Below are 72,089 nucleotides of genomic sequence, written 5' to 3'. Positions count from 1 at the left end.
CCCAAATATACCATGTGCAGTGTGTAAAACACGATACAGTCTGTAAGCAGGTGTACATAGAATTCAGCATCAGGCCCACATATACAATGTGCAGTGTGTAAGACACGATACAGTCTGTAAGCAGGTGTACATATAATTCTGCATCAGGCCTACATATACCATGTGCAGTGTGTAAAACATGATACAGTCTGTAAGCAGGTGTACATATAATTCTGCATCAGGCCCACATATACCATGTGCAGAGTGTAAGACACGATACAGTCTGTAAGCAGGTGTACATATAATTCTGCATCAGGCCCACATATACCATGTGCAGTGTGTAAAACACGATACAGTCTGTAAGCAGGTATACATATAATTCAGCATCAGGCCCACATATACCATGTGCAGTGTGTAAGACACGATACAGTCTGTAAGCAGGTGTACATATAATTCTGCATCAGGCCCACATATACCATGTGCAGTGTGTAAAACACGATACACTCTGTAAGCAGGTGTACATATAATTCTGCATCAGGCCCACATATACCATGTGCAGTGTGTAAGAAACAATACAGTCTGTAAGCAGGTGTACATATAATTTTGCATCAGGCCCACATATACCATGCGCAGTGTGCAAGACACGATACAGTCTGTAAGCAGGTGTACATATAATTCTGCATCAGGCCCACATATACCATGTGCAGTGTGTAAGACACGATACAGTCTGTAAGCAGGTGTACATCTAATTCTGCATCAGGCCCACATATACCATGTGCAGTGTGTAAAACACGATACAGTCTGTAAGCAGGTGTACATATAATTCTGCATCAGGCCCACATAACCATGTGCAGTGTGTAAGACACAATACAGTCTATAAGCAGGTGTACATATAATTCTGCATCAGTCCCACATATACCATGTGCAGTATGTAAGACATGATACAGTCTGTAAGCAGGTGTACATATAATTCTGCATCAGACCCACATATACCACATGCAGTGTGTAAGACACGATACAGTATGTAAGCAGGTGTACATATAAATCTGCATCAGGCCCACATATACCATGTGCAGTGTGTAAGACACGATACAATCTGTAAGCAGATGTACATATAATTCTCCATCAGGCCCACATATACTATGTGCAGTGTTTAAGACATGATACAGTCTGTAAGCACGGTACATTTAATTCTGCATCAGGCCCTCATATACCATGTGCAGTGTGTAAGACACGATTCAGTTAGTAAGCAGGTGTACATATAATTTTGCATCAGGCCCACATATACCATGTGCAGTGTGTAAAACATGATACCATCTGTAAGGAGGTGTACATATAATTCTACATCAGGCCCACATATACAATGTGCAGTGTGTAAGACACGATACAGTCTGTAAGCAGGTGTACATATAATTCTGCATCAGGCCCACATATACCATGTGCAGTGTGTAAGACACGATACAGTCTGTAAGCAGGTGTACATATAATTCTGCATCAGGCCCACATATACTATGTGCAGTGTGTAAGACACGATACAGTCTGTAAGCAGGTGTACATATAATTCAGCATCAGGCACACATATACGATGTGCAGTGTGTAAGACACGATACAGTCTATAAGCAGGTGTACATATAATTCTGCATCAGCCCCACATATACCATGTGCAGTGTGTAAGACAAGATACAATATGTAAGCAGGTGTACATATAATTCTGCATCAGGCCCACATATACCATGTGCAGTGTGTAAGACACGATACAGTCTGTAAGTATGTGTACATATAATTCTGCATCAGGCCCACATATACCATGTGCAGTGTGTAAGACACAATACAGTCTGTAAGCACGGTACATATAATTCTGCATCAGTCCCACATACACCATGTGCAGTGTGTAAGATACGATACAGTCTGTAAGTAGGTGTACATATAATTCTGCATCAGTCCCACATATACCATGTGCAGTGAGTAAGACACGATACAGTATGTAAGCAGGTGTACATATAATTCTGCATCAGGCCCACATATACCATGTGCAGTGTGTAAGACACAATACAGTCTGTAAGCACGGTACATATAATTCTGCATCAGGCACACATATACCATGTGCAGTGTGTAAGACACGATACAGTCTGTAAGCAGGTATACATAGAATTCTGCATCAGACCCAAATATACCATGTGCAGTGTGTAAAACACGATACAGTCTGTAAGCAGGTGTACATAGAATTCAGCATCAGGCCCACATATACAATGTGCAGTGTGTAAGACACGATACAGTCTGTAAGCAGGTGTACATATAATTCTGCATCAGGCCTACATATACCATGTGCAGTGTGTAAAACATGATACAGTCTGTAAGCAGGTGTACATATAATTCTGCATCAGGCCCACATATACCATGTGCAGTGTGAAAGACACGATACAGTCTGTAAGCAGGTGTACATATAATTCTGCATCAGGCCCACATATACCATGTGCAGTGTGTAAGACACGATACAGTCTGTAAGCAGGTGTACATATAATTCTGCATCAGGCCCACATATACCAGTGCAGTGTATAAAACACGATACAGTCTGTAAGAAGGTGTACATATAATTCTGCATCAGCCCCACATATACCATTTGCAGTGTGTAAAACATGATACAGTCTGTAAGTAGGTGTACATATAATTCTGCATCAGGCCCACATATACCATGTGCAGTGTGTAAGACACGATACAGTCTGTAAGCAGGTGTACATATAATTCTGCATCAGGCCCACATATACCATGTGCAGTGTGTAAAACACGATACACTCTGTAAGCAGGTGTACATATAATTCTGCATCAGGCCCCAATATACCATGTGCAGTGTGTAAGAAACAATACAGTCTGTAAGCAGGTGTACATATAATTCTGCATCAGGCCCACATATATTATGTGCAGTGTGTAAGACACGATACAGTCTGTAAGCAGGTGTACATATAATTCAGCATCAGGCACACATATACGATGTGCAGTGTGTAAGACACGATACAGTCTATAAGCAGGTGTACATATAATTCTGCATCAGCCCCACATATACCATGTGCAGTGTGTAAGACAAGATACAATATGTAAGCAGGTGTACATATAATTCTGCATCAGGCCCACATATACCATGTGCAGTGTGTAAGACACGATACAGTCTGTAAGTATGTGTACATATAATTCTGCATCAGGCCCACATATACCATGTGCAGTGTGTAAGACACAATACAGTCTGTAAGCACGGTACATATAATTCTGCATCAGTCCCACATACACCATGTGCAGTGTGTAAGATACGATACAGTCTGTAAGCAGGTATACATAGAATTCTGCATCAGACCCAAATATACCATGTGCAGTGTGTAAAACACGATACAGTCTGTAAGCAGGTGTACATATAATTCAGCATCAGGCCCACATATACAATGTGCAGTGTGTAAGACACGATACAGTCTGTAAGCAGGTGTACATATAATTCTGCATCAGGCCTACATATACCATGTGCAGTGTGTAAAACATGATACAGTCTGTAAGCAGGTGTACATATAATTCTGCATCAGGCCCACATATACCATGTGCAGTGTGAAAGACACGATACAGTCTGTAAGCAGGTGTACATATAATTCTGCATCAGGCCCACATATACCATGTGCAGTGTGTAAGACACGATACAGTCTGTAAGCAGGTGTACATATAATTCTGCATCAGGCCCACATATACCAGTGCAGTGTATAAAACACGATACAGTCTGTAAGTAGGTGTACATATAATTCTGCATCAGCCCCACATATACCATTTGCAGTGTGTAAAACATGATACAGTCTGTAAGTAGGTGTACATATAATTCTGCATCAGGCCCACATATACCATGTGCAGTGTGTAAGACACGATACAGTCTGTAAGCAGGTGTACATATAATTCTGCATCAGGCCCACATATACCATGTGCAGTGTGTAAAACACGATACACTCTGTAAGCAGGTGTACATATAATTCTGCATCAGGCCCACATATACCATGTGCAGTGTGTAAGAAACAATACAGTCTGTAAGCAGGTGTACATATAATTCTGCATCAGGCCCACATATACCATGCGCAGTGTGCAAGACACGATACAGTCTGTAAGCAGGTGTACGTATAATTCTGCATCAGGCCCACATATACCATGTGCAGTGTGTAAGACACGATACAGTCTGTAAGCAGGTGTACATCTAATTCTGCATCAGGCCCACATATACCATGTGCAGTGTGTAAAACACGATACAGTCTGTAAGCAGGTATACATATAATTCAGCATCAGGCCCACATATACCATGTGCAGTGTGTAAGACACAAAACAGTCTGTAAGCACGGTACATATAATTCTGCATCAGGCCCACATATACCATGTGCAGTGTGTAAAACACGATACACTCTGTAAGCAGGTGTACATATAATTCTGCATCAGGACCACATATACCATGTGCAGTGTGTAAGACACGATACAATCTGTAAGCAGGTGTACATATAATTCTGCATCAAGCCCACATATACTATGTGCAGTGTGTAAGACACGATACAGTCTGTAAGCACGGTACATATAATTCTGCATCAGGCCCTCATATACCATGTGCAGTGTGAAAAACAAGATACAGTGTGTAAGAAGGTGTACATATAATTCTGCATCAGGCCCACATATACCATGTGCAGTGTGTAAGACACGATACAGTCTGTAAGCAGGTGTACATATAATTCTGCTTCAGGCCCACATATACCATGTGCAGTGTGTAAGACACGATTCAGTTAGTAAGCAGGTGTACATATAATTCTGCATCAGGCCCACATATACCATGTGCAGTGTGTAAAACATGATACCATCTGTAAGGAGGTGTACATATAATTCTGCATCAGGCCCACATATACAATGTGCAGTGTGTAAGACACGATACAGTCTGTAAGCAGGTGTACATATAATTCTGCATCAGGCCCACATATACCATGTGCAGTGTGTAAGACACGATACAGTCTGTAAGCAGGTGTACATATAATTCTGCATCAGGCACACATATACCATGTGCAGTGTGTAAGACACGATACAGTCTGTAAGCAGGTATACATAGAATTCTGCATCAGACCCAAATATACCATGTGCAGTGTGTAAAACACGATACAGTCTGTAAGCAGGTGTACATAGAATTCAGCATCAGGCCCACATATACAATGTGCAGTGTGTAAGACACGATACAGTCTGTAAGCAGGTGTACATATAATTCTGCATCAGGCCTACATATACCATGTGCAGTGTGTAAAACAGGATACAGTCTGTAAGCAGGTGTACATATAATTCTGCATCAGGCCCACATATACCATGTGCAGTGTGAAAGACACGATACAGTCTGTAAGCAGGTGTACATATAATTCTGCATCAGGCCCACATATACCATGTGCAGTGTGTAAGACACGATACAGTCTGTAAGCAGGTGTACATATAATTCTGCATCAGGCCCACATATACCAGTGCAGTGTATAAAACACGATACAGTCTGTAAGCAGGTGTACATATAATTCTGCATCAGCCCCACATATACCATTTGCAGTGTGTAAAACATGATACAGTCTGTAAGTAGGTGTACATATAATTCTGCATCAGGCCCACATATACCATGTGCAGTGTGTAAGACACGATACAGTCTGTAAGCAGGTGTACATATAATTCTGCATCAGGCCCACATATACCATGTGCAGTGTGTAAAACACGATACACTCTGTAAGCAGGTGTACATATAATTCTGCATCAGGCCCACATATACCATGTGCAGTGTGTAAGAAACAATACAGTCTGTAAGCAGGTGTACATATAATTCTGCATCAGGCCCACATATACCATGCGCAGTGTGCAAGACACGATACAGTCTGTAAGCAGGTGTACGTATAATTCTGCATCAGGCCCACATATACCATGTGCAGTGTGTAAGACACGATACAGTCTGTAAGCAGGTGTACATCTAATTCTGCATCAGGCCCACATATACCATGTGCAGTGTGTAAAACACGATACAGTCTGTAAGCAGGTATACATATAATTCAGCATCAGGCCCACATATACCATGTGCAGTGTGTAAGACACAAAACAGTCTGTAAGCACGGTACATATAATTCTGCATCAGGCCCACATATACCATGTGCAGTGTGTAAAACACGATACACTCTGTAAGCAGGTGTACATATAATTCTGCATCAGGCCCACATATACCATGTGCAGTGTGTAAGACACGATACAATCTGTAAGCAGGTGTACATATAATTCTGCATCAAGCCCACATATACTATGTGCAGTGTGTAAGACACGATACAGTCTGTAAGCACGGTACATATAATTCTGCATCAGGCCCTCATATACCATGTGCAGTGTGAAAAACAAGATACAGTGTGTAAGAAGGTGTACATATAATTCTGCATCAGGCCCACATATACCATGTGCAGTGTGTAAGACACGATACAGTCTGTAAGCAGGTGTACATATAATTCTGCTTCAGGCCCACATATACCATGTGCAGTGTGTAAGACACGATTCAGTTAGTAAGCAGGTGTACATATAATTCTGCATCAGGCCCACATATACCATGTGCAGTGTGTAAAACATGATACCATCTGTAAGGAGGTGTACATATAATTCTGCATCAGGCCCACATATACAATGTGCAGTGTGTAAGACACGATACAGTCTGTAAGCAGGTGTACATATAATTCTGCATCAGGCCCACATATACCATGTGCAGTGTGTAAGACACGATACAGTCTGTAAGCAGGTGTACATATAATTCTGCATCAGGCCCACATATGCCATTTGCAGTATGTAAGACACGATACAGTCTGTAAGCACGGTACATATAATTCTGCATCAGGCCCACATATACCATATGCAGTGTGTAAAACACGATACAGTCTGTAAGCAGGTGTACATATAATTCTGCATCAGGCCCACATATACCATGTGCAGTGTGTAAAACATGATACAGTGTGTAAGGAGGTGTACATATAATTCTGCATCAGGCCCACATATACCATGTGCAGTGTGTAAGACACGATACAGTCTGTAAGCAGGTGTACATATAATTCTGCATCAGGCCCACATATACCATGTGCAGTGTGTAAGACACGATACAGTCTGTAAGCAGGTGTACATATAATTCTGCATCAGGCCCACATATGCCATTTGCAGTATGTAAGACACGATACAGTCTGTAAGCACGGTACATATAATTCTGCATCAGGCCCACATATACCATATGCAGTGTGTAAAACACGATATAGTCTGTAAGCAGGTGTACATATAATTCTGCATCAGGCCCACATATACCATGTGCAGTGTGTAAGACACGATATAGTCTGAAAGCAGGTGTACATATAATTCTGCATCAGGCCCACATATACCATGTGCAGTGTGTAAGACACGATACAGTCTGTAAGCAGGTGTACATATAATTCTGCATCAGGCCCACATATACCATGTGCAGTGTGTAAGACACGATACAGTCTGTAAGCAGGTGTACATATAATTCAGCATCAGGCACACATATACGATGTGCAGTGTGTAAGACACGATACAGTCTATAAGCAGGTGTACATATAATTCTGCATCAGCCCCACATATACCATGTGCAGTGTGTAAGGCAAGATACAATATGTAAGCAGGTGTACATATAATTCTGCATCAGGCCCACATATACCATGTGCAGTGTGTAAGACACGATACAGTCTGTAAGTAGGTGTACATATAATTCTGCATCAGGCCCACATATACCATGTGCAGAGTGTAAGACACAATACAGTCTGTAAGCACGGTACATATAATTCTGCATCAGTCCCACATACACCATGTGCAGTGTGTAAGATACGATACAGTCTGTAAGTAGGTGTACATATAATTCTGCATCAGTCCCACATATACCATGTGCAGTGTGTAAGACACGATACAGTCTGTAAGCAGGTGTACATATAATTCTGCATCAGGCCCACATATGCCATTTGCAGTATGTAAGACACGATACAGTCTGTAAGCACGGTACATATAATTCTGCATCAGGCCCACATATACCATATGCAGTGTGTAAAACACGATACAGTCTGTAAGCAGGTGTACATATAATTCTGCATCAGGCCCACATATACCATGTGCAGTGTGTAAAACATGATACAGTGTGTAAGGAGGTGTACATATAATTCTGCATCAGGCCCACATATACCATGTGCAGTGTGTAAGACACGATACAGTCTGTAAGCAGGTGTACATATAATTCTGCATCAGGCCCACATATACCATGTGCAGTGTGTAAGACACGATACAGTCTGTAAGCAGGTGTACATATAATTCAGCATCAGGCACACATATACGATGTGCAGTGTGTAAGACACGATACAGTCTATAAGCAGGTGTACATATAATTCTGCATCAGCCCCACATATACCATGTGCAGTGTGTAAGACAAGATACAATATGTAAGCAGGTGTACATATAATTCTGCATCAGGCCCACATATACCATGTGCAGTGTGTAAGACACGATACAGTCTGTAAGTAGGTGTACATATAATTCTGCATCAGGCCCACATATACCATGTGCAGAGTGTAAGACACAATACAGTCTGTAAGCACGGTACATATAATTCTGCATCAGTCCCACATACACCATGTGCAGTGTGTAAGATACGATACAGTCTGTAAGTAGGTGTACATATAATTCTGCATCAGTCCCACATATACCATGTGCAGTGTGTAAGACACGATACAGTATGTAAGCAGGTGTACATATAATTCTGCATCAGGCCCACATATACCATGTGCAGTGTGTAAGACACAATACAGTCTGTAAGCACGGTACATATAATTCTGCATCAGGCCCACATATACCATGTGCAGTGTGTAAGACACGATACAGTCTGTAAGCAGGTATACATAGAAATCTGCATCAGACCCAAATATACCATGTGCAGAGTGTAAAACACGATACAGTCTGTAAGCAGGTATACATAGAATTCAGCATCAGGCCCACATATACAATGTGCAGTGTGTAAGACACGATACAGTCTGTAAGCAGGTGTACATATAATTCTGCATCAGGCCTACATATACCAATATGCAGTGTGTAAAACATGATACAGTCTGTAAGCAGGTGTACATATAATTCTGCATCAGGCCCACATATACCATGTGCAGTGTGAAAGACACGATACAGTCTGTAAGCAGGTGTACATATAATTCTGCATCAGGCCCACATATACCATGTGCAGTGTGTAAGACACGATACAGTCTGTAAGCAGGTGTACATATAATTCTGCATCAGGCCCACATATACCAGTGCAGTGTATAAAACACGATACAGTCTGTAAGTAGGTGTACATATAATTCTGCATCAGCCCCACATATACCATTTGCAGTGTGTAAAACATGATACAGTCTGTAAGTAGGTGTACATATAATTCTGCAGCAGGCCCACATATACCATGTGCAGTGTGTAAGACACGATACAGTATGTAAGCAGGTGTACATATAATTCTGCATCAGGCCTACATATACCATGTGCAGTGTGTAAGACACGATACAGTCTGTAAGCAGGTGTACATATAATTATGCATCAGGCCCACATATACCATGTGCAGTGTGTAAGACACAATACAGTCTGTAAGCAGGTGTACATATAATTCTGCATCAGGCCCACATATACCTTGCGCAGTGTGCAAGACACAATACAGTCTGTAAGCAGGTGTACATATAATTCTGCATCAGGCCCACATATACCATGTGCAGTGTGTAAAACACGATACAGTCTGTAAGAAGGTATACATATAATTCTGCATCAGGCCCACATATACCATGTGCAGAGTGTAAGACACGATACAGTCTGTAAGCAGGTGTACATATAATTCTGCATCAGGCCCACATATACCATGTGCAGTGTGTAAAACACGATACACTCTGTAAGAAGGTATACATATAATTCTGCATCAGGCCCACATATACCATGTGCAGAGTGTAAGACACGATACAGTCTGTAAGCAGGTGTACATATAATTCTGCATCAGGCCCACATATACCATGTGCAGTGTGTAAAACACGATACAGACTGTAAGCAGGTATACATATAATTCTGCATCAGGCCCACATATACCATGTGCAGAGTGTAAGACACGATACAGTCTGTAAGCAGGTGTACATATAATTCTGCATCAGGCCCACATATACCATGTGCAGTGTGTAAAACACGATACAGACTGTAAGCAGGTATACATATAATTCAGCATCAGGCCCTCATATACCATGTGCAGTGTGTAAGACACGATACAGTCTGTAAGCAGGTGTACATATAATTCTGCATCAGGCCCACATATACCATGTGCAGTGTGTAAGACACGATACAGTCTGTAAGCAGGTGTACATATAATTCAGCATCAGGCACACATATACGATGTGCAGTGTGTAAGACACGATACAGTCTATAAGCAGGTGTACATATAATTCTGCAGCAGGCCCACATATACCATGTGCAGTGTGTAAGACAAGATACAATATGTAAGCAGGTGTACATATAATTCTGCATCAGGCCCACATATACCATGTGCAGTGTGTAAGACACGATACAGTCTGTAAGTAGGTGTACATATAATTCTGCATCAGGCCCACATATACCATGTGCAGAGTGTAAGACACAATACAGTCTGTAAGCACGGTACATATAATTCTGCATCAGTCCCACATACACCATGTGCAGTGTGTAAGATACGATACAGTCTGTAAGTAGGTGTACATATAATTCTGCATCAGTCCCACATATACCATGTGCAGTGTGTAAGACACGATACAGTCTGTAAGCAGGTGTACATATAATTCTGCATCAGGCCCACATATGCCATTTGCAGTATGTAAGACACGATACAGTCTGTAAGCACGGTACATATAATTCTGCATCAGGCCCACATATACCATATGCAGTGTGTAAAACACGATACAGTCTGTAAGCAGGTGTACATATAATTCTGCATCAGGCCCACATATACCATGTGCAGTGTGTAAAACATGATACAGTGTGTAAGGAGGTGTACATATAATTCTGCATCAGGCCCACATATACCATGTGCAGTGTGTAAGACACGATACAGTCTGTAAGCAGGTGTACATATAATTCTGCATCAGGCCCACATATACCATGTGCAGTGTGTAAGACACGATACAGTCTGTAAGCAGGTGTACATATAATTCTGCATCAGGCCCACATATGCCATTTGCAGTATGTAAGACATGATACAGTCTGTAAGCACGGTACATATAATTCTGCATCAGGCCCACATATACCATATGCAGTGTGTAAAATACGATATAGTCTGTAAGCAGGTGTACATATAATTCTGCATCAGGCCCACATATACCATGTGCAGTGTGTAAGACACGATACAGTCTGAAAGCAGGTGTACATATAATTCTGCATCAGGCCCACATATACCATGTGCAGTGTGTAAGACACGATACAGTCTGTAAGCAGGTGTACATATAATTCTGCATCAGGCCCACATATACCATGTGCAGTGTGTAAGACACGATACAGTCTGTAAGCAGGTGTACATATAATTCAGCATCAGGCACACATATACGATGTGCAGTGTGTAAGACACGATACAGTCTATAAGCAGGTGTACATATAATTCTGCATCAGCCCCACATATACCATGTGCAGTGTGTAAGACAAGATACAATATGTAAGCAGGTGTACATATAATTCTGCATCAGGCCCACATATACCATGTGCAGTGTGTAAGACACGATACAGTCTGTAAGTAGGTGTACATATAATTCTGCATCAGGCCCACATATACCATGTGCAGAGTGTAAGACACAATACAGTCTGTAAGCACGGTACATATAATTCTGCATCAGTCCCACATACACCATGTGCAGTGTGTAAGATACGATACAGTCTGTAAGTAGGTGTACATATAATTCTGCATCAGTCCCACATATACCATGTGCAGTGTGTAAGACACGATACAGTATGTAAGCAGGTGTACATATAATTCTGCATCAGGCCCACATATACCATGTGCAGTGTGTAAGACACAATACAGTCTGTAAGCACGGTACATATAATTCTGCATCAGGCCCACATATACCATGTGCAGTGTGTAAGACACGATACAGTCTGTAAGCAGGTATACATAGAAATCTGCATCAGACCCAAATATACCATGTGCAGAGTGTAAAACACGATACAGTCTGTAAGCAGGTATACATAGAATTCAGCATCAGGCCCACATATACAATGTGCAGTGTGTAAGACACGATACAGTCTGTAAGCAGGTGTACATATAATTCTGCATCAGGCCTACATATACCATGTGCAGTGTGTAAAACATGATACAGTCTGTAAGCAGGTGTACATATAATTCTGCATCAGGCCCACATATACCATGTGCAGTGTGAAAGACACGATACAGTCTGTAAGCAGGTGTACATATAATTCTGCATCAGGCCCACATATACCATGTGCAGTGTGTAAGACACGATACAGTCTGTAAGCAGGTGTACATATAATTCTGCATCAGGCCCACATATACCAGTGCAGTGTATAAAACACGATACAGTCTGTAAGTAGGTGTACATATAATTCTGCATCAGCCCCACATATACCATTTGCAGTGTGTAAAACATGATACAGTCTGTAAGTAGGTGTACATATAATTCTGCAGCAGGCCCACATATACCATGTGCAGTGTGTAAGACACGATACAGTATGTAAGCAGGTGTACATATAATTCTCCATCAGGCCTACATATACCATGTGCAGTGTGTAAGACACGATACAGTCTGTAAGCAGGTGTACATATAATTATGCATCAGGCCCACATATACCATGTGCAGTGTGTAAGACACAATACAGTCTGTAAGCAGGTGTACATATAATTCTGCATCAGGCCCACATATACCTTGCGCAGTGTGCAAGACACAATACAGTCTGTAAGCAGGTGTACATATAATTCTGCATCAGGCCCACATATACCATGTGCAGTGTGTAAAACACGATACAGTCTGTAAGAAGGTATACATATAATTCTGCATCAGGCCCACATATACCATGTGCAGAGTGTAAGACACGATACAGTCTGTAAGCAGGTGTACATATAATTCTGCATCAGGCCCACATATACCATGTGCAGTGTGTAAAACACGATACACTCTGTAAGAAGGTATACATATAATTCTGCATCAGGCCCACATATACCATGTGCAGAGTGTAAGACACGATACAGTCTGTAAGCAGGTGTACATATAATTCTGCATCAGGCCCACATATACCATGTGCAGTGTGTAAAACACGATACAGACTGTAAGCAGGTATACATATAATTCTGCATCAGGCCCACATATACCATGTGCAGAGTGTAAGACACGATACAGTCTGTAAGCAGGTGTACATATAATTCTGCATCAGGCCCACATATACCATGTGCAGTGTGTAAAACACGATACAGACTGTAAGCAGGTATACATATAATTCAGCATCAGGCCCTCATATACCATGTGCAGTGTGTAAGACACGATACAGTCTGTAAGCAGGTGTACATATAATTCTGCATCAGGCCCACATATACCATGTGCAGTGTGTAAAACACGATACACTCTGTAAGCAGGTGTACATATAATTCTGCATCAGGCCCACATATACCATGTGCAGTGTGTAAGAAACAATAAAGTCTGTAAGCAGGTGTACATATAATTCTGCAGCAGGCCCACATATACCATGTGCAGTGTGTAAGACACGATACAGTCTGTAAGCAGGTGTACATATAATTATGCATCAGGCCCACATATACCATGTGCAGTGTGTAAGACACAATACAGTCTGTAAGCAGGTGTACATATAATTCTGCATCAGGCCCACATATACCTTGCGCAGTGTGCAAGACACAATACAGTCTGTAAGCAGGTGTACATATAATTCTGCATCAGGCCCACATATACCATGTGCAGTGTGTAAAACACGATACAGTCTGTAAGAAGGTATACATATAATTCTGCATCAGGCCCACATATACCATGTGCAGAGTGTAAGACACGATACAGTCTGTAAGCAGGTGTACATATAATTCTGCATCAGGCCCACATATACCATGTGCAGTGTGTAAAACACGATACACTCTGTAAGAAGGTATACATATAATTCTGCATCAGGCCCACATATACCATGTGCAGAGTGTAAGACACGATACAGTCTGTAAGCAGGTGTACATATAATTCTGCATCAGGCCCACATATACCATGTGCAGTGTGTAAAACACGATACAGACTGTAAGCAGGTATACATATAATTCTGCATCAGGCCCACATATACCATGTGCAGAGTGTAAGACACGATACAGTCTGTAAGCAGGTGTACATATAATTCTGCATCAGGCCCACATATACCATGTGCAGTGTGTAAAACACGATACAGACTGTAAGCAGGTATACATATAATTCAGCATCAGGCCCTCATATACCATGTGCAGTGTGTAAGACACGATACAGTCTGTAAGCAGGTGTACATATAATTCTGCATCAGGCCCACATATACCATGTGCAGTGTGTAAAACACGATACACTCTGTAAGCAGGTGTACATATAATTCTGCATCAGGCCCACATATACCATGTGCAGTGTGTAAGAAACAATAAAGTCTGTAAGCAGGTGTACATATAATTCTGCATCAGGCCCACATATATCATGCGCAGTGTGCAAGACACGATACAGTCTGTAAGCAGGTGTACATATAATTCTGCATCAGGCCCACATATACCATGTGCAGTGTGTAAGACACGATACAGTCTGTAAGCAGGTGTACATCTAATTCTGCATCAGGCCCACATATACCATGTGCAGTGTGTAAAACACGATACAGTCTGTAAGCAGGTATACATATAATTCAGCATCAGGCCCACATATACCTTATGCAGTGTGTAAAACACGATACAGTCTGTAAGCAGGTGTACATATAATTCTGCATCAGGCCCACATATACCATGTGCAGTGTGTAAAACACGATACACTCTGTAAGCAGGTATACATATAATTCTGCATCAGGCCAACATATACCATGTGCAGTGTGTAAGAAACAATACAGTCTGTAAGCAGGTGTACATTTAATTCTGCATCAGGCCCACATATACCATGTGCAGTGTGTAAGACACGATACAGTCTGTAAGTCGGTGTACATATAATTCTGCATCAGGCCCACATATACCATGTGCAGTGTGTAAGACACAAAACAGTCTGTAAGCACGGTACATATAGTTCTGCATCAGGCCCACATATACCATGTGTAGAGTGTAAGACACGATACAGTCTGTAAGCAGGTGTACATATAATTCTGCATCAGGCCCACATATACCATGTGCAGTGTGTACGACATGATACAGTCTGTAAGTAGGTGTACATATAATTCTGCATCAGGCCCACATATTCCATGTGCAGTGTGTAAGACACAATACAGTCTGTAAGCACGGTACATATAATTCTGCATCAGGCCCACATATACCATGTGCAGTGTGTAAGACACGATACAGTCTGTAAGCAGGTGTACATATAATTCTGCATCAGGCCCACATATACCATGTGCAGTGTGTAAGACACGATACAGTCGGTAAGCAGGTGTACGTATCATTTTGCATCAGGCCCACATATACCATCTGCAGTATGTAAGACAGGATACAGTCTGTAAGCAGGTGTACATATAATTCTGCATCAGGCCCACATATATCATGTGCAGTGTGTAAAACATGATACAGTCTGTAAGCAGGTGTATATATAATTCTGCATCAGGCCCACATATACCATGTGCAGTGTGTAAAACACGATACAGTCTGTAAGCACGGTACATATAATTCTGCATCAGGCCCACATATACCATGTGCAGTGTGTAAATCATGATACAGTCTGTAAGAAGGTGTACATATAATTCTGCATTAGGCCCACATATACCATGTGCAGTGTGTAAGACACAATACAGTCTGTAAGCAGGTGTACATATAATTCTGCATCAGGCCCACATATACCATGTGCAGTGTTTAAGACACAATACAGTCGGTAAGCAGGTGTACATATAATTCTGCATCAGGCCCACATATACCATGTGCAGTGTGTAAGACACGATACAGTCTGTAAGCAGGTGTACATATAATTCTGCATCAGGCCCCCATATACCATGTGCAGTGTGTAAGACACGATATAGTTAGTAAGCAGGTGTACATATAATTCTGCATCAGGCCCACATATAACATGTGCAGTGTGTAAAACACGATACAGTCTATAAGCAGGTGTACATATAATTCTGCATCAGTCCCACATATACCATGTGCAGTGTGTAAGACATGATACAGTCTGTAAGCAGGTGTACATATAATTCTGCATCAGGCCCACATATACCATGTGCAGTGTGTAAAACACGATACAGACTGTAAGCAGGTATACATATAATTCAGCATCAGGCCCTCATATACCATGTGCAGTGTGTAAGACACGATACAGTCTGTAAGCAGGTGTACATATAATTCTGCATCAGGCCCACATATACCATGTGCAGTGTGTAAAACACGATACACTCTGTAAGCAGGTGTACATATAATTCTGCATCAGGCCCACATATACCATGTGCAGTGTGTAAGAAACAATACAGTCTGTAAGCAGGTGTACATATAATTCTGCATCAGGCCCACATATACCATGCGCAGTGTGCAAGACACGATACAGTCTGTAAGCAGGTGTACATATAATTCTGCATCAGGCCCACATATACCATGTGCAGTGTGTAAGACACGATACAGTCTGTAAGCAGGTGTACATCTAATTCTGCATCAGGCCCACATATACCATGTGCAGTGTGTAAAACACGATACAGTCTGTAAGCAGGTATACATATAATTCAGCATCAGGCCCACATATACCATATGCAGTGTGTAAAACACGATACAGTCTGTAAGCAGGTGTACATATAATTCTGCATCAGGCCCACATATACCATGTGCAGTGTGTAAAACACGATACACTCTGTAAGCAGGTATACATATAATTCTGCATCAGGCCAACATATACCATGTGCAGTGTGTAAGAAACAATACAGTCTGTAAGCAGGTGTACATTTAATTCTGCATCAGGCCCACATATACCATGCGCAGTGTGCAAGACACGATACAGTCTGTAAGCAGGTGTACATATAATTCTGCATCAGGCCCACATATACCATGTGCAGTGTGTAAGACACGATACAGTCTGTAAGCAGGTGTACATATAATTCTGCATCAGGCCCACATATACCATGTGCAGTGTGTACGACATGATACAGTCTGTAAGTAGGTGTACATATAATTCTGCATCAGGCCCACATATTCCATGTGCAGTGTGTAAGACACAATACAGTCTGTAAGCACGGTACATATAATTCTGCATCAGGCCCACATATACCATGTGCAGTGTGTAAGACACGATACAGTCTGTAAGCAGGTGTACATATAATTCTGCATCAGGCCCACATATACCATGTGCAGTGTGTAAGACACGATACAGTCGGTAAGCAGGTGTACGTATAATTTTGCATCAGGCCCACATATACCATCTGCAGTATGTAAGACAGGATACAGTCTGTAAGCAGGTGTACATATAATTCTGCATCAGGCCCACATATATCATGTGCAGTGTGTAAAACATGATACAGTCTGTAAGCAGGTGTATATATAATTCTGCATCAGGCCCACATATACCATGTGCAGTGTGTAAAACACGATACAGTCTGTAAGCACGGTACATATAATTCTGCATCAGGCCCACATATACCATGTGCAGTGTGTAAATCATGATACAGTCTGTAAGAAGGTGTACATATAATTCTGCATTAGGCCCACATATACCATGTGCAGTGTGTAAGACACAATACAGTCTGTAAGCAGGTGTACATATAATTCTGCATCAGGCCCACATATACCATGTGCAGTGTTTAAGACACAATACAGTCGGTAAGCAGGTGTACATATAATTCTGCATCAGGCCCACATATACCATGTGCAGTGTGTAAGACACGATACAGTCTGTAAGCAGGTGTACATATAATTCTGCATCAGGCCCCCATATACCATGTGCAGTGTGTAAGACACGATATAGTTAGTAAGCAGGTGTACATATAATTCTGCATCAGGCCCACATATAACATGTGCAGTGTGTAAAACACGATACAGTCTATAAGCAGGTGTACATATAATTCTGCATCAGTCCCACATATACCATGTGCAGTGTGTAAGACATGATACAGTCTGTAAGCAGGTGTACATATAATTCTGCATCAGACCCACATATACCACATGCAGTGTGAAAGACACGATACAGTATGTAAGCAGGTGTACATATAAATCTGCATCAGGCCCACATATACCATGTGCAGTGTGTAAGACACAATACAGTCTGTAAGCAGGTGTACATATAATTCTGCATCAGTCCCACATATACCATGTGCAGTGTGTAAGACACGACATAGTCTGAAAGCAGTTATACATATAATTCTGCATCAGGCACACAAATACCATGTGCGGTGTGAAAGACATGATACAGTCTGTAAGCAGGTGTACATATAATTCTGCATCAGGCCCACGTATACCATGCGCAGTGTGCAAGACACAATACAGTCTGTAAGCAGGTGTACATATAATTCTGCATCATGCCCACATATACATTGTGCAGTGTGTAAGACACGATACAGTCTGTAAGTAGGTGTACATATAATTCTGCATCAGCCCCACATATACCATGAGCAGTGTGTAAGACACAATACAGTCTGTAAGCAGATGTACATATAATTCTGGATCAGGCCCACATATACCATGTGCAATGTGCAAAACACGATACAGTCTGTAAGCAGGTGTACATATAATTCTGCATCAGGCCCACATATACCATGTGCAGTGTGTAAAACATGATACAGTCTGTAAGTAGGTGTACATATAATTCTGCATCAGGCCCACATATACCATGTGCAGTGTGTAAGACACGATACAGTCTGTAAGCTGGTGTACATATAATTCTGCATCAGGCCCACATATACCATGTGCAGTGTGTAAGACACGATACAGTCTGTAAGCACGGTATATATAAATCTGCATCACGCCCACATATACCATATGCAGTGTGTAAAACATGATACAGTCTGTAAGCAGGTGTACATATAATTCTGCATCAGGCCCACATATACCATGTGCAGTGTGTAAGACACGATACAGTCTGTAAGCAGGTGTAGATATAATTCTGCATCAGGCCCACATATACCATGTGCAGTGTGTAAGACACGATACAATCTGTAAGCAGGTGTACATATAATTCTCCATCAGGCCCACATATACTATGTGCAGTGTGTAAGACACGATACAGTCTGTAAGCAAGGTACATATAATTCTGCATCAGGCCCTCAAATACCATGTGCAGTGTGTAAAACACGATTCAGTTAGTAAGCAGGTGTACATATAATTCTGCATCAGGCCCACATATACCATGTGCAGTGTGTAAAACATGATACCATCTGTAAGGAGGTGTACATATAATTCTGCATCAGTCCCACATATACAATGTGCAGTGTGTAAGAAACGATACAGTCTGTAAGCAGGTGTACATATAATTCTGCATCAGGCCCACATATACCATGTGCAGTGTGTAAGACACGATACAGTCTGTAAGCAGGTGTACATATAATTCTGCATCAGGCCCACATATGCCATGTGCAGTATGTAAGACACGATACAGTCTGTAAGCACGGTACATATAATTCTGCATCAGGCCCACATATACCATATGCAGTGTGTAAAACACGATACAGTCTGTAAGCAGGTGTACATATAATTCTGCATCAGGCCCACATATACCATGTGCAGTGTGTAAGACACCATACAGTCTGTAAGCAGGTGTACATATAATTCTGCATCAGGCACACATATACCATGTGCAGTGTGTAAGACACGATACAATCTGTAAGCAGGTGTACATATAATTCTGCATCAGGCCCACATATACTATGTGCAGTGTGTAAGACACGATACAGTCTGTAAGCACGGTACATATAATTCAGCATCAGGCCCACATATACCATATGCAGTGTGTAAAACACGATACAGTCTGTAAGCAGGTGTACATATAATTCTGCATCAGGCCCACATATACCATGTGCAGTGTGTAAAACACGATACACTCTGTAAGCAGGTATACATATAATTCTGCATCAGGCCAACATATACCATGTGCAGTGTGTAAGAAACAATACAGTCTGTAAGCAGGTGTACATTTAATTCTGCATCAGGCCCACATATACCATGTGCAGTGTGTAAGACACGATACAGTCTGTAAGTAGGTGTACATATAATTCTGCATCAGGCCCACATATACCATGTGCAGTGTGTAAGACACAAAACAGTCTGTAAGCACGGTACATATAGTTCTGCATCAGGCCCACATATACCATGTGTAGAGTGTAAGACACGATACAGTCTGTAAGCAGGTGTACATATAATTCTGCATCAGGCCCACATATACCATGTGCAGTGTGTACGACATGATACAGTCTGTAAGTAGGTGTACATATAATTCTGCATCAGGCCCACATATTCCATGTGCAGTGTGTAAGACACAATACAGTCTGTAAGCACGGTACATATAATTCTGCATCAGGCCCACATATACCATGTGCAGTGTGTAAGACACGATACAGTCTGTAAGCAGGTGTACATATAATTCTGCATCAGGCCCACATATACCATGTGCAGTGTGTAAGACACGATACAGTCGGTAAGCAGGTGTACGTATAATTTTGCATCAGGCCCACATATACCATCTGCAGTATGTAAGACAGGATACAGTCTGTAAGCAGGTGTACATATAATTCTGCATCAGGCCCACATATATCATGTGCAGTGTGTAAAACATGATACAGTCTGTAAGCAGGTGTATATATAATTCTGCATCAGGCCCACATATACCATGTGCAGTGTGTAAAACACGATACAGTCTGTAAGCACGGTACATATAATTCTGCATCAGGCCCACATATACCATGTGCAGTGTGTAAATCATGATACAGTCTGTAAGAAGGTGTACATATAATTCTGCATTAGGCCCACATATACCATGTGCAGTGTGTAAGACACAATACAGTCTGTAAGCAGGTGTACATATAATTCTGCATCAGGCCCACATATACCATGTGCAGTGTTTAAGACACAATACAGTCGGTAAGCAGGTGTACATATAATTCTGCATCAGGCCCACATATACCATGTGCAGTGTGTAAGACACGATACAGTCTGTAAGCAGGTGTACATATAATTCTGCATCAGGCCCCCATATACCATGTGCAGTGTGTAAGACACGATATAGTTAGTAAGCAGGTGTACATATAATTCTGCATCAGGCCCACATATAACATGTGCAGTGTGTAAAACACGATACAGTCTATAAGCAGGTGTACATATAATTCTGCATCAGTCCCACATATACCATGTGCAGTGTGTAAGACATGATACAGTCTGTAAGCAGGTGTACATATAATTCTGCATCAGGCCCACATATACCATGTGCAGTGTGTAAAACACGATACAGACTGTAAGCAGGTATACATATAATTCAGCATCAGGCCCTCATATACCATGTGCAGTGTGTAAGACACGATACAGTCTGTAAGCAGGTGTACATATAATTCTGCATCAGGCCCACATATACCATGTGCAGTGTGTAAAACACGATACACTCTGTAAGCAGGTGTACATATAATTCTGCATCAGGCCCACATATACCATGTGCAGTGTGTAAGAAACAATACAGTCTGTAAGCAGGTGTACATATAATTCTGCATCAGGCCCACATATACCATGCGCAGTGTGCAAGACACGATACAGTCTGTAAGCAGGTGTACATATAATTCTGCATCAGGCCCACATATACCATGTGCAGTGTGTAAGACACGATACAGTCTGTAAGCAGGTGTACATCTAATTCTGCATCAGGCCCACATATACCATGTGCAGTGTGTAAAACACGATACAGTCTGTAAGCAGGTATACATATAATTCAGCATCAGGCCCACATATACCATATGCAGTGTGTAAAACACGATACAGTCTGTAAGCAGGTGTACATATAATTCTGCATCAGGCCCACATATACCATGTGCAGTGTGTAAAACACGATACACTCTGTAAGCAGGTATACATATAATTCTGCATCAGGCCAACATATACCATGTGCAGTGTGTAAGAAACAATACAGTCTGTAAGCAGGTGTACATTTAATTCTGCATCAGGCCCACATATACCATGTGCAGTGTGTAAGACACGATACAGTCTGTAAGTAGGTGTACATATAATTCTGCATCAGGCCCACATATACCATGTGCAGTGTGTAAGACACAAAACAGTCTGTAAGCACGGTACATATAGTTCTGCATCAGGCCCACATATACCATGTGTAGAGTGTAAGACACGATACAGTCTGTAAGCAGGTGTACATATAATTCTGCATCAGGCCCACATATACCATGTGCAGTGTGTACGACATGATACAGTCTGTAAGTAGGTGTACATATAATTCTGCATCAGGCCCACATATTCCATGTGCAGTGTGTAAGACACAATACAGTCTGTAAGCACGGTACATATAATTCTGCATCAGGCCCACATATACCATGTGCAGTGTGTAAGACACGATACAGTCTGTAAGCAGGTGTACATATAATTCTGCATCAGGCCCACATATACCATGTGCAGTGTGTAAGACACGATACAGTCGGTAAGCAGGTGTACGTATAATTTTGCATCAGGCCCACATATACCATCTGCAGTATGTAAGACAGGATACAGTCTGTAAGCAGGTGTACATATAATTCTGCATCAGGCCCACATATATCATGTGCAGTGTGTAAAACATGATACAGTCTGTAAGCAGGTGTATATATAATTCTGCATCAGGCCCACATATACCATGTGCAGTGTGTAAAACACGATACAGTCTGTAAGCACGGTACATATAATTCTGCATCAGGCCCACATATACCATGTGCAGTGTGTAAATCATGATACAGTCTGTAAGAAGGTGTACATATAATTCTGCATTAGGCCCACATATACCATGTGCAGTGTGTAAGACACAATACAGTCTGTAAGCAGGTGTACATATAATTCTGCATCAGGCCCACATATACCATGTGCAGTGTTTAAGACACAATACAGTCGGTAAGCAGGTGTACATATAATTCTGCATCAGGCCCACATATACCATGTGCAGTGTGTAAGACACGATACAGTCTGTAAGCAGGTGTACATATAATTCTGCATCAGGCCCCCATATACCATGTGCAGTGTGTAAGACACGATATAGTTAGTAAGCAGGTGTACATATAATTCTGCATCAGGCCCACATATAACATGTGCAGTGTGTAAAACACGATACAGTCTATAAGCAGGTGTACATATAATTCTGCATCAGTCCCACATATACCATGTGCAGTGTGTAAGACATGATACAGTCTGTAAGCAGGTGTACATATAATTCTGCATCAGACCCACATATACCACATGCAGTGTGTAAGACACGATACAGTATGTAAGCAGGTGTACATATAAATCTGCATCAGGCCCACATATACCATGTGCAGTGTGTAAGACACAATACAGTCTGTAAGCAGGTGTACATATAATTCTGCATCAGTCCCACATATACCATGTGCAGTGTGTAAGACACGACATAGTCTGAAAGCAGTTATACATATAATTCTGCATCAGGCACACAAATACCATGTGCGGTGTGTAAGACATGATACAGTCTGTAAGCAGGTGTACATATAATTCTGCATCAGGCCCACGTATACCATGCGCAGTGTGCAAGACACAATACAGTCTGTAAGCAGGTGTACATATAATTCTGCATCATGCCCACATATACATTGTGCAGTGTGTAAGACACGATACAGTCTGTAAGTAGGTGTACATATAATTCTGCATCAGCCCCACATATACCATGAGCAGTGTGTAAGACACAATACAGTCTGTAAGCAGATGTACATATAATTCTGGATCAGGCCCACATATACCATGTGCAATGTGCAAAACACGATACAGTCTGTAAGCAGGTGTACATATAATTCTGCATCAGGCCCACATATACCATGTGCAGTGTGTAAAACATGATACAGTCTGTAAGTAGGTGTACATATAATTCTGCATCAGGCCCACATATACCATGTGCAGTGTGTAAGACACGATACAGTCTGTAAGCTGGTGTACATATAATTCTGCATCAGGCCCACATATACCATGTGCAGTGTGTAAGACACGATACAGTCTGTAAGCACGGTATATATAAATCTGCATCAGGCCCACATATACCATATGCAGTGTGTAAAACATGATACAGTCTGTAAGCAGGTGTACATATAATTCTGCATCAGGCCCACATATACCATGTGCAGTGTGTAAGACACGATACAGTCTGTAAGCAGGTGTAGATATAATTCTGCATCAGGCCCACATATACCATGTGCAGTGTGTAAGACACGATACAATCTGTAAGCAGGTGTACATATAATTCTCCATCAGGCCCACATATACTATGTGCAGTGTGTAAGACACGATACAGTCTGTAAGCAAGGTACATATAATTCTGCATCAGGCCCTCAAATACCATGTGCAGTGTGTAAAACACGATTCAGTTAGTAAGCAGGTGTACATATAATTCTGCATCAGGCCCACATATACCATGTGCAGTGTGTAAAACATGATACCATCTGTAAGGAGGTGTACATATAATTCTGCATCAGTCCCACATATACAATGTGCAGTGTGTAAGAAACGATACAGTCTGTAAGCAGGTGTACATATAATTCTGCATCAGGCCCACATATACCATGTGCAGTGTGTAAGACACGATACAGTCTGTAAGCAGGTGTACATATAATTCTGCATCAGGCCCACATATGCCATGTGCAGTATGTAAGACACGATACAGTCTGTAAGCACGGTACATATAATTCTGCATCAGGCCCACATATACCATATGCAGTGTGTAAAACACGATACAGTCTGTAAGCAGGTGTACATATAATTCTGCATCAGGCCCACATATACCATGTGCAGTGTGTAAGACACCATACAGTCTGTAAGCAGGTGTACATATAATTCTGCATCAGGCACACATATACCATGTGCAGTGTGTAAGACACGATACAATCTGTAAGCAGGTGTACATATAATTCTGCATCAGGCCCACATATACTATGTGCAGTGTGTAAGACACGATACAGTCTGTAAGCACGGTACATATAATTCAGCATCAGGCCCACATATACCATATGCAGTGTGTAAAACACGATACAGTCTGTAAGCAGGTGTACATATAATTCTGCATCAGGCCCACATATACCATGTGCAGTGTGTAAAACACGATACACTCTGTAAGCAGGTATACATATAATTCTGCATCAGGCCAACATATACCATGTGCAGTGTGTAAGAAACAATACAGTCTGTAAGCAGGTGTACATTTAATTCTGCATCAGGCCCACATATACCATGTGCAGTGTGTAAGACACGATACAGTCTGTAAGTAGGTGTACATATAATTCTGCATCAGGCCCACATATACCATGTGCAGTGTGTAAGACACAAAACAGTCTGTAAGCACGGTACATATAGTTCTGCATCAGGCCCACATATACCATGTGTAGAGTGTAAGACACGATACAGTCTGTAAGCAGGTGTACATATAATTCTGCATCAGGCCCACATATACCATGTGCAGTGTGTACGACATGATACAGTCTGTAAGTAGGTGTACATATAATTCTGCATCAGGCCCACATATTCCATGTGCAGTGTGTAAGACACAATACAGTCTGTAAGCACGGTACATATAATTCTGCATCAGGCCCACATATACCATGTGCAGTGTGTAAGACACGATACAGTCTGTAAGCAGGTGTACATATAATTCTGCATCAGGCCCACATATACCATGTGCAGTGTGTAAGACACGATACAGTCGGTAAGCAGGTGTACGTATAATTTTGCATCAGGCCCACATATACCATCTGCAGTATGTAAGACAGGATACAGTCTGTAAGCAGGTGTACATATAATTCTGCATCAGGCCCACATATATCATGTGCAGTGTGTAAAACATGATACAGTCTGTAAGCAGGTGTATATATAATTCTGCATCAGGCCCACATATACCATGTGCAGTGTGTAAAACACGATACAGTCTGTAAGCACGGTACATATAATTCTGCATCAGGCCCACATATACCATGTGCAGTGTGTAAATCATGATACAGTCTGTAAGAAGGTGTACATATAATTCTGCATTAGGCCCACATATACCATGTGCAGTGTGTAAGACACAATACAGTCTGTAAGCAGGTGTACATATAATTCTGCATCAGGCCCACATATACCATGTGCAGTGTTTAAGACACAATACAGTCGGTAAGCAGGTGTACATATAATTCTGCATCAGGCCCACATATACCATGTGCAGTGTGTAAGACACGATACAGTCTGTAAGCAGGTGTACATATAATTCTGCATCAGGCCCCCATATACCATGTGCAGTGTGTAAGACACGATATAGTTAGTAAGCAGGTGTACATATAATTCTGCATCAGGCCCACATATAACATGTGCAGTGTGTAAAACACGATACAGTCTATAAGCAGGTGTACATATAATTCTGCATCAGTCCCACATATACCATGTGCAGTGTGTAAGACATGATACAGTCTGTAAGCAGGTGTACATATAATTCTGCATCAGACCCACATATACCACATGCAGTGTGTAAGACACGATACAGTATGTAAGCAGGTGTACATATAAATCTGCATCAGGCCCACATATACCATGTGCAGTGTGTAAGACACAATACAGTCTGTAAGCAGGTGTACATATAATTCTGCATCAGTCCCACATATACCATGTGCAGTGTGTAAGACACGACATAGTCTGAAAGCAGTTATACATATAATTCTGCATCAGGCACACAAATACCATGTGCGGTGTGTAAGACATGATACAGTCTGTAAGCAGGTGTACATATAATTCTGCATCAGGCCCACGTATACCATGCGCAGTGTGCAAGACACAATACAGTCTGTAAGCAGGTGTACATATAATTCTGCATCATGCCCACATATACATTGTGCAGTGTGTAAGACACGATACAGTCTGTAAGTAGGTGTACATATAATTCTGCATCAGCCCCACATATACCATGAGCAGTGTGTAAGACACAATACAGTCTGTAAGCAGATGTACATATAATTCTGGATCAGGCCCACATATACCATGTGCAATGTGCAAAACACGATACAGTCTGTAAGCAGGTGTACATATAATTCTGCATCAGGCCCACATATACCATGTGCAGTGTGTAAAACATGATACAGTCTGTAAGTAGGTGTACATATAATTCTGCATCAGGCCCACATATACCATGTGCAGTGTGTAAGACACGATACAGTCTGTAAGCTGGTGTACATATAATTCTGCATCAGGCCCACATATACCATGTGCAGTGTGTAAGACACGATACAGTCTGTAAGCACGGTATATATAAATCTGCATCAGGCCCACATATACCATATGCAGTGTGTAAAACATGATACAGTCTGTAAGCAGGTGTACATATAATTCTGCATCAGGCCCACATATACCATGTGCAGTGTGTAAGACACGATACAGTCTGTAAGCAGGTGTAGATATAATTCTGCATCAGGCCCACATATACCATGTGCAGTGTGTAAGACACGATACAATCTGTAAGCAGGTGTACATATAATTCTCCATCAGGCCCACATATACTATGTGCAGTGTGTAAGACACGATACAGTCTGTAAGCAAGGTACATATAATTCTGCATCAGGCCCTCAAATACCATGTGCAGTGTGTAAAACACGATTCAGTTAGTAAGCAGGTGTACATATAATTCTGCATCAGGCCCACATATACCATGTGCAGTGTGTAAAACATGATACCATCTGTAAGGAGGTGTACATATAATTCTGCATCAGTCCCACATATACAATGTGCAGTGTGTAAGAAACGATACAGTCTGTAAGCAGGTGTACATATAATTCTGCATCAGGCCCACATATACCATGTGCAGTGTGTAAGACACGATACAGTCTGTAAGCAGGTGTACATATAATTCTGCATCAGGCCCACATATGCCATGTGCAGTATGTAAGACACGATACAGTCTGTAAGCACGGTACATATAATTCTGCATCAGGCCCACATATACCATATGCAGTGTGTAAAACACGATACAGTCTGTAAGCAGGTGTACATATAATTCTGCATCAGGCCCACATATACCATGTGCAGTGTGTAAGACACCATACAGTCTGTAAGCAGGTGTACATATAATTCTGCATCAGGCACACATATACCATGTGCAGTGTGTAAGACACGATACAATCTGTAAGCAGGTGTACATATAATTCTGCATCAGGCCCACATATACTATGTGCAGTGTGTAAGACACGATACAGTCTGTAAGCACGGTACATATAATTCTGCATCAGGCCCTCATATACCATGTGCAGTGTGTAAAACATGATACAGTGTGTAAGAAGGTGTACATATAATTCTGCATCAGGCCCACATATACCATGTGCAGTGTGTAAGACACGATACAGTCTGTAAGCAGGTGTACATATAATTCTGCTTCAGGCCCACATATACCATGTGCAGTGTGTAAGACACGATTCAGTTAGTAAGCAGGTGTACATATAATTCTGCATCAGGCACACATATACCATGTGCAGTGTGTAAAACATGATACCATCTGTAAGGAGGTGTACATATAATTCTGCATCAGGCCCACATATACAATGTGCAGTGTGTAAGACACGATACAGTCTGTAAGCAGGTGTACATATAATTCTGCATCAGGCCCACATATACCATGTGCAGTGTGTAAGACACGATACAGTCTGTAAGCAGGTGAACATATAATTCTGCATCAGGCCCACATATGCCATTTGCAGTATGTAAGACACGATGCAGTCTGTAAGCACGGTACATATAATTCTGCATCAGGCCCACATATACCATATGCAGTGTGTAAAACACGATACAGTCTGTAAGCAGGTGTACATATAATTCTGCATCAGGCCCACATATACCATGTGCAGTGTGTAAGACACGATACAGTATGTAAGCAGGTGTACATATAATTCAGCATCAGGCACACATATACGATGTGCAGTGTGTAAGACACGATACAGTCTATAAGCAGGTGTACATATAATTCTGCATCAGGCCCACATATACCATGTGCAGTGTGTAAGACACGATACAGTCTGTAAGTAGGTGTACATATAATTCTGCATCAGGCCCACATATACCATGTGCAGTGTGTAAGACACAATACAGTCTGTAAGCACGGTACATATAATTCTGCATCAGTCCCACATACACCATATGCAGTGTGTAAGATACGATACAGTCTGTAAGTAGGTGTACATATAATTCTGCATCAGTCCCACATATACCATGTGCAGTGTGTAAGACACGATACAGTATGTAAGTAGGTGTACATATAATTCTGCATCAGGCCCACATATACCATGTGCAGTGTGTAAGACACAATACAGTCTGTAAGCACGGTACATATAATTCTGCATCAGGCCCACATATACCATGTGCAGTGTGTAAGACACGATACAGTCTGTAAGCAGGTATACATAGAATTCTGCATCAGACCCAAATATACCATGTGCAGTGTGTAAAACACGATACAGTCTGTAAGCAGGTGTACATAGAATTCAGCATCAGGCCCACATATACAATGTGCAGTGTGTAAGACACGATACAGTCTGTAAGCAGGTGTTCATATAATTCTGCATCAGGCCTACATATACCATGTGCAGTGTGTAAAACATGATACAGTCTGCAAGCAGGTGTACATATAATTCTGCATCAGGCCCACATATACCATGTGCAGTGTGAAAGACACGATACAGTCTGTAAGCAGGTGTACATATAATTCTGCATCAGGCCCACATATACCATGTGCAGTGTGTAAGACACGATACAGTCTGTAAGCAGGTGTACATATAATTCTGCATCAGGCCCACATATACCAGTGCAGTGTATAAAACACGATACAGTCTGTAAGTAGGTGTACATATAATTCTGCATCAGCCCCACATATACCATTTGCAGTGTGTAAAACATGATACAGTCTGTAAGTAGGTGTACATATAATTCTGCATCAGGCCCACATATACCATGTGCAGTGTGTAAGACACGATACAGTATGTAAGCAGGTGTACATATAATTCTGCATCAGGCCTACATATACCATGTGCAGTGTGTAAGACACGATACAGTCTGTAAGCAGGTGTACATATAATTATGCATCAGGCCCACATATACCATGTGCAGTGTGTAAGACACAATACAGCCTGTAAGCAGGTGTACATATAATTCTGCATCAGGCCCACATATACCATGCGCAGTGTGCAAGACACAATACAGTCTGTAAGCAGGTGTACATATAATTCTGCATCAGGCCCACATATACCATGTGCAGTGTGTAAAACACGATACAGTCTGTAAGTAGGTGTACATATAATTCTGCATCAGGCCCACATATACCATGTGCAGAGTGTAAGACACGATACAGTCTGTAAGCCGGTGTACATATAATTCTGCATCAGGCCCACATATACCATGTGCAGTGTGTAAAACACGATACAGTCTGTAAGCGGGTATACATATTATTCAGCATCAGCCCCACATATACCATGTGCAGTGTGTAAGACACGATACAGTCTGTAAGCAGGTGTACATATAATTCTGCATCAGGCCCACATATACCATGTGCAGTGTGTAAAACACGATACACTCTGTAAGCAGGTGTACATATAATTCTGCATCAGGCCCACATATACCATGTGCAGTGTGTAAGAAACGATACAGTCTGTAAGCAGGTGTACATATAATTCTGCATCAGGCCCACATATACCATGAGCAGTGTGCAAGACACGATACAGTCTGTAAGCAGGTGTACATATAATTCTGCATCAGGCCCACATATACCATGTGCAGTGTGTAAGACACGATACAGTCTGTAAGCAGGTGTACATCTAATTCTGCATCAGGCCCACATATACCATGTGCAGTTTGTAAAACACGATACAGTCTGTAAGCAGGTATACATATAATTCAGCATCAGGCCCACATATACCATATGCAGTGTGTAAGACACGATACAGTCTGTAAGCAGGTGTACATATAATTCTGCATCAGGCCCACATATACCATGTGCAGTGTGTAAAACACGATACAGTCTGTAAGCAGGTATACATATAATTCAGCATCAGGCCCACATATACCATATGCAGTGTGTAAGACACGATACAGTCTGTAAGCAGGTGTACATATAATTCTGCATCAGGCCCACATATACCATGTGCAGTGTGTAAAACACGATACACTCTGTAAGCAGGTATACATATAATTCTGCATCAGGCCAACATATACCATGTGCAGTGTGTAAGAAACAATACAGTCTGTAAGCAGGTGTACAATTAATTCTGCATCAGGCCCACATATACCATGTGCAGTGTGTAAGACACGATACAGTCTGTAAGTAGGTGTACATATAATTCTGCATCAGGCCCACATATACCATGTGCAGTGTGTAAGACACAATACAGTCTGTAAGCACGGTACATATAATTCTGCATCAGGCCCACATATACCATGTGCAGTGTGTAAGAAACGATACAGTCTGTAAGTAGGTGTACATATAAATCTGCATCAGGCCCACATATACCATGTGCAGTGTGTAAGACACGATACAGTATGTAAGCAGGTGTACATATAATTCTGCATCAGGCCCACATATACCATGTGCAGTGTGTAAGACACGATACAGTCTGTAAGCAGGTGTACATATAATTCTGCATCAGGCCCACATATACCATGTGCAGTGTGTAAGACATGATACAGTCTGTAAGTAGGTGTACATATAATTCTGCATCAGGCCCACATATTCCATGTGCAGTGTGTAAGACACAATACAGTCTGTAAGCACGGTACATATAATTCTGCATCAGGCCCACATATACCATATGCAGTGTGTAAGACACGATACAGTCTGTAAGCAGGTGTACATATAATTCTGCATCAGGCCCACATATACCATGTGCAGTGTGTAAGACACGATACAGTCGGTAAGCAGGTGTACGTATAATTTTGCATCAGGCCCACATATACCATGTGCAGTATGTAAGACAGGATACAGTCTGTAAGCAGGTGTACATATAATTCTGCATCAGGCCCACATATACCATGTGCAGTGTGTAAAACATGATACAGTCTGTAAGCAAGTGTATATATAATTCTGCATCAGGCCTACATATACCATGTGCAGTGTGTAAAACACGATACAGTCTGTAAGCACGGTACATATAATTCTGCATCAGGCCCACATATACCATGTGCAGTGTGTAAATCATGATACAGTCTGTAAGAAGGTGTACATATAATTCTGCCTTAGGCCCACATATACCATGTGCAGTGTGTAAGACACGATACAGTCTGTAAGTAGGTGTACATATAATTCTGCATCAGGCCCACATATACCATGTGCAGTGTGTAAGACACAAAACAGTCTGTAAGCACGGTACATATAATTCTGCATCAGGCCCACATATACCATGTGCAGTGTGTAAGACACGATACAGTCTGTAAGCAGGTGTACATATAATTCTGCATCAGGCCCTCATATACCATGTGCAGTGTGTAAAACATGATGCAGTGTGTAAGAAGGTGTACATATAATTCTGCATCAGGCCCACATATACCATGTGCAGTGTGTAAGACACGATACAGTCTGTAAGCAGGTGTACATATAATTCTGCTTCAGGCCCATATATAACATGTGCAGTGTGTAAGACACGATTCAGTTAGTAAGCAGGTGTACATATAATTCTGCATCAGGCCCACATATACCATGTGCAGTGTGTAAAACATGATACCATCTGTAAGGAGGTGTACATATAATTCTGCATCAGGCCCACATATACAATGTGCAGTGTGTAAGACACGATACAGTCTGTAAGCAGGTGTACATATAATTCTGCATCAGGCCCACATATACCATGTGCAGTGTGTAAGACACGATACAGTCTGTAAGCAGGTGTACAAATAATTCTGCATCAGGCCCACATATGCCATGTGCAGTATGTAAGACACGATACAGTCTGTAAGCACGGTACATATAATTCTGCATCAGGCCCACATATACCATGTGCAGTGTGTAAAACACGATACACTCTGTAAGCAGGTGTACATATAATTCTGCATCAGGCCCACATATACCATGTGCAGTGTGTAAGAAACAATACAGTCTGTAAGCAGGTGTACATATAATTCTGCATCAGGCCCACATATACCATGCGCAGTGTGCAAGACACAATACAGTCTGTAAGCAGGTGTACATATAATTCTGCATCAGGCCCACATATACCATGTGCAGTGTGTAAGACACGATACAGTCTGTAAGCAGGTGTACATCTAATTCTGCATCAGGCCCACATATACCATGTGCAGTGTGTAAAACACGATACAGTCTGTAAGCAGGTATACATATAATTCAGCATCAGGCCCACATATACCATATGCAGTGTGTAAAACACGATACAGTCTGTAAGCAGGTGTACATATAATTCTGCATCAGGCCCACATATACCATGTGCAGTGTGTAAAACACGATACACTCTGTAAGCAGGTATACATATAATTCTGCATCAGGCCAACATATACCATGTGCAGTGTGTAAGAAACAATACAGTCTGTAAGCAGGTGTACATTTAATTCTGCATCAGGCCCACATATACCATGTGCAGTGTGTAAGACACAAAACAGTCTGTAAGCACGGTACATATAATTCTGCATCAGGCCCACATAAACCATGTGCAGTGTGGAAGAAACGATACAGTCTGTAAGTAGGTGTACATATAAATCTGCATCAGGCCCACATATACCATGTGCAGTGTGTAAGACACGATACAGTATGTACGCAGGTGTACATATAGTTCTGCATCAGGCCCACATATACCATGTGTAGAGTGTAAGACACGATACAGTCTGTAAGCAGGTGTACATATAATTCTGCATCAGGCCCACATATACCATGTGCAGTGTGTACGACATGATACAGTCTGTAAGTAGGTGTACATATAATTCTGCAACAGGCCCACATATTCCATGTGCAGAGTGTAAGACACGATACAGTCGGTAAGCAGGTTTACGTATAATTTTGCATCAGGCCCACATATACCATGTGCAGTATGTAAGACAGGATACAGTCTGTAAGCAGGTGTACATTTAATTCTGCATCAGGCCCACATATTCCATGTGCAGTGTGTAAAACATGATACAGTCTGTAAGCACGGTACATATAATTCTGCATCAGGCCCACATATACCATGTGCAGTTTGTAAATCATGATACAGTCTGTAAGAAGGTGTACATATAATTCTGCATTAGGCCCACATATACCATGTGCAGTGTGTAAGACACAATACAGTCTGTAAGCAGGTGTACATATAATTCTGCATCAGGCCCACATATACCATGTGCAGTGTGTAAGACACAATACAGTCGGTAAGCAGGTGTACATATAATTCTGCATCAGGCCCACATATACCATGTGCAGTGTGTAAGACACGATACAGTCTGTAAGCAGGTGTACATATAATTCTGCATCAGGCCCCCATATACCATGTGCAGTGTGTAAGACACGACACAGGTAGTAAGCAGGTGTACATATAATTCTGCATCAGGCCCACATATAACATGTGCAGTGTGTAAAACACGATACAGTCTATAAGCAGGTGTACATATAATTCTGCATCAGTCCCACATATACCATGTGCAGTGTGTAAGACATGATACAGTCTGTAAGCAGGTGTACATATAATTCTGCATCAGACCCACATATACCACATGCAGTGTGTAAGACACGATACAGTATGTAAGCAGGTGTAGATATAAATCTGCATCAGGCCCACATATACCATGTGCAGTGTGTAAGACACAATACAGTCTGTAAGCAGGTGTACATATAATTCTGCATCAGTCCCACATATACCATGTGCAGTGTGTAAGACACGACATAGTCTGAAAGCAGTTATACATATAATTCTGCATCAGGCACACAAATACCATGTGCGGTTTGTAAGACATGATACAGTCTGTAAGCAGGTGTACATATAATTCTGCATCAGGCCCACGTATACCATGCGCAGTGTGCAAGACACAATACAGTCTGTAAGCAGGTGTACATATAATTCTGCATCATGCCCACATATACATTGTGCAGTGTGTAAGACACGATACAGTCTGTAAGTAGGTGTACATATAATTCTGCATCAGCCCCACATATACCATGAGCAGTGTGTAAGACACAATACAGTCTGTAAGCAGATGTACATATAATTCTGGATCAGGCCCACATATACCATGTGCAGTGTGCAAAACACGATACAGTCTGTAAGCAGGTGTACATGTAATTCTGCATCAGGCCCACATATACCATGTGCAGTGTGTAAAACATGATACAGTCTGTAAGTAGGTGTACATATAATTCTGCATCAGGCCCACATATACCATGTGCAGTGTGTAAGACACGATACAGTCTGTAAGCACGGTATATATAAATCTGCATCAGGCCCACATATACCATATGCAGTGTGTAAAACATGATACAGTCTGTAAGCAGGTGTACATATAATTCTGCATCAGGCCCACATATACCATGTGCAGTGTGTAAGACACGATACAGTCTGTAAGCAGGTGTAGATATAATTCTGCATCAGGCCCACATATACCATGTGCAGTGTGTAAGACACGATACAATCTGTAAGCAGGTGTACATATAATTCTCCATCAGGCCCACATATACTATGTGCAGTGTGTAAGACACGATACAGTCTGTAAGCACGGTACATATAATTCTGCATCAGGCCCTCAAATACCATGTGCAGTGTGTAAAACACGATTCAGTTAGTAAGCAGGTGTACATATAATTCTGCATCAGGCCCCCCACATATACCATGTGCAGTGTGTAAAACATGATACCATCTGTAAGGAGGTGTACATATAATTCTGCATCAGGCCCACATATACAATGTGCAGTGTGTAAGAAACGATACAGTCTGTAAGCAGGTGTACATATAATTCTGCATCAGGCCCACATATACCATGTGCAGTGTGTAAGACACGATACAGTCTGTAAGCAGGTGTACATATAATTCTGTATCAGGCCCACTTATGCCATGTGCAGTATGTAAGACACGATACAGTCTGTAAGCACGGTACATATAATTCTGCATCAGGCCCACATATACCATATGCAGTGTGTAAAACACGATACAGTCTGTAAGCAGGTGTACATATAATTCTGCATCAGGCCCACATATACCATGTGCAGTGTGTAAGACACCATACAGTCTGTAAGCAGGTGTACATATAATTCTGCATCAGGCCCACATATACCATGTGCAGTGTGTAAGACACGATACAATCTGTAAGCAGGTGTACATATAATTCTGAATCAGGCCCACATATACTATGTGCAGTGTGTAAGACACGATACAGTCTGTAAGCACGGTACATATAATTCTGCATCAGGCCCTCATATACCATGTGCAGTGTGTAAAACATGATACAGTGTGTAAGAAGGTGTACATATAATTCTGCATCAGGCCCACATATACCATGTGCAGTGTGTAAGACACGATACAGTCTGTAAGCAGGTGTACATATAATTCTGCTTCAGGCCCACATATACCATGTGCAGTGTGTAAGACACGATTCAGTTAGTAAGCAGGTGTACATATAATTCTGCATCAGGCCCACATATACCATGTGCAGTGTGTAAAACATGATACCATCTGTATGGAGGTGTACATATAATTCTGCATCAGGCCCACATATACAATGTGCAGTGTGTAGGACACGATACAGTCTGTAAGCAGGTGTACATATAATTCTGCATCAGGCCCACATATACCATGTGCAGTGTGTAAGACACGATACAGTCTGTAAGCAGGTTACATATAATTCTGCATCAGGCCCACATATGCCATGTGCAGTATGTAAGACACGATACAGTCTGTAAGCACGGTACATATAATTCTGCATCAGGCCCACATATACCATATGCAGTGTGTAAAACACGATACAGTCTGTAAGCAGGTGTACATATAATTCTGCATCAGGCCCACATATACCATGTGCAGTGTGTAAGACACCATACAGTCTGTAAGCAGGTGTACATATAATTCTGCATCAGGCACACATATACCATGTGCAGTGTGTAAGACACGATACAATCTGTAAGCAGGTGTACATATAATTCTGCATCAGGCCCACATATACTATGTGCAGTGTGTAAGACACGATACAGTCTGTAAGCACGGTACATATAATTCTGCATCAGGCCCTCATATACCATGTGCAGTGTGTAAAACATGATACAGTGTGTAAGAAGGTGTACATATAATTCTGCATCAGGCCCACATATACCATGTGCAGTGGGTAAGACACGATACAGTCTGTAAGCAGGTGTACATATAATTCTGCTTCAGGCCCACATATACCATGTGCAGTGTGTAAGACACGATTCAGTTAGTAAGCAGGTGTACATATAATTCTGCATCAGGCACACATATACCATGTGCAGTGTGTAAAACATGATACCATCTGTAAGGAGGTGTACATATAATTCTGCATCAGGCCCACATATACAATGTGCAGTGTGAAAGACACGATACAGTCTGTAAGCAGGTGTACATATAATTCTGCATCAGGCCCACATATACCATGTGCAGTGTGTAAGACACGATACAGTCTGTAAGCAGGTGAACATATAATTCTGCATCAGGCCCACATATGCCATTTGCAGTATGTAAGACACGATACAGTCTGTAAGCACGGTACATATAATTCTGCATCAGGCCCACATATACCATATGCAGTGTGTAATACACGATACAGTCTGTAAGCAGGTGTACATATAATTCTGCATCCGGCCCACATATACCATGTGCAGTGTGTAAGACACGATACAGTCTGTAAGCAGGTGTACATATAATTCTGCATCAAGCCCACATATACCATGTGCAGTGTGTAAGACACGATACAGTCTGTAAGCAGGTGTACATATAATTCTGCATCAGGCCCACATATACCATGTGCAGTGTGTAAAACACGATACACTCTGTAAGCAGGTATACATATAATTCTGCATCAGGCCAACATATACCATGTGCAGTGTGTAAGAAACAATACAGTCTGTAAGCAGGTGTACATTTAATTCTGCATCAGGCCCACATATACCATGTGCAGTGTGTAAGACACGATACAGTCTGTAAGTAGGTGTACATATAATTCTGCATTAGGCCCACATATACCATGTGCAGTGTGTAAGACACAAAACAGTCTGTAAGCATGGTACATATAATTCTGCATCAGGCCCACATATACCATGTGCAGTGTGTAAGAAACGATACAGTCTGTAAGTAGGTGTACATATAAATCTGCATCAGGCCCACATATACCATGTGCAGTGTGTAAGACACGATACAGTATGTACGCAGGTGTACATATAGTTCTGCATCAGGCCCACATATACCATGTGTAGAGTGTAAGACACGATACAGTCTGTAAGCAGGTGTACATATAATTCTGCATCAGGCCCACATATACCATGTGCAGTGTGTACGACATGATACAGTCTGTAAGTAGGTGTACATATAATTCTGCATCAGGCCCACATATTCCATGTGCAGTGTGTAAGACACAATACAGTCTGTAAGCACGGTACATATAAATCTGCATCAGGCCCACATATACCATGTGCAGTGTGTAAGACACGATACAGTCTGTAAGCAGGTGTACATATAATTCTGCATCAGGCCCACATATACCATGTGCAGTGTGTAAGACACGATACAGTCGGTAAGCAGGTGTACGTATAATTTTGCATCAGGCCCACATATACCATGTGCAGTATGTAAGACAGGATACAGTCTGTAAGCAGGTGTACATATAATTCTGCATCAGGCCCACATATACCATGTGCAGTGTGTAAAACATGATACAGTCTGTAAGCAGGTGTATATATAATTCTGCATCAGGCCCACATATACCATGTGCAGTGTGTAAAACACGATACAGTCTGTAAGCACGGTACATATAATTCTGCATCAGGCCCACATATACCATGTGCAGTTTGTAAATCATGATACAGTCTGTAAGAAGGTGTACATATAATTCTGCATTAGGCCCACATATACCATGTGCAGTGTGTAAGACACAATACAGTCTGTAAGCAGGTGTACATATAATTCTGCATCAGGCCCACATATACCATGTGCAGTGTGTAAGACACAATACAGTCGGTAAGCAGGTGTACATATAATTCTGCATCAGGCCCACATATACCATGTGCAGTGTGTAAGACACGATACAGTCTGTAAGCAGGTGTACATATAATTCTGCATCAGGCCCCCATATACCATGTGCAGTGTGTAAGACACGACACAGGTAGTAAGCAGGTGTACATATAATTCTGCATCAGGCCCACATATAACATGTGCAGTGTGTAAAACACGATACAGTCTATAAGCAGGTGTACATATAATTCTGCATCAGTCCCACATATACCATGTGCAGTGTGTAAGACACGATACAGTCTGTAAGCAGGTGTAGATATAATTCTGCATCAGGCCCACATATACCATGTGCAGTGTGTAAGACACGATACAATCTGTAAGCAGGTGTACATATAATTCTCCATCAGGCCCACATATACTATGTGCAGTGTGTAAGACACGATACAGTCTGTAAGCACGGTACATATAATTCTGCATCAGGCCCTCAAATACCATGTGCAGTGTGTAAAACACGATTCAGTTAGTAAGCAGGTGTACATATAATTCTGCATCAGGCCCCCCACATATACCATGTGCAGTGTGTAAAACATGATACCATCTGTAAGGAGGTGTACATATAATTCTGCATCAGGCCCACATATACAATGTGCAGTGTGTAAGAAACGATACAGTCTGTAAGCAGGTGTACATATAATTCTGCATCAGGCCCACATATACCATGTGCAGTGTGTAAGACACGATACAGTCTGTAAGCAGGTGTACATATAATTCTGTATCAGGCCCACTTATGCCATGTGCAGTATGTAAGACACGATACAGTCTGTAAGCACGGTACATATAATTCTGCATCAGGCCCACATATACCATATGCAGTGTGTAAAACACGATACAGTCTGTAAGCAGGTGTACATATAATTCTGCATCAGGCCCACATATACCATGTGCAGTGTGTAAGACACCATACAGTCTGTAAGCAGGTGTACATATAATTCTGCATCAGGCCCACATATACCATGTGCAGTGTGTAAGACATGATACAATCTGTAAGCAGGTGTACATATAATTCTGAATCAGGCCCACATATACTATGTGCAGTGTGTAAGACACGATACAGTCTGTAAGCACGGTACATATAATTCTGCATCAGGCCCTCATATACCATGTGCAGTGTGTAAAACATGATACAGTGTGTAAGAAGGTGTACATATAATTCTGCATCAGGCCCACATATACCATGTGCAGTGTGTAAGACACGATACAGTCTGTAAGCAGGTGTACATATAATTCTGCTTCAGGCCCACATATACCATGTGCAGTGTGTAAGACACGATTCAGTTAGTAAGCAGGTGTACATATAATTCTGCATCAGGCCCACATATACCATGTGCAGTGTGTAAAACATGATACCATCTGTATGGAGGTGTACATATAATTCTGCATCAGGCCCACATATACAATGTGCAGTGTGTAGGACACGATACAGTCTGTAAGCAGGTGTACATATAATTCTGCATCAGGCCCACATATACCATGTGCAGTGTGTAAGACACGATACAGTCTGTAAGCAGGTGTACATATAATTCTGCATCAGGCCCACATATGCCATGTGCAGTATGTAAGACACGATACAGTCTGTAAGCACGGTACATATAATTCTGCATCAGGCCCACATATACCATATGCAGTGTGTAAAACACGATACAGTCTGTAAGCAGGTGTACATATAATTCTGCATCAAGCCCACATATACCATGTGCAGTGTGTAAGACACCATACAGTCTGTAAGCAGGTGTACATATAATTCTGCATCAGGCACACATATACCATGTGCAGTGTGTAAGACACGATACAATCTGTAAGCAGGTGTACATATAATTCTGCATCAGGCCCACATATACTATGTGCAGTGTGTAAGACACGATACAGTCTGTAAGCACGGTACATATAATTCTGCATCAGGCCCTCATATACCATGTGCAGTGTGTAAAACATGATACAGTGTGTAAGAAGGTGTACATATAATTCTGCATCAGGCCCACATATACCATGTGCAGTGGGTAAGACACGATACAGTCTGTAAGCAGGTGTACATATAATTCTGCTTCAGGCCCACATATACCATGTGCAGTGTGTAAGACACGATTCAGTTAGTAAGCAGGTGTACATATAATTCTGCATCAGGCACACATATACCATGTGCAGTGTGTAAAACATGATACCATCTGTAAGGAGGTGTACATATAATTCTGCATCAGGCCCACATATACAATGTGCAGTGTGTAAGACACGATACAGTCTGTAAGCAGGTGAACATATAATTCTGCATCAGGCCCACATATGCCATTTGCAGTATGTAAGACACGATACAGTCTGTAAGCACGGTACATATAATTCTGCATCAGGCCCACATATACCATATGCAGTGTGTAATACACGATACAGTCTGTAAGCAGGTGTACATATAATTCTGCATCCGGCCCACATATACCATGTGCAGTGTGTAAGACACGATACAGTCTGTAAGCAGGTGTACATATAATTCTGCATCAGGCCCACATATACCATGTGCAGTGTGTAAGACACGATACAGTCTGTAAGCAGGTGTACATATAATTCTGCATCAGGCCCACATATACCATGTGCAGTGTGTAAAACACGATACACTCTGTAAGCAGGTATACATATAATTCTGCATCAGGCCAACATATACCATGTGCAGTGTGTAAGAAACAATACAGTCTGTAAGCAGGTGTACATTTAATTCTGCATCAGGCCCACATATACCATGTGCAGTGTGTAAGACACGATACAGTCTGTAAGTAGGTGTACATATAATTCTGCATTAGGCCCACATATACCATGTGCAGTGTGTAAGACACAAAACAGTCTGTAAGCACGGTACATATAATTCTGCATCAGGCCCACATATACCATGTGCAGTGTGTAAGAAACGATACAGTCTGTAAGTAGGTGTACATATAAATCTGCATCAGGCCCACATATACCATGTGCAGTGTGTAAGACACGATACAGTATGTACGCAGGTGTACATATAGTTCTGCATCAGGCCCACATATACCATGTGTAGAGTGTAAGACACGATACAGTCTGTAAGCAGGTGTACATATAATTCTGCATCAGGCCCACATATACCATGTGCAGTGTGTACGACATGATACAGTCTGTAAGTAGGTGTACATATAATTCTGCATCAGGCCCACATATTCCATGTGCAGTGTGTAAGACACAATACAGTCTGTAAGCACGGTACATATAAATCTGCATCAGGCCCACATATACCATGTGCAGTGTGTAAGACACGATACAGTCTGTAAGCAGGTGTACATATAATTCTGCATCAGGCCCACATATACCATGTGCAGTGTGTAAGACACGATACAGTCGGTAAGCAGGTGTACGTATAATTTTGCATCAGGCCCACATATACCATGTGCAGTATGTAAGACAGGATACAGTCTGTAAGCAGGTGTACATATAATTCTGCATCAGGCCCACATATACCATGTGCAGTGTGTAAAACATGATACAGTCTGTAAGCAGGTGTATATATAATTCTGCATCAGGCCCACATATACCATGTGCAGTGTGTAAAACACGATACAGTCTGTAAGCACGGTACATATAATTCTGCATCAGGCCCACATATACCATGTGCAGTTTGTAAATCATGATACAGTCTGTAAGAAGGTGTACATATAATTCTGCATTAGGCCCACATATACCATGTGCAGTGTGTAAGACACAATACAGTCTGTAAGCAGGTGTACATATAATTCTGCATCAGGCCCACATATACCATGTGCAGTGTGTAAGACACAATACAGTCGGTAAGCAGGTGTACATATAATTCTGCATCAGGCCCACATATACCATGTGCAGTGTGTAAGACACGATACAGTCTGTAAGCAGGTGTACATATAATTCTGCATCAGGCCCCCATATACCATGTGCAGTGTGTAAGACACGACACAGGTAGTAAGCAGGTGTACATATAATTCTGCATCAGGCCCACATATAACATGTGCAGTGTGTAAAACACGATACAGTCTATAAGCAGGTGTACATATAATTCTGCATCAGTCCCACATATACCATGTGCAGTGTGTAAGACATGATACAGTCTGTAAGCAGGTGTACATATAATTCTGCATCAGACCCACATATACCACATGCAGTGTGTAAGACACGATACAGTATGTAAGCAGGTGTACATATAAATCTGCATCAGGCCCACATATACCATGTGCAGTGTGTAAGACACAATACAGTCTGAAAGCAGGTGTACATATAATTCTGCATCAGTCCCACATATACCATGTGCAGTGTGTAAGACACGACATAGTCTGAAAGCAGTTATACATATAATTCTGCATCAGGCACACAAATACCATGTGCGGTTTGTAAGACATGATACAGTCTGTAAGCAGGTGTACATATAATTCTGCATCAGGCCCACGTATACCATGCGCAGTGTGCAAGACACAATACAGTCTGTAAGCAGGTGTACATATAATTCTGCATCATGCCCACATATACATTGTGCAGTGTGAAAGACACGATACAGTCTGTAAGTAGGTGTACATATAATTCTGCATCAGCCCCACATATACCATGAGCAGTGTGTAAGACACAATACAGTCTGTAAGCAGATGTACATATAATTCTGGATCAGGCCCACATATACCATATGCAGTGTGCAAAACACGATACAGTCTGTAAGCAGGTGTACATATAATTCTGCATCAGGCCCACATATACCATGTGCAGTGTGTAAAACATGATACAGTCTGTAAGTAGGTGTACATATAATTCTGCATCAGGCCCACATATACCATGTGCAGTGTGTAAGACACGATACAGTCTGTAAGCACGGTATATATAAATCTGCATCAGGCCCACATATACCATATGCAGTGTGTAAAACATGATACAGTCTGTAAGCAGGTGTACATATAATTCTGCATCAGGCCCACATATACCATGTGCAGTGTGTAAGACACGATACAGTCTGTAAGCAGGTGTAGATATAATTCTGCATCAGGCCCACATATACCATGTGCAGTGTGTAAGACACGATACAATCTGTAAGCAGGTGTACATATAATTCTCCATCAGGCCCACATATACTATGTGCAGTGTGTAAGACACGATACAGTCTGTAAGCACGGTACATATAATTCTGCATCAGGCCCTCAAATACCATGTGCAGTGTGTAAAACACGATTCAGTTAGTAAGCAGGTGTACATATAATTCTGCATCAGGCCCACATATACCATGTGCAGTGTGTAAAACATGATACCATCTGTAAGGAGGTGTACATATAATTCTGCATCAGGCCCACATATACAATGTGCAGTGTGTAAGAAACGATACAGTCTGTAAGCAGGTGTACATATAATTCTGCATCAGGCCCACATATACCATGTGCAGTGTGTAAGACACGATACAGTCTGTAAGCAGGTGTACATATAATTCTGCATCAGGCCCACTTATGCCATGTGCAGTATGTAAGACACGATACAGTCTGTAAGCACGGTACATATAATTCTGCATCAGGCCCACATATACCATATGCAGTGTGTAAAACACGATACAGTCAGTAAGCAGGTGTACATATAATTCTGCATCAGGCCCACATATACCATGTGCAGTGTGTAAGACACCATACAGTCTGTAAGCAGGTGTACATATAATTCTGCATCAGGCCCACATATACCATGTGCAGTGTGTAAGACACGATACAATCTGTAAGCAGGTGTACATATAATTCTGCATCAGGCCCACATATACTATGTGCAGTGTGTAAGACACGATACAGTCTGTAAGCACGGTACATATAATTCTGCATCAGTCCCACATACACCATATGCAGTGTGTAAGATATGATACCATCTGTAAGTAGGTGTACATATAATTCTGCATCAGTCCCACATATACCATGTGCAGTGTGTAAGACACGATACAGTATGTAAGCAGGTGTACATATAATTCTGCATCAGGCCCACAGATACCATGTGCAGTGTGTAAGACACAATACAGTCTGTAAGCATGGTACATATAATTCTGCATCAGGCCCACATATACCATGTGCAGTGTGTAAGACACGATACAGTCTGTAAGCAGGTATACATAGAATTCTGCATCATACCCAAATATACCATGTGCAGTGTGTAAGCAGGTGTACATAGAATTCAGCATCAGGCCCACATATACAATGTGCAGTGTGTAAGACACGATACAGTCTGTAAGCAGGTGTACATATAATTCTGCATCAGGCCCCCATATACCATGTGCAGTGTGTAAGACACGACACAGGTAGTAAGCAGGTGTACATATAATTCTGCATCAGGCCCACATATAACATGTGCAGTGTGTAAAACACGATACAGTCTATAAGCAGGTGTACATATAATTCTGCATCAGTCCCACATATACCATGTGCAGTGTGTAAGACATGATACAGTCTGTAAGCAGGTGTACATATAATTCTGCATCAGACCCACATATACCACATGCAGTGTGTAAGACACGATACAGTATGTAAGCAGGTGTACATATAAATCTGCATCAGTCCCACATATACCATGTGCAGAGTGTAAGACACGACATAGTCTGAAAGCAGTTATACATATAATTCTGCATCAGGCACACAAATACCATGTGCGGTGTGTAAGACATGATACAGTCTGTAAGCAGGTGTACATATAATTCTGCATCAGGCCCACGTATACCATGCGCAGTGTGCAAGACACAATACAGTCTGTAAGCAGGTGTACATATAATTCTGCATCATGCCCACATATACATTGTGCAGTGTGTAAGACACGATACAGTCTGTAAGTAGGTGTACATATAATTCTGCATCAGCCCCACATATACCATGAGCAGTGTGTAAGACACAATACAGTCTGTAAGCAGATGTACATATAATTCTGGATCAGGCCCACATATACCATGTGCAGTGTGCAAAACACGATACAGTCTGTAAGCAAGTGTACATATAATTCTGCATCAGGCCCACATATACCATGTGCAGTGTGTAAAACATGATACAGTCTGTAAGTAGGTGTACATATAATTCTGCATCAGGCCCACATATACCATGTGCAGTGTGTAAGACACGATACAGTCTGTAAGCTGGTGTACATATAATTCTGCATCAGGCCCACATATACCATGTGCAGTGTGTAAGACACGATACAGTCTGTAAGCACGGTATATATAAATCTGCATCAGGCCCACATATACCATATGCAGTGTGTAAAACATGATACAGTCTGTAAGCAGGTGTACATATAATTCTGCATCAGGCCCACATATACCATGTGCAGTGTGTAAGACACGATACAGTCTGTAAGCAGGTGTAGATATAATTCTGCATCAGGCCCACATATACCATGTGCAGTGTGTAAGACACGATACAATCTGTAAGCAGGTGTACATATAATTCTCCATCAGGCCCACATATACTATGTGCAGTGTGTAAGACACGATACAGTCTGTAAGCACGGTACATATAATTCTGCATCAGGCCCTCAAATACCATGTGCAGTGTGTAAAACACGATTCAGTTAGTAAGCAGGTGTACATATAATTCTGCATCAGGCCCACATATACCATGTGCAGTGTGTAAAACATGATACCATCTGTAAGGAGGTGTACATATAATTCTGCATCAGGCCCACATATACAATGTGCAGTGTGTAAGAAACGATACAGTCTGTAAGCAGGTGTACATATAATTCTGCATCAGGCCCACATATACCATGTGCAGTGTGTAAGACACGATACAGTCTGTAAGCAGGTGTACATATAATTCTGCATCAGGCCCACATATGCCATGTGCAGTATGTAAGACACGATACAGTCTGTAAGCACGGTACATATAATTCTGCATCAGGCCCACATATACCATATGCAGTGTGTAAAACACGATACAGTCTGTAAGCAGGTGTACATATAATTCTGCATCAGGCCCACATATACCATGTGCAGTGTGTAAGACACCATACAGTCTGTAAGCAGGTGTACATATAATTCTGCATCAGGCCCACATATACCATGTGCAGTGTGTAAGACACGATACAATCTGTAAGCAGGTGTACATATAATTCTGCATCAGGCCCACATATACTATGTGCAGTGTGTAAGACACGATACAGTCTGTAAGCACGGTACATATAATTCTGCATCAGGCCCTCATATACCATGTGCAGTGTGTAAAACATGATACAGTGTGTAAGAAGGTGTACATATAATTCTGCATCAGGCCCACATATACCATGTGCAGTGTGTAAGACACGATACAGTCTGTAAGCAGGTGTACATATAATTCTGCTTCAGGCCCACATATACCATGTGCAGTGTGTAAGACACGATTCAGTTAGTAAGCAGGTGTACATATACTTCTGCATCAGGCCCACATATACCATGTGCAGTGTGTAAAACATGATACCATCTGTATGGAGGTGTACATATAATTCTGCATCAGGCCCACATATACAATGTGCAGTGTGTAGGACACGATACAGTCTGTAAGCAGGTGTACATATAATTCTGCATCAGGCCCACATATACCATGTGCAGTGTGTAAGACACGATACAGTCTGTAAGCAGGTGTACATATAATTCTGCATCAGGCCCACATATGCCATGTGCAGTATGTAAGACACGATACAGTCTGTAAGCACGGTACATATAATTCTGCATCAGGCCCACATATACCATATGCATTGTGTAAAACACGATACAGTCTGTAAGCAGGTGTACATATAATTCTGCATCAGGCCCACATATACCATGTGCAGTGTGTAAGACACCATACAGTCTGTAAGCAGGTGTACATATAATTCTGCATCAGGCACACATATACCATGTGCAGTGTGTAAGACACGATACAATCTGTAAGCAGGTGTACATATAATTCTGCATCAGGCCCACATATACTATGTGCAGTGTGTAAGACACGATACAGTCTGTAAGCACGGTACATATAATTCTGCATCAGGCCCTCATATACCATGTGCAGTGTGTAAAACATGATACAGTGTGTAAGAAGGTGTACATATAATTCTGCATCAGGCCCACATATACCATGTGCAGTGTGTAAGACACGATACAGTCTGTAAGCAGGTGTACATATAATTCTGCTTCAGGCCCACATATACCATGTGCAGTGTGTAAGACACGATTCAGTTAGTAAGCAGGTGTACATATAATTCTGCATCAGGCACACATATACCATGTGCAGTGTGTAAAACATGATACCATCTGTAAGGAGGTGTACATATAATTCTGCATCAGGCCCACATATACAATGTGCAGTGTGTAAGACACGATACAGTCTGTAAGCAGGTGTACATATAATTCTGCATCAGGCCCACATATACCATGTGCAGTGTGTAAGACACGATACAGTCTGTAAGCAGGTGAACATATAATTCTGCATCAGGCCCACATATGCCATTTGCAGTATGTAAGACATGATACAGTCTGTAAGCACGGTACATATAATTCTGCATCAGGCCCACATATACCATATGCAGTGTGTAAAACACGATACAGTCTGTAAGCAGGTGTACATATAATTCTGCATCAGGCCCACATATACCATGTGCAGTGTGTAAGACACGATACAGTCTGTAAGCAGGTGTACATATAATTCTGCATCAGGCCCACATATACCATGTGCAGTGTGTAAGACACGATACAGTCTGTAAGCAGGTGTACATATAATTCTGCATCAGGCCCACATATAACATGTGCAGTGTGTAAGACACGATACAGTCTGTAAGCAGGTGTACATATAATTTTGCATCAGGCCCACATATACCATGTGCAGTGTGTAAGACACGATACAGTCTGTAAGCAGGTGTACATATAATTCAGCATCAGGCACACATATACGATGTGCAGTGTGTAAGACACGATACAGTCTATAAGCAGGTGTACATATAATTCTGCATCAGCCCCACATATACCATGTGCAGTGTGTAAGACAAGATACAATATGTAAGCAGGTGTACATATAATTCTGCATCAGGCCCACATATACCATGTGCAGTGTGTAAGACACGATACAGTCTGTAAGTAGGTGTACATATAATTCTGCATCAGGCCCACAGATACCATGTGCAGTGTGTAAGACACAATACAGTCTGTAAGCACGGTACATATAATTCTGCATCAGTCCCACATACACCATATGCAGTGTGTAAAACATGATACAGTCTGTAAGTAGGTGTACATATAATTCTGCATCAGGCCCACATATACCATGTGCAGTGTGTAAGACACGATACAGTATGTAAGCAGGTGTACATATAATTCTGCATCAGGCCTACATATACCATGTGCAGTGTGTAAGACACGATACAGTCTGTAAGCAGGTGTACATATAATTCTGCATCAGGCCCACATATACCATGTGCAGTGTGTAAGACACGATACAGTCTGTAAGCAGGTGTACATATAATTCTGCATCAGGCCCAAATATACCATGTGCAGTGTGTAAGACACGATACAGTCTGTAAGCAGGTGTACATATAATTTTGCATCAGGCCCACATATACCATGTGCAGTGTGTAAAACACGATACAGTCTATAAGCAGGTGTACATATAATTCAGCATCAGGCACACATATACGATGTGCAGTGTGTAAGACACGATACAGTCTATAAGCAGGTGTACATATAATTCTGCATCAGCCCCACATATACCATGTGCAGTGTGTAAGACAAGATACAATATGTAAGCAGGTGTACATATAATTCTGCATCAGGCCCACATATACCATGTGCAGTGTGTAAGACACGATACAGTCTGTAAGTAGGTGTACATATAATTCTGCATCAGGCCCACATATACCATGTGCAGTGTGTAAGACACAATACAGTCTGTAAGCACGGTACATATAATTCTGCATCAGTCCCACATACACCATATGCAGTGTGTAAGATATGATACAGTCTGTAAGTAGGTGTACATATAATTCTGCATCAGTCCCACATATACCATGTGCAGTGTGTAAGACACGATACAGTATGTAAGCAGGTGTACATATAATTCTGCATAAGGCCCACAGATACCATGTGCAGTGTGTAAGACACAATACAGTCTGTAAGCACGGTACATATAATTCTGCATCAGGCCCACATATACCATGTGCAGTGTGTAAGACACGATACAGTCTGTAAGCAGGTATACATAGAATTCTGCATCAGACCCAAATATACCATGTGCAGTGTGTAAGCAGGTGTACATAGAATTCAGCATCAGGCCCACATATACAATGTGCAGTGTGTAAGACACGATACAGTCTGTAAGCAGGTGTACATATAATTCTGCATCAGGCCCCCATATACCATGTGCAGTGTGTAAGACACGACACAGGTAGTAAGCAGGTGTACATATAATTCTGCATCAGGCCCACATATAACATGTGCAGTGTGTAAAACACGATACAGTCTATAAGCAGGTGTACATATAATTCTGCATCAGTCCCACATATACCATGTGCAGTGTGTAAGACATGATACAGTCTGTAAGCAGGTGTACATATAATTATGCATCAGACCCACATATACCACATGCAGTGTGTAAGACACGATACAGTATGTAAGCAGGTGTACATATAAATCTGCATCAGTCCCACATATACCATGTGCAGTGTGTAAGACACGACATAGTCTGAAAGCAGTTATACATATAATTCTGCATCAGGCACACAAATACCATGTGCGGTGTGTAAGACATGATACAGTCTGTAAGCAGGTGTACATATAATTCTGCATCATGCCCACATATACATTGTGCAGTGTGTAAGACACGATACAGTCTGTAAGTAGGTGTACATGTAATTCTGCATCAGCCCCACATATACCATGAGCAGTGTGTAAGACACAATACAGTCTGTAAGCAGATGTACATATAATTCTGGATCAGGCCCACATATACCATGTGCAGTGTGCAAAACACGATACAGTCTGTAAGCAGGTGTACATATAATTCTGCATCAGGCCCACATATACCATGTGCAGTGTGTAAAACATGATACAGTCTGTAAGTAGGTGTACATATAATTCTGCATCAGGCCCACATATACCATGTGCAGTGTGTAAGACACGATACAGTCTGTAAGCTGGTGTACATATAATTCTGCATCAGGCCCACATATACCATGTGCAGTGTGTAAGACACGATACAGTCTGTAAGCACGGTATATATAAATCTGCATCAGGCCCACATATACCATATGCAGTGTGTAAAACATGATACAGTCTGTAAGCAGGTGTACATATAATTCTGCATCAGGCCCACATATACCATGTGCAGTGTGTAAGACACGATACAGTCTGTAAGCAGGTGTAGATATAATTCTGCATCAGGCCCACATATACCATGTGCAGTGTGTAAGACACGATACAATCTGTAAGCAGGTGTACATATAATTCTCCATCAGGCCCACATATACTATGTGCAGTGTGTAAGACACGATACAGTCTGTAAGCACGGTACATATAATTCTGCATCAGGCCCTCAAATACCATGTGCAGTGTGTAAAACACGATTCAGTTAGTAAGCAGGTGTACATATAATTCTGCATCAGGCCCACATATACCATGTGCAGTGTGTAAAACATGATACCATCTGTAAGGAGGTGTACATATAATTCTGCATCAGGCCCACATATACAATGTGCAGTGTGTAAGAAACGATACAGTCTGTAAGCAGGTGTACATATAATTCTGCATCAGGCCCACATATACCATGTGCAGTGTGTAAGACACGATACAGTCTGTAAGCAGGTGTACATATAATTCTGCATCAGGCCCACATATGCCATGTGCAGTATGTAAGACACGATACAGTCTGTAAGCACGGTACATATAATTCTGCATCAGGCCCACATATACCATGTGCAGTGTGTAAGACACAATACAGTCTGTAAGCAGGTGTACATATAATTCTGCATCAGGCCCACATATACTATGTGCATTGTGTAAGACACGATACAGTCTGTAAGCACGGTACATATAATTCTGCATCAGGCCCTCATATACCATGTGCAGTGTGTAAAACATGATACAGTGTGTAAGAAGGTAAACATTTAATTCTGAATCAGGCCCACATATACCATGTGCAGTGTGTAAGACACGATACAGTCTGTAAGCAGGTGTACATATAATTCTGCTTCAAGCCCACATATACCATGTGCAGTGTGTAAGACACGATTCAGTTAGTAAGCAGGTGTACATATAATTCTGCATCAGGCCCACATATACCATGTGCAGTGTGTAAAACATGATACCATCTGTATGGAGGTGTACATATAATTCTGCATCAGGCCCACAGATACCATGTGCAGTGTGTAAGACACGATACAGTCTGTAAGCACGGTATATATAAATCTGCATCAGGCCCACATATACCATATGCAGTGTGTAAGACACGATACAATCTGTAAGCAGGTGTACATATAATTCTCCATCAGGCCCACATATACTATGTGCAGTGTGTAAGACACGATACAGTCTGTAAGCACGGTACATATAATTCTGCATCAGGCGCTCAAATACCATGTGCAGTGTGTAAGACACGATACAGTCTGTAAGGAGGTGTACATATAATTCTGCATCAGGCCCACATATACCATGTGCAGTGTGTAAAACACGATACAGTCTGTAAGCAGGTGTACATATAATTCTGCATCAGGCCCACATATACCATGTGCAGTGTGTAGGACACGATACAGTCTGTAAGCAGGTGTACATATAATTCTGCATCAGGCCCACATATACCATGTGCAGTGTGTAAGACACGATACAGTCTGTAAGCAGGTGTACATATAATTCTGCATCAGGCCCACATATGCCATGTGCAGTATGTAAGACACGATACAGTCTGTAAGCACGGTACATATAATTCTGCATCAGGCCCACATATACCATATGCAGTGTGTAAAACACGATACAGTCTGTAAGCAGGTGTACATATAATTCTGCATCAGGCCCACATAAACCATGTGCAGTGTGTAAGACACCATACAGTCTGTAAGCAGGTGTACATATAATTCTGCATCAGGCCCACATATACTATGTGCAGTGTGTAAGACACGATACAGTCTGTAAGCACGGTACATATAATTCTGCATCAGGCCCTCATATACCATGTGCAGTGTGTAAAACATGATACAGTGTGTAAGAAGGTGTACATATAATTCTGCATCAGGCCCACATATACCATGTGCAGTGTGTAAGACACGATACAGTCTGTAAGCAGGTGTACATATAATTCTGCTTCAGGCCCACATATACCATGTGCAGTGTGTAAGACACGATTCAGTTAGTAAGCAGGTGTATATATAATTCTGCATCAGGCACACATATACCATGTGCAGTGTGTAAAACATGATACCATCTGTAAGGAGGTGTACATATAATTCTGCATCAGGCCCACATATACAATGTGCAGTGTGTAAGACACGATACAGTCTGTAAGCAGGTGTACATATAATTCTGCATCAGGCCCACATATACCATGTGCAGTGTGTAAGACACGATACAGTCTGTAAGCAGGTGAACATATAATTCTGCATCAGGCCCACATGTGCCATTTGCAGTATGTAAGACATGATACAGTCTGTAAGCACGGTACATATAATTCTGCATCAGGCCCACATATACCATATGCAGTGTGAAACACGATACAGTCTGTAAGCAGGTGTACATATAATTCTGCATCAGGCCCACATATACCATGTGCAGTGTGTAAGACACGATACAGTCTGTAAGCAGGTGTACATATAATTCTGCATCAGGCCCACATATACCATGTGCAGTGTGTAAGACACGATACAGTCTGTAAGCAGGTGTACATATAATTCTGCATCAGGCCCACATATACCATGTGCAGTGTGTAAGACACGATACAGTCTGTAAGCAGGTGTACGTATAATTCAGCATCAGGCACACATATACGATGTGCAGTGTGTAAGACACGATACAGTCTATAAGCAGGTGTACATATAATTCTGCATCAGCCCCACATATACCATGTGCAGTGTGTAAGACAAGATACAATATGTAAGCAGGTGTACATATAATTCTGCATCAGGCCCACATATACCATGTGCAGTGTGTAAGACACGATACAGTCTGTAAGTAGGTGTACATATAATTCTGCATCAGGCCCACATATACCATGTGCAGTGTGTAAGACACAATACAGTCTGTAAGCACGGTACATATAATTCTGCATCAGTCCCACATACACCATATGCAGTGTGTAAGATACGATACAGTCTGTAAGTAGGTGTACATATAATTCTGCATCAGTCCCACATATACCATGTGCAGTGTGTAAGACACGATACAGTATGTAAGCAGGTGTACATATAATTCTGCATCAGGCCCACATATACCATGTGCAGTGTGTAAGACACGATACAGTCTGTAAGCAGGTGTACATATAATTCTGCATCAGGCCCACATATACCAGTGCAGTGTATAAAACACGATACAGTCTGTAAGTAGGTGTACATATAATTCTGCATCAGCCCCACATATACCATTTGCAGTGTGTAAAACATGATACAGTCTGTAAGTAGGTGTACATATAATTCTGCATCAGGCCCACATATACCATGTGCAGTGTGTAAGACACGATACAGTATGTAAGCAGGTGTACATATAATTCTGCATCAGGCCTACATATACCATGTGCAGTGTGTAAGACACGATACAGTCTGTAAGCAGGTGTACATATAATTATGCATCAGGCCCACATATACCATGTGCAGTGTGTAAGACACGATACAGTCTGTAAGCAGGTGTACATATAATTCTGCATCAGGCCCACATATACCATGCGCAGTGTGCAAGACACAATACAGTCTGTAAGCAGGTGTACATATAATTCTGCATCTGGCCCACATATACCATGTGCAGTGTGTAAAACACGATACAGTCTGTAAGTAGGTGTACATATAATTCTGCATCAGGCCCACATATACCATGTGCAGAGTGTAAGACACGATACAGTCTGTAAGCAGGTGTACACATAATTCTGCATCAGGCCCACATATACCATGTGCAGTGTGTAAAACACGATACAGTCTGTAAGCAGGTATACATATTATTCAGCATCAGGCCCACATATACCATGTGCAGTGTGTAAGACACGATACAGTCTGTAAGGAGGTGTACATATAATTCTGCATCAGGCCCACATATACCATGTGCAGTGTGTAAAACACGATACACTCTGTAAGCAGGTGTACATATAATTCTGCATCAGGCCCACATATACCATGTGCAGTGTGTAAGAAACAATACAGTCTGTAAGCAGGTGTACATATAATTCTGCATCAGGCCCACATATACCATGAGCAGTGTGCAAGACACGATACAGTCTGTAAGCAGGTGTACATATAATTCTGCATCAGGCCCACATATACCATGTGCAGTGTGTAAGAAACGATACAGTCTGTAAGTAGGTGTACATATAAATCTGCATCAGGCCCACATATACCATGTGCAGTGTGTAAAACACGATACAGTATGTAAGCAGGTGTACATATAATTCTGCATCAGGCCCACATATACCATGTGTAGAGTGTAAGACACGATACAGTCTGTAAGCAGGTGTACATATAATTCTGCATCAGGCCCACATATACCATGTGCAGTGTGTAAGACATGATACAGTCTGTAAGTAGGTGTACATATAATTCTGCATCAGGCCCACATATTCCATGTGCAGTGTGTAAGACACAATACAGTCTGTAAGCACGGTACATATAATTCTGCATCAGGCCCACATATACCATATGCAGTGTGTAAGACACGATACAGTCTGTAAGCAGGTGTACATATAATTCTGCATCAGGCCCACATGTACCATGTGCAGTGTGTAAGACACGATACAGTCGGTAAGCAGGTGTACGTATAATTTTGCATCAGGCCCACATATACCATGTGCAGTATGTAAGACAGGATACAGTCTGTAAGCAGGTGTACATATAATTCTGCATCAGGCCCACATATACCATGTGCAGTGTGTAAAACATGATACAGTCTGTAAGCAAGTGTATATATAATTCTGCATCAGGCCCACATATACCATGTGCAGTGTGTAAAACACGATACAGACTGTAAGCACGGTACATATAATTCTGCATCAGGCCCACATATACCATGTGCAGTGTGTAAATCATGATACAGTCTGTAAGAAGGTGTACATATAATTCTGCATTAGGCCCACATATACCATGTGCAGTGTGTAAGACACAATACAGTCTGTAAGCAGGTGTACATATAATTCTGCATCAGGCCCACATATACCATGTGCAGTGTGTAAGACACAATACAGTCTGTAAGCAGGTGTTCATATAATTCTGAATCAGGCCCACATATACCATGTGCAGTGTGTAAGACACGATACAGTCTGTAAGCAGGTGTACATATAATTCTGCATCAGGCCCACATATACCATGTGCAGTGTGTAAGACATGATACAGTCTGTAAGTAGGTGTACATATAATTCTGCATCAGGCCCACATATTCCATTTGCAGTGTGTAAGACACAATACAGTCTGTAAGCACGGTACATACAATTCTGCATCAGGCCCACATATACCATATGCAGTGTGTAAGACACGATACAGTCTGTAAGCAGGTGTACATATAATTCTGCATCAGGCACACATATACGATGTGCAGTGTGTAAGACACGATACAGTCTATAAGCAGGTGTACATATAATTCTGCATCAGCCCCACATATACCATGTGCAGTGTGTAAGACAAGATACAATATGTAAGCAGGTGTACATATAATTCTGCATCAGGCCCACATATACCATGTGCAGTGTGTAAGACACGATACAGTCTGTAAGTAGGTGTACATATAATTCTGCATCAGGCCCACAGATACCATGTGCAGTGTGTAAGACACAATACAGTCTGTAAGCACGGTACATATAATTCTGCATCAGTCCCACATACACCATATGCAGTGTGTAAAACATGATACAGTCTGTAAGTAGGTGTACATATAATTCTGCATCAGGCCCACATATACCATGTGCAGTGTGTAAGACACGATACAGTATGTAAGCAGGTGTACATATAATTCTGCATCAGGCCTACATATACCATGTGCAGTGTGTAAGACACGATACAGTCTGTAAGCAGGTGTACATATAATTCTGCATCAGGCCCACATATACCATGTGCAGTGTGTAAGACACGATACAGTCTGTAAGCAGGTGTACATATAATTCTGCATCAGGCCCACATATACCATGTGCAGTGTGTAAGACACGATACAGTCTGTAAGCAGGTGTACATATAATTTTGCATCAGGCCCACATATACCATGTGCAGTGTGTAAAACACGATACAGTCTGTAAGCAGGTGTACATATAATTCAGCATCAGGCACACATATACGATGTGCAGTGTGTAAGACACGATACAGTCTATAAGCAGGTGTACATATAATTCTGCATCAGGCCCACTTATACCATGTGCAGTGTGTAAGACACGATACAGTCTGTAAGTAGGTGTACATATAATTCTGCATCAGGCCCACATATACAATGTGCAGTGTGTAAGACACAATACAGTCTGTAAGCACGGTACATATAATTCTGCATCAGTCCCACATACACCATATGCAGTGTGTAAGATATGATACAGTCTGTAAGTAGGTGTACATATAATTCTGCATCAGTCCCACATATACCATGTGCAGTGTGTAAGACACGATACAGTATGTAAGCAGGTGTACATATAATTCTGCATAAGGCCCACAGATACCATGTGCAGTGTGTAAGACACAATACAGTCTGTAAGCACGGTACATATAATTCTGCATCAGGCCCACATATACCATGTGCAGTGTGTAAGACACGATACAGTCTGTAAGCAGGTATACATAGAATTCTGCATCAGACCCAAATATACCATGTGCAGTGTGTAAGCAGGTGTACATAGAATTCAGCATCAGGCCCACATATACAATGTGCAGTGTGTAAGACACGATACAGTCTGTAAGCAGGTGTACATATAATTCTGCATCAGGCCCCCATATACCATGTGCAGTGTGTAAGACACGACACAGGTAGTAAGCAGGTGTACATATAATTCTGCATCAGGCCCACATATAACATGTGCAGTGTGTAAAACACGATACAGTCTATAAGCAGGTGTACATATAATTCTGCATCAGTCCCACATATACCATGTGCAGTGTGTAAGACATGATACAGTCTGTAAGCAGGTGTACATATAATTATGCATCAGACCCACATATACCACATGCAGTGTGTAAGACACGATACAGTATGTAAGCAGGTGTACATATAAATCTGCATCAGTCCCACATATACCATGTGCAGTGTGTAAGACACGACATAGTCTGAAAGCAGTTATACATATAATTCTGCATCAGGCACACAAATACCATGTGCGGTGTGTAAGACATGATACAGTCTGTAAGCAGGTGTACATATAATTCTGCATCAGGCCCACGTATACCATGCGCAGTGTGCAAGACACAATACAGTCTGTAAGCAGGTGTACATATAATTCTGCATCATGCCCACATATACATTGTGCAGTGTGTAAGACACGATACAGTCTGTAAGTAGGTGTACATGTAATTCTGCATCAGCCCCACATATACCATGAGCAGTGTGTAAGACACAATACAGTCTGTAAGCAGATGTACATATAATTCTGGATCAGGCCCACATATACCATGTGCAGTGTGCAAAACACGATACAGTCTGTAAGCAGGTGTACATATAATTCTGCATCAGGCCCACATATACCATGTGCAGTGTGTAAAACATGATACAGTCTGTAAGTAGGTGTACATATAATTCTGCATCAGGCCCACATATACCATGTGCAGTGTGTAAGACACGATACAGTCTGTAAGCTGGTGTACATATAATTCTGCATCAGGCCCACATATACCATGTGCAGTGTGTAAGACACGATACAGTCTGTAAGCACGGTATATATAAATCTGCATCAGGCCCACATATACCATATGCAGTGTGTAAAACATGATACAGTCTGTAAGCAGGTGTACATATAATTCTGCATCAGGCCCACATATACCATGTGCAGTGTGTAAGACACGATACAGTCTGTAAGCAGGTGTAGATATAATTCTGCATCAGGCCCACATATACCATGTGCAGTGTGTAAGACACGATACAATCTGTAAGCAGGTGTACATATAATTCTCCATCAGGCCCACATATACTATGTGCAGTGTGTAAGACACGATACAGTCTGTAAGCACGGTACATATAATTCTGCATCAGGCCCTCAAATACCATGTGCAGTGTGTAAAACACGATTCAGTTAGTAAGCAGGTGTACATATAATTCTGCATCAGGCCCACATATACCATGTGCAGTGTGTAAAACATGATACCATCTGTAAGGAGGTGTACATATAATTCTGCATCAGGCCCACATATACAATGTGCAGTGTGTAAGAAACGATACAGTCTGTAAGCAGGTGTACATATAATTCTGCATCAGGCCCACATATACCATGTGCAGTGTGTAAGACACGATACAGTCTGTAAGCAGGTGTACATATAATTCTGCATCAGGCCCACATATGCCATGTGCAGTATGTAAGACACGATACAGTCTGTAAGCACGGTACATATAATTCTGCATCAGGCCCACATATACCATGTGCAGTGTGTAAGACACAATACAGTCTGTAAGCAGGTGTACATATAATTCTGCATCAGGCCCACATATACTATGTGCAGTGTGTAAGACACGATACAGTCTGTAAGCACGGTACATATAATTCTGCATCAGGCCCTCATATACCATGTGCAGTGTGTAAAACATGATACAGTGTGTAAGAAGGTGTACATATAATTCTGAATCAGGCCCACATATACCATGTGCAGTGTGTAAGACACGATACAGTCTGTAAGCAGGTGTACATATAATTCTGCTTCAAGCCCACATATACCATGTGCAGTGTGTAAGACACGATTCAGATAGTAAGCAGGTGTACATATAATTCTGCATCAGGCCCACATATACCATGTGCAGTGTGTAAAACATGATACCATCTGTATGGAGGTGTACATATAATTCTGCATCAGGCCCACAGATACCATGTGCAGTGTGTAAGACACGATACAGTCTGTAAGCAGGTATACATAGAATTCTGCATCAGACCCAAATATACCATGTGCAGTGTGTAAGCAGGTGTACATAGAATTCAGCATCAGGCCCACATATACAATGTGCAGTGTGTAAGACACGATACAGTCTGTAAGCAGGTGTACATATAATTCTGCATCAGGCCCCCATATACCATGTGCAGTGTGTAAGACACGACACAGGTAGTAAGCAGATGTGCATATAATTCTGCATCAGGCCCACATATAACATGTGCAGTGTGTAAAACACGATACAGTCTATAAGCAGGTGTACATATAATTCTGCATCAGTCCCACATATACCATGTGCAGTGTGTAAGACATGATACAGTCTGTAAGCAGGTGTACATATAATTATGCATCAGACCCACATATACCACATGCAGTGTGTAAGACACGATACAGTATGTAAGCAGGTGTACATATAAATCTGCATCAGTCCCACATATACCATGTGCAGTGTGTAAGACACGACATAGTCTGAAAGCAGTTATACATATAATTCTGCATCAGGCACACAAATACCATGTGCGGTGTGTAAGACATGATACAGTCTGTAAGCAGGTGTACATATAATTCTGCATCAGGCCCACGTATACCATGCGCAGTGTGCAAGACACAATACAGTCTGTAAGCAGGTGTACATATAATTCTGCATCATGCCCACATATACATTGTGCAGTATGTAAGACACGATACAGTCTGTAAGTAGGTGTACATGTAATTCTGCATCAGCCCCACATATACCATGAGCAGTGTGTAAGACACAATACAGTCTGTAAGCAGATGTACATATAATTCTGGATCAGGCCCACATATACCATGTGCAGTGTGCAAAACACGATACAGTCTGTAAGCAGGTGTACATATAATTCTGCATCAGGCCCACATATACCATGTGCAGTGTGTAAAACATGATACAGTCTGTAAGTAGGTGTACATATAATTCTGCATCAGGCCCACATATACCATGTGCAGTGTGTAAGACACGATACAGTCTGTAAGCTGGTGTACATATAATTCTGCATCAGGCCCACATATACCATGTGCAGTGTGTAAGACACGATACAGTCTGTAAGCACGGTATATATAAATCTGCATCAGGCCCACATATACCATATGCAGTGTGTAAAACATGATACAGTCTGTAAGCAGGTGTACATATAATTCTGCATCAGGCCCACATATACCATGTGCAGTGTGTAAGACACGATACAGTCTGTAAGCAGGTGTAGATATAATTCTGCATCAGGCCCACATATACCATGTGCAGTGTGTAAGACACGATACAATCTGTAAGCAGGTGTACATATAATTCTCCATCAGGCCCACATATACTATGTGCAGTGTGTAAGACACGATACAGTCTGTAAGCACGGTACATATAATTCTGCATCAGGCCCTCAAATACCATGTGCAGTGTGTAAAACACGATTCAGTTAGTAAGCAGGTGTACATATAATTCTGCATCAGGCCCACATATACCATGTGCAGTGTGTAAAACATGATACCATCTGTAAGGAGGTGTACATATAATTCTGCATCAGGCCCACATATACAATGTGCAGTGTGTAAGAAACGATACAGTCTGTAAGCAGGTGTACATATAATTCTGCATCAGGCCCACATATACCATGTGCAGTGTGTAAGACACGATACAGTCTGTAAGCAGGTGTACATATAATTCTGCATCAGGCCCACATATGCCATGTGCAGTATGTAAGACACGATACAGTCTGTAAGCACGGTACATATAATTCTGCATCAGGCCCACATATACCATGTGCAGTGTGTAAGACACAATACAGTCTGTAAGCAGGTGTACATATAATTCTGCATCAGGCCCACATATACTATGTGCAGTGTGTAAGACACGATACAGTCTGTAAGCACGGTACATATAATTCTGCATCAGGCCCTCATATACCATGTGCAGTGTGTAAAACATGATACAGTGTGTAAGAAGGTGTACATATAATTCTGAATCAGGCCCACATATACCATGTGCAGTGTGTAAGACACGATACAGTCTGTAAGCAGGTGTACATATAATTCTGCTTCAAGCCCACATATACCATGTGCAGTGTGTAAGACACGATTCAGTTAGTAAGCAGGTGTACATATAATTCTGCATCAGGCCCACATATACCATGTGCAGTGTGTAAAACATGATACCATCTGTATGGAGGTGTACATATAATTCTGCATCAGGCCCACAGATACCATGTGCAGTGTGTAAGACACGATACAGTCTGTAAGCACGGTATATATAAATCTGCATCAGGCCCACATATACCATATGCAGTGTGTAAGACACGATACAATCTGTAAGCAGGTGTACATATAATTCTCCATCAGGCCCACATATACTATGTGCAGTGTGTAAGACACGATACAGTCTGTAAGCACGGTACATATAATTCTGCATCAGGCCCTCAAATACCATGTGCAGTGTGTAAGACACGATACAGTCTGTAAGGAGGTGTACATATAATTCTGCATCAGGCCCACATATACCATGTGCAGTGTGTAAAACACGATACAGTCTGTAAGCAGGTGTACATATAATTCTGCATCAGGCCCACATATACCATGTGCAGTGTGTAGGACACGATACAGTCTGTAAGCAGGTGTACATATAATTCTGCATCAGGCCCACATATACCATGTGCAGTGTGTAAGACACGATACAGTCTGTAAGCAGGTGTACATATAATTCTGCATCAGGCCCACATATGCCATGTGCAGTATGTAAGACACGATACAGTCTGTAAGCACGGTACATATAATTCTGCATCAGGCCCACATATACCATATGCAGTGTGTAAAACACGATACAGTCTGTAAGCAGGTGTACATATAATTCTGCATCAGGCCCACATATACCATGTGCAGTGTGTAAGACACCATACAGTCTGTAAGCAGGTGTACATATAATTCTGCATCAGGCACACATATACCATGTGCAGTGTGTAAGACACGATACAATCTGTAAGCAGGTGTACATATAATTCTGCATCAGGCCCACATATACTATGTGCAGTGTGTAAGACACGATACAGTCTGTAAGCACAGTACATATAATTCTGCATCAGGCCCTCATATACCATGTGCAGTGTGTAAAACATGATACAGTGTGTAAGAAGGTGTACATACAATTCTGCATCAGGCCCACATATACCATGTGCAGTGTGTAAGACACGATACAGTCTGTAAGCAGGTGTACATATAATTCTGCTTCAGGCCCACATATACCATGTGCAGTGTGTAAGACACGATTCAGTTAGTAAGCAGGTGTATATATAATTCTGCATCAGGCACACATATACCATGTGCAGTGTGTAAAACATGATACCATCTGTAAGGAGGTGTACATATAATTCTGCATCAGGCCCACATATACAATGTGCAGTGTGTAAGACACGATACAGTCTGTAAGCAGGTGTACATATAATTCTGCATCAGGCCCACATATACCATGTGCAGTGTGTAAGACACGATACAGTCTGTAAGCAGGTGAACATATAATTCTACATCAGGCCCACATGTGCCATTTGCAGTATGTAAGACATGATACAGTCTGTAAGCACGGTACATATAATTCTGCATCAGGCCCACATATACCATATGCAGTGTGAAACACGATACAGTCTGTAAGCAGGTGTACATATAATTCTGCATCAGGCCCACATATACCATGTGCAGTGTGTAAGACACGATACAGTCTGTAAGCAGGTGTACATATAATTCTGCATCAGGCCCACATATACCATGTGCAGTGTGTAAGACACGATACAGTCTGTAAGCAGGTGTACATATAATTCTGCATCAGGCCCACATATACCATGTGCAGTGTGTAAGACACGATACAGTCTGTAAGCAGGTGTACATATAATTTTGCATCAGGCCCACATATACCATGTGCAGTGTGTAAGACACGATACAGTCTGTAAGCAGGTGTACGTATAATTCAGCATCAGGCACACATATACGATGTGCAGTGTGTAAGACACGATACAGTCTATAAGCAGGTGTACATATAATTCTGCATCAGCCCCACATATACCATGTGCAGTGTGTAAGACAAGATACAATATGTAAGCAGGTGTACATATAATTCTGCATCAGGCCCACATATACCATGTGCAGTGTGTAAGACACGATACAGTCTGTAAGTAGGTGTACATATAATTCTGCATCAGGCCCACATATACCATGTGCAGTGTGTAAGACACAATACAGTCTGTAAGCACGGTACATATAATTCTGCATCAGTCCCACATACACCATATGCAGTGTGTAAGATACGATACAGTCTGTAAGTAGGTGTACATATAATTCTGCATCAGTCCCACATATACCATGTGCAGTGTGTAAGACACGATACAGTATGTAAGCAGGTGTACATATAATTCTGCATCAGGCCCACATATACCATGTGCAGTGTGTAAGACACGATACAGTCTGTAAGCAGGTGTACATATAATTCTGCATCAGGCCCACATATACCAGTGCAGTGTATAAAACACGATACAGTCTGTAAGTAGGTGTACATATAATTCTGCATCAGCCCCACATATACCATTTGCAGTGTGTAAAACATGATACAGTCTGTAAGTAGGTGTACATATAATTCTGCATCAGGCCCACATATACCATGTGCAGTGTGTAAGACACGATACAGTATGTAAGCAGGTGTACATATAATTCTGCATCAGGCCTACATATACCATGTGCAGTGTGTAAGACACGATACAGTCTGTAAGCAGGTGTACATATAATTATGCATCAGGCCCACATATACCATGTGCAGTGTGTAAGACACGATACAGTCTGTAAGCAGGTGTACATATAATTCTGCATCAGGCCCACATATACCATGCGCAGTGTGCAAGACACAATACAGTCTGTAAGCAGGTGTACATATAATTCTGCATCTGGCCCACATATACCATGTGCAGTGTGTAAAACACGATACAGTCTGTAAGTAGGTGTACATATAATTCTGCATCAGGCCCACATATACCATGTGCAGAGTGTAAGACACGATACAGTCTGTAAGCAGGTGTACACATAATTCTGCATCAGGCCCACATATACCATGTGCAGTGTGTAAAACACGATACAGTCTGTAAGCAGGTATACATATTATTCAGCATCAGGCCCACATATACCATGTGCAGTGTGTAAGACACGATACAGTCTGTAAGGAGGTGTACATATAATTCTGCATCAGGCCCACATATACCATGTGCAGTGTGTAAAACACGATACACTCTGTAAGCAGGTGTACATATAATTCTGCATCAGGCCCACATATACCATGTGCAGTGTGTAAGAAACAATACAGTCTGTAAGCAGGTGTACATATAATTCTGCATCAGGCCCACATATACCATGAGCAGTGTGCAAGACACGATACAGTCTGTAAGCAGGTGTACATATAATTCTGCATCAGGCCCACATATACCATGTGCAGTGTGTAAGAAACGATACAGTCTGTAAGTAGGTGTACATATAAATCTGCATCAGGCCCACATATACCATGTGCAGTGTGTAAAACACGATACAGTATGTAAGCAGGTGTACATATAATTCTGCATCAGGCCCACATATACCATGTGTAGAGTGTAAGACACGATACAGTCTGTAAGCAGGTGTACATATAATTCTGCATCAGGCCCACATATACCATGTGCAGTGTGTAAGACATGATACAGTCTGTAAGTAGGTGTACATATAATTCTGCATCAGGCCCACATATTCCATGTGCAGTGTGTAAGACACAATACAGTCTGTAAGCACGGTACATATAATTCTGCATCAGGCCCACATATACCATATGCAGTGTGTAAGACACGATACAGTCTGTAAGCAGGTGTACATATAATTCTGCATCAGGCCCACATGTACCATGTGCAGTGTGTAAGACACGATACAGTCGGTAAGCAGGTGTACGTATAATTTTGCATCAGGCCCACATATACCATGTGCAGTATGTAAGACAGGATACAGTCTGTAAGCAGGTGTACATATAATTCTGCATCAGGCCCACATATACCATGTGCAGTGTGTAAAACATGATACAGTCTGTAAGCAAGTGTATATATAATTCTGCATCAGGCCCACATATACCATGTGCAGTGTGTAAAACACGATACAGTCTGTAAGCACGGTACATATAATTCTGCATCAGGCCCACATATACCATGTGCAGTGTGTAAATCATGATACAGTCTGTAAGAAGGTGTACATATAATTCTGCATTAGGCCCACATATACCATGTGCAGTGTGTAAGACACAATACAGTCTGTAAGCAGGTGTACATATAATTCTGCATCAGGCCCACATATACCATGTGCAGTGTGTAAGACACAATACAGTCTGTAAGCAGGTGTTCATATAATTCTGAATCAGGCCCACATATACCATGTGCAGTGTGTAAGACATGATACAGTCTGTAAGCAGGTGTACATATAATTCTGCATCAGGCCCACATATACCATGTGCAGTGTGTAAGACATGATACAGTCTGTAAGTAGGTGTACATATAATTCTGCATCAGGCCCACATATTCCATTTGCAGTGTGTAAGACACAATACAGTCTGTAAGCACGGTACATATAATTCTGCATCAGGCCCACATATACCATATGCAGTGTGTAAGACACGATACAGTCTGTAAGCAGGTGTACATATAATTCTGCATCAGGCCCACATATACCATGTGCAGTGTGTAAGACACGATACAGTCGGTAAGCAGGTGTACGTATAATTTTGCATCAGGCCCACATATACCATGTGCAGTATGTAAAACATGATACAGTCTGTAAGCAAGTGTATATATAATTCTGCATCAGGCCAACATATACCATGTGCAGTGTTTAAAACACGATACAGTCTGTAAGCACGGTACATATAATTCTGCATCAGGCCCACATATACCATGTGCAGTGTGTAAGAAACGATACAGTCTGTAAGTAGGTGTACATATAATTCTGCATCAGGCCCACATATTCCATGTGCAGTGTGTAAGACACAATACAGTCTGTAAGCACGGTACATATAATTCTGCATCAGGCCCACATATACCATATGCAGTGTGTAAGACACGATACAGTCTGTAAGCAGGTGTACATATAATTCTGCATCAGGCCCACATGTACCATGTGCAGTGTGTAAGACACGATACAGTCGGTAAGCAGGTGTACGTATAATTTTGCATCAGGCCCACATATACCATGTGCAGTATGTAAGACAGGATACAGTCTGTAAGCAGGTGTACATATAATTCTGCATCAGGCCCACATATACCATGTGCAGTGTGTAAAACATGATACAGTCTGTAAGCAAGTGTATATATAATTCTGCATCAGGCCCACATATACCATGTGCAGTGTGTAAAACACGATACAGTCTGTAAGCACGGTACATATAATTCTGCATCAGGCCCACATATACCATGTGCAGTGTGTAAATCATGATACAGTCTGTAAGAAGGTGTACATATAATTCTGCATTAGGCCCACATATACCATGTGCAGTGTGTAAGACACAATACAGTCTGTAAGCAGGTGTACATATAATTCTGCATCAGGCCCACATATACCATGTGCAGTGTGTAAGACACAATACAGTCTGTAAGCAGGTGTTCATATAATTCTGAATCAGGCCCACATATACCATGTGCAGTGTGTAAGACATGATACAGTCTGTAAGCAGGTGTACATATAATTCTGCATCAGGCCCACATATACCATGTGCAGTGTGTAAGACATGATACAGTCTGTAAGTAGGTGTACATATAATTCTGCATCAGGCCCACATATTCCATTTGCAGTGTGTAAGACACAATACAGTCTGTAAGCACGGTACATATAATTCTGCATCAGGCCCACATATACCATATGCAGTGTGTAAGACACGATACAGTCTGTAAGCAGGTGTACATATAATTCTGCATCAGGCCCACATATACCATGTGCAGTGTGTAAGACACGATACAGTCGGTAAGCAGGTGTACGTATAATTTTGCATCAGGCCCACATATACCATGTGCAGTATGTAAAACATGATACAGTCTGTAAGCAAGTGTATATATAATTCTGCATCAGGCCCACATATACCATGTGCAGTGTTTAAAACACGATACAGTCTGTAAGCACGGTACATATAATTCTGCATCAGGCCCACATATACCATGTGCAGTGTGTAAATCATGATACAGTCTGTAAGAAGGTGTACATATAATTCTGCATTAGGCCCACATATACCATGTGCAGTGTGTAAGACACAATACAGTCTGTAAGCAGGTGTACATATAATTCTGCATCAGGCCCACATATACCATGTGCAGTGTGTAAGACACAATAGTCTGTAAGCAGGTGTACATATAATTCTGAATCAGGCCCACATATACCATGTGCAGTGTGTAAGACACGATACAGTCTGTAAGCATGTGTACATATAATTCTGCATCAGGCCCACATATACCATGTGCAGTGTGTAAGACACGATACAGTTAGTAAGCAGGTGTACATATAATTCTGCATCAGGCCCACATATAACATGTGCAGTGTGTAAAACACGATACAGTCTATAAGCAGGTGTACATATAATTCTGCATCAGTCCCACATATACCATGTGCAGTGTGTAAGACATGATACAGTCTGTAAGCAGGTGTACATATAATTCTGCATCAGACCCACATATACCACATGCAGTGTGTAAGACACGATACAGTATGTAAGCAGTTGTACATATAAATCTGCATCAGGCCCACATATACCATGTGCAGTGTGTAAGACACAATACAGTCTGTAAGCAGGTGTAAATATAATTCTGCATCAGGCTCACATATACCTTGTGTAGTATGTAAGACACAATACGGTCTGTAAGCACGGTACATATAATTCTGCATCAGGCCCACATATACCATGTGCAGTGTGTAAGATACGACATAGTCTGAAAGCAGTTATGCATATAATTCTTCATCAGGCACACAAATACCATGTGCGGTGTGTAAGACACGATACAGTCTGTAAGCAGGTGTACATATAATTCTGCATCAGGCCCACATATACCATGCGCAGTGTGCAAGACACAATACAGTCTGTAAGCAGGTGTACATATAATTCTGCATCAAGCCCACATATACCATGAGCAGTGTGTAAGACACAATACAGTCTGTAAGCAGATGTACATATAATTCTGGATCAGGCCCACATATACCATGTGCAGTGTGCAAAACACGATACAGTCTGTAAGCAGGTGTACATATAATTCTGCATCAGGCCCACATATACCATGTGCAGTGTGTAAAACATGATACAGTCTGTAAGTAGGTGTACATATAATTCTGCATCAGGCCCACATATACCATGTGCAATGTGTAAGACACGATACAATCTGTAAGCTGGTGTACATATAATTCTGCATCTGGCCCACATATACCATGTGCAGTGTGTAAGACACGATACAGTCTGTAAGCACGGTATATATAAATCTGCATCAGACCCACATATACCATATGCAGTGTGTAAAACATGATACAGTCTGTATGCAGGTGTACATATAATTCTGCAACAGGCCCACATATACCATGTGCAGTGTGTAAGACACGATACAGTCTGTAAGCAGGTGTACATATAATTCTGCATCAGGCCCACATATACCATGTGCAGTGTGTAAGACACGATACAATCTGTAAGCAGGTGTACATATAATTCTCCATCAGGCCCACATATACTATGTGCAGTGTGTAAGACACGATACAGTCTGTAAGCACGGTACATTTAATTCTGCATCAGGCCCTCATATACCATGTGCAGTGTGTAAGACACGATACAGTCTGTAAGCAGGTGTACATATAATTCTGCTTCAGGCCCACATATACCATGTGCAGTGTGTAAGACACGATTCAGTTAGTAAGCAGGTGTATATATAATTCTGCATCAGGCACACATATACCATGTGCAGTGTGTAAAACATGATACCATCTGTAAGGAGGTGTACATATAATTCTGCATCAGGCCCACATATACAATGTGCAGTGTGTAAGACACGATACAGTCTGTAAGCAGGTGTACATATAATTCTGCATCAGGCCCACATATACCATGTGCAGTGTGTAAGACACGATACAGTCTGTAAGCAGGTGAACATATAATTCTGCATCAGGCCCACATGTGCCATTTGCAGTATGTAAGACATGATACAGTCTGTAAGCACGGTACATATAATTCTGCATCAGGCCCACATATACCATATGCAGTGTGAAACACGATACAGTCTGTAAGCAGGTGTACATATAATTCTGCATCAGGCCCACATATACCATGTGCAGTGTGTAAGACACGATACAGTCTGTAAGCAGGTGTACATATAATTCTGCATCAGGCCCACATATACCATGTGCAGTGTGTAAGACACGATACAGTCTGTAAGCAGGTGTACATATAATTCTGCATCAGGCCCACATATACCATGTGCAGTGTGTAAGACACGATACAGTCTGTAAGCAGGTGTACATATAATTTTGCATCAGGCCCACATATACCATGTGCAGTGTGTAAGACACGATACAGTCTGTAAGCAGGTGTACGTATAATTCAGCATCAGGCACACATATACGATGTGCAGTGTGTAAGACACAATACAGTCTATAAGCAGGTGTACATATAATTCTGCATCAGCCCCACATATACCATGTGCAGTGTGTAAGACAAGATACAATATGTAAGCAGGTGTACATATAATTCTGCATCAGGCCCACATATACCATGTGCAGTGTGTAAGACACGATACAGTCTGTAAGTAGGTGTACATATAATTCTGCATCAGGCCCACATATACCATGTGCAGTGTGTAAGACACAATACAGTCTGTAAGCACGGTACATATAATTCTGCATCAGTCCCACATACACCATATGCAGTGTGTAAGATACGATACAGTCTGTAAGTAGGTGTACATATAATTCTGCATCAGTCCCACATATACCATGTGCAGTGTGTAAGACACGATACAGTATGTAAGCAGGTGTACATATAATTCTGCATCAGGCCCACATATACCATGTGCAGTGTGTAAGACACGATACAGTCTGTAAGCAGGTGTACATATAATTCTGCATCAGGCCCACATATACCAGTGCAGTGTATAAAACACGATACAGTCTGTAAGTAGGTGTACATATAATTCTGCATCAGCCCCACATATACCATTTGCAGTGTGTAAAACATGATACAGTCTGTAAGTAGGTGTACATATAATTCTGCATCAGGCCCACATATACCATGTGCAGTGTGTAAGACACGATACAGTATGTAAGCAGGTGTACATATAATTCTGCATCAGGCCTACATATAC

Source organism: Taudactylus pleione, unplaced genomic scaffold (assembly GCF_031769625.1).
Source record: "Taudactylus pleione unplaced genomic scaffold, aTauple2 ptg000154l, whole genome shotgun sequence".
NCBI lineage: Eukaryota > Metazoa > Chordata > Amphibia > Anura > Myobatrachidae > Taudactylus > Taudactylus pleione.
Note: the sequence above shows the minus strand (reverse complement) of the source record.